Source organism: Quercus lobata, chromosome 9, assembly GCF_001633185.2.
Source record: "Quercus lobata isolate SW786 chromosome 9, ValleyOak3.0 Primary Assembly, whole genome shotgun sequence".
Taxonomy (NCBI): Eukaryota; Viridiplantae; Streptophyta; class Magnoliopsida; order Fagales; family Fagaceae; genus Quercus; species Quercus lobata.
The window spans coordinates 43765587-43837675 of NC_044912.1; the positions used below are offsets into that span (position 1 = coordinate 43765587).

The 72089-nt window shown below is 34.6% G+C and overlaps 4 protein-coding genes and 1 pseudogene across 9 annotated transcripts in view; all 5 read left to right on the forward strand.

Moving 5' to 3' along the window:
• Positions 1–4113: 4113 nt before the first annotated feature.
• Positions 4114–10970, forward strand: LOC115959658 (annotated as a pseudogene).
• Positions 10971–14452: 3482 nt separating this feature from the next.
• Positions 14453–17272, forward strand: LOC115961808. Its single transcript, XM_031080722.1, has 4 exons — positions 14453–15026; positions 15264–15491; positions 17069–17140; positions 17253–17272. Exons 1-4 carry the CDS (start codon positions 14453–14455, stop codon positions 17270–17272), a joined length of 894 nt encoding a protein of 297 aa, XP_030936582.1.
• Positions 17273–19012: 1740 nt separating this feature from the next.
• On the forward strand, positions 19013–31335 carry LOC115959656 (TMV resistance protein N-like). 3 transcript variants are annotated; one of them, XM_031078148.1, is made up of 8 exons: positions 19013–19272; positions 20020–20234; positions 20396–20926; positions 26287–27382; positions 27504–27779; positions 27876–28736; positions 28810–29445; positions 30687–31335. In XM_031078148.1, the coding sequence occupies exons 3-8, from the start codon at positions 20424–20426 to the stop codon at positions 30693–30695; spliced, it is 3381 nt and encodes a 1126-aa protein (XP_030934008.1). In that variant the 5' UTR covers positions 19013–19272; positions 20020–20234; positions 20396–20423; the 3' UTR covers positions 30696–31335. The 3 variants fall into 3 exon arrangements, with proteins under 3 accessions (XP_030934008.1, XP_030934007.1, XP_030934009.1); XM_031078147.1 differs by lacking the exon at positions 20020–20234; XM_031078149.1 differs by lacking the exons at positions 20020–20234; positions 27876–28736.
• LOC115959657 lies at positions 31213–38741 on the forward strand. 4 transcript variants are annotated; one of them, XM_031078153.1, is made up of 7 exons: positions 31213–31291; positions 34940–35050; positions 35295–35429; positions 35632–35754; positions 37058–37163; positions 37242–37299; positions 37382–38741. In XM_031078153.1, the coding sequence occupies exons 1-7, from the start codon at positions 31264–31266 to the stop codon at positions 38567–38569; spliced, it is 1749 nt and encodes a 582-aa protein (XP_030934013.1). In that variant the 5' UTR covers positions 31213–31263; the 3' UTR covers positions 38570–38741. The 4 variants fall into 4 exon arrangements, with proteins under 4 accessions (XP_030934013.1, XP_030934014.1, XP_030934010.1 ...); XM_031078154.1 differs by lacking the exon at positions 31213–31291 and adding an exon at positions 31778–32076 and having other exon boundaries at positions 37045–37163; XM_031078150.1 differs by lacking the exon at positions 31213–31291 and adding an exon at positions 33760–33999.
• A 33260-nt stretch (positions 38742–72001) lies between these two features.
• The window catches only part of LOC115959814, a 6255-nt gene continuing 6167 nt past the window's right edge, over positions 72002–72089 (forward strand). The window contains exon 1 of the mRNA XM_031078403.1: positions 72002–72089. This exon is cut by the window's right edge and continues 132 nt beyond it. The gene's annotated coding sequence lies outside the window, so the exon portion shown is untranslated.

The window sequence follows — 72089 nt, forward strand, 5'->3', positions numbered from 1 at the left end:
TGAGTTTTATTTTAGTCTATTTCCTTTTTTTTTGAATGAGATTCACCAAAAAAAAAAATTCAATATCCTTTGCTTTTCATCATTCATCATATTCTATTGCTGATCTCATTATTCTTGTTTTGGTTATCTATTGGGGCACCAATTACATGGTTGGTGGCATGTTGGTTGATATACTTGGGATATGATTTTGGTCATTTTAGAATGCGTTTGAGCCTTTCAAGCTAACTCTTTTACATATGTAATCATCAGAAACCATGTTGAGCCTAAAATTGAGCATTTTTCTTTGATTGAACCACATTCTCATACCTACTCCTTGTGTTGTTGAGCCACTTATATAATCTCCCTTCACATTATTTTCAAAATATGCTAGGGATAATTTATTATGGTTTGAAAAAATGGTTTGCAAAGAATCATTTTGTTATTATTCTTATGGTGGAATTTGATTGAAATTTTACATTAATGGGTTCTTGTACAAAGTTGTTTAATGAAGAAGAAGAAGAAGAGAAACGTGAAGAAGAAATTGAAAAAGAAAAAGAAGAATGAAAAGGGAATGCAATTTTTAGAAGGTAATTCCTGTGAACCATTGTTACAAAGGCCTCTAGCATGTTTTTGTGATTATTTGTGCATCCTTTCTTTTCTTTGTTTCACCTATTCAACTTTGGCCCCATTACAACCAAGATTGAATGACCAATTGATCCTAGGTGGGATTGTGGTAAGAATGGTGGAGTCCCCAATAGATGACATCTTTCATGAGATCTTTGTGTTATTTCATTGTTCATTTTTTCTATCATCCAAATCTCGAAGTGAATTCTTTGGAAAAATACTTATTCAAGTGAGGTTTGGAGCAAATAAAATGTTGGTGTGTTCTCTCATTCATATGTGTTATGGGTTAGTTGTTAAGATGATCATTGGCTTTGCACACACACCTATTTTGCAGGTTTTGTTGATTCTTGGACTTGAATAGTATCTTATGATCTTTAGTGAATGACTTGTTCAAGTGTTTGATAATTTAGCCTCATCACATGTATCTTTTGAGAAACTATGTTTGTGGGTAGTGTGCTGTAAACCCTCACGAGACACAACTCGTCCCTAGGGATTGCCTAGGGGTTTAAAGGCTTGTTGCATATGCTAAATGCAACCGAATTTGCCAGCAAAAGTGGTATCACATTTTTGCATTTATTTTATTTTATCTTTTAGTTTATGCTTGGAAGGGTTAGTGTGGACTTCATGAGTTTTGTTGGGGGTGATAATGGCTTAAAAGTACAATATTATCGTAGTTTTGGTAGACATTATCACATCTATTTTGTGTTTATTCCCACACTTATATGTAAATATGAAAGTTTGCAAGTTTTCTCTAAAATACACTAATTACGTGTATTTTTCTCTTGTTGGAGATTTAAACTAATAAGCTAAGCATGCAAACATGAAGTCAAGAGAATCCAAGGGTGAAAATCAATTGAGAAGTGGCTTTTGAAAAATTTAGTGAGTCAAAGATGGGTGGAAACATAAAAGGAAAGAAAAATATTTGTTTGAGTCAAAGATGGAAAAAATCCTGGCATGGAAATATTCTGACCAGTTTTGGTATTTTGGCCTTTTTTTTTTTTAACTCCGATATCAGATTGACTTGATTCTTATGGCCATGAAAAGAGGACTTAAAGATCTAAAACTTTGTAGTTTACCAAAACTTCAGAATCTGCCATATTAAAGTCCAAAACTGACCTGGAAGTTAACCCACTGTTGAAAAAGGGAATTGACATTTTATATTTTCCTTTTTGGGAAGCATGTGTTTTAGGGTTTTGAATGTTATAAATATGAAAGGGATACAAGGGTAGCCATGTTTTTGGTTGCTGGGAAACCTTATTTTTCATCAATTTTTGAGAGTTTTTATTTTCTATGGAAGTTTAAAAATCTAAGCTAGAGTTAGGGGTGAATCCCCAATGTTGTAAGTTGTCCACTATTCAACCCAAGCATGTTTTTTACGTTTTGATTATTGAAATAAATTGTTCTCTTTTTATAATTGTTTTATTAGATTGATATTTGATTTCTAATTCTTTCATAAGTCTATTCTTGAATCTTCTTATTGTTAGAATAGGGTTTTATAATCTCTCTAGTAAAACGTGATAATCATGTTAGAAATTACTTTTGTCATAGTATTGCCTTTAGGGTATGTGATGTTCTTCAGTTTTACTAGCAAAGTTATTATTTTCTAGACTAAATTGTTGAAACAATTGATAAATATAATCAACTGGAAAGAGTTTTATTAATTAAGCTTATTTCTGAATCTTCTAATTGGCTAGTTATGTGTTTACTTACCCGATTGTGTACTAAATTGAATTGGTAGTGGATGCTTAACAATATTGGTGGACAAAACCAAACGTCCATGATTTTAGTTATTGAATTTTACAAAACTTTATTTTTCATAAGTTTCAATCATATTTTTGTCCATATTATTGGTGCTTTTGATGTGTTCTTGTTTTCCTTTTTTCAGTGGAACAACAATCTTAGCTACACTACAATTTCTGTTACAAAATTGGACGACATTAGTGTGTATTGTCTCAAGACAATGACTTAGTCCACGCCTCTACCTTGCCATCTAAAAACATATATGAATTGACGGTAACTATTTTCTTATGTTATGAGATCAATTTGTAGCATCATCGAGGTAATATCTCTCAACTGTTCTCTAATTTTATGGTAAATCTATTTTATGTGAATTTTAATCATTTACATGATATGTTGAATGTAATGAAATTCAATTTATTTATCAATTATTGTTCTTAGGAACAACATCAAATGCTCATGTATGCAAGAGTGGAATGTCTCAAAACGACATTTGTCGTAGATTTAACCTCAAAAGTAATATTAGGAAATCCATTTATGGCTTTAATTTATCCTTTTCAAACATCAGAAGAAGGTATTCAAATATATTGTACCCCCAATAAAAGAAATGAATCAGTTAAAAGAAATGTCAAATTTTTAAAGAAATAAACACAATTACAAAAGAACGAATTAATAGAAAAAAAAAAAAAAAAAAAAAAAAAAGGATCTAAAGCAAGGAATAAAAAAAGTCACTAATGAGAGAGAGAGAGAGAGTTATTATTAGTAGTTCTTCTATGGACACCCAATTTGCAGATTTGTTAACGTGTGATTGTTTACTTATGCAAGGGTCAACTGTATCTAGCCAAAAGTAATCCACGTGTTGCTTTCCAAGTATCTAAATTAGTGTCAAAGTGTGTGGTCCTGAACACTTTCATTACTAATCAAAGATTCTGCCGGTGGGAAAAAAGGAGGAGGGCTACTTGCACTATTTACTAAATCTCAAGGAGAGAGCTAAAAAAAAAAAAATAGTTTGATAGTCTTGCCAATCCCTCGTCCATGACTATAGATATGTTCATAAAAAAAAGTCCATATATATATATATATATATATAGCTTATTTATATAGTATTTTTAAAAAAATATGGTTTTTGATAATTTTATTATTAAATATGTGACAATAAGCTAAATGCTATCTTAATTTCGAAAAACTAAAAGCTAAATTAATTTAAAAAAATGAAAAACTGAAACAAAAAGTCGAAAATAAGTAAATAAAGAGTTCCGTTAATGGCTTCCTTTAGGTATTTGTTAATGTATTCGATCTAAAAAAGTTTTAATACAATTTTTATAAATATATATATATATATATATATAAAAGAAACGGTTAAAAAAAAATGGGTTACCTTTTTTTTTTTCTTTCTCACATAAAAATTTTCTAAAATTATTTTCTAACAACTACGACATTGGTTGACTTTCACCCAAATAAAACCCAAAGGTACTCATAGTTATAGTTGACATTCACAATCAAGGAAACAGATACTAATATTATATAGTATATTTTTTTGTTGAGGAACCATAGAAGGAACAGAAATATAGACAAAAGGTTATTATTAGTCTAACATTAAAAATTGAAGGGTCAGAAATAGATCACGCATGTCCACCCATCCCTTTTTAATTCGTGCCTTTTTATCCTCTCGTAGTCCAAAAGTCCAAACACTAATTATGGTTGACCAGTTACGACTACCCGTAAAAAAAGGAATTGGGATGGAAAGGCAGATTGAAAAAGAACAAAGACACACCCGAAACCTCTCACAAATATTTTCTTACTAGGAAGAAAAATAGTAGTGATGGGGGCGGAGAGAGTGCAAGACATTGCTAAATCTTCAAAGGAAACTATACGGCACCTAAACGCCCAAATTCATATTGGGCCTTGGACCATGAATCAATGATATGGGCCAAGGATCTAATCTTCACATCGACAAAGGCCCCGGTCCAGACCCACGAATAGCCACCAACGTGGATTGAGTATTGTCAGGACACTTAGAAAGCGGATCGCATACGTCCTGCTCACAGGATGCTCAGGAAACCATTCCCGGTAACTATACACATGCTCAGTCACATCGCCCGGACACATCACCGTTTACGTGTATGGCAGAACCTTAGGAAACTCCGCTGCCAAACACATTAACTGAAGTGGGAACCATTTCCAAGGCCACTCGTACCTAAAAACCCACTTAAGCCCATTGACATTGGACCCTTCTTTGCACTACGGGAGAAGCTAATGATGATCACCCCATTAACGAAGGCTATAAATAAGAGAAATGAATGGATAGTTGGGGGATGCAATTCTTAGGGAAAGAAGAGAGTAAGAAAGAAAGAGAGAGAGAGAGAGAGAGAGAGAGGAGTTAACGTTGAGAAAAAGGGAGAAAAGTGTTTGCATTGGGTCCCTTAGCCTAGGACAACCCAAAGTAGGATACTCAAACCCACCAAATAAATAGATTGTGAGCCCAAATAGTGGTTTGACCCATCAAGCCCGTCCTTGGAGCTTATAGAAACAATCCCTGATTCGTTCATTAGGTTAGAGACTGAGCAACCTGGGATCACAACTGTCCATGGGGCTGTCCTTGAGGTCCCAACCATTGATTACAGTGACCCAAATGAGGAAAAGGTCCTCAGTGCAATTGATCGATGAGAAGATAACGACCATTTCATGGTTCCAAATTGTGAACCATGAAATTCCTAGCGAGGCCATAGCCAAGTTGCAGGCTGCTGGGAAGGGTTTCTTTGAGCTTTCTCAAGAGGAAAAAGAGGTTTATGCTAAGCCTTCAGGCTCTAAGTCCATGGAAGGCTATGGCACAGCGCTTCAGAAAGAAGTGGAAGGGAAGAAAGCATGGGTTGACCATTTGTTCCATAAGATATGGCCTCTTTCTGCCATTAACTACCAGTTCTGGCCTGAGAACCCAGCTTTTTACAGGTTTGAATAATCAATATATATATATGGTAGTACGTATCTCATTAATATTTTTCATCATCACTAACTATATATAGTTATATTCTTTAATTAATTTTCTTTTGGTGTTATTTTTTTTTTTTTTTTGCACACATTATGAATTAATCAATTGTTTTTCATGCATTTCGGTGCTGCATCTACGAGTTTGAAGTGAAAAGCATGAAATTATATTGTAAAGGATTACAAGGAAAATCTGGTCCTAAAGAAGGCCTAGCTGCTGCCAGCTGGATTTGTTCACTTTGGTAGGTTCAGGAATAGGTGCACATTAATGGAATAGGGACAAGAGGCCATGCACACACTATACATTGATCTCGTGAAGCCACTATGATTCGGTTATAGCTATAACTCTTGCCCAGATCTACATTACGTCACTCATAGGTCGTTTGGAAGTTAAAAAAAGGAGGAAAGTAGAGTAGAGGGAGGGAGAGTAATTCAATTACCTTATTTGAAAGTTTTTTGAGGAATGAGAGAGAGAAATTTGGAGGGGTTTGGAGGGGTTTCAATCACCTCTAACCCCTTATTTTTAATTCTTCCAAATTGGAGAGATTTGGAGGGAGAGTAGAATAGATAAATTATTGACTACATAAATTTCTCAATTTACCATTTCTAAATTAATAATAGATCAATGTTGCAAGTCCATTTTCTAATAGGTATAAATTTGTCTATTTTAATAATTTCCTCTCCTCTCCATCCTAATTTTTAAAACATCCAAACAATGGAAATGGCTAATTACTCCCTTCCTCCTTACTAATTTTAAAAACATTCAAACAAAGTGAAGGGGAACTATTCTCCTCTACTTTCTTTCCCACTACGCTCCTCCCCTCTACTCTCCTCCCTCTCTAAACTTCCAAATTGGCCATCAATGTCCATACTTTTCATGCCAAATATTAATATCCACACCTCATCCATGATGTGAAAAAAGTGTCAAAACTGATTGCCTAATTTAGAGAGGAAATAAAAAAATATAAAAAATATAAAATAAAAAAAAAAAACCACAAGAGGGAAAACTTTTTAACATCATAAATTATATTTCACAATTTTTTTGTTACAACTCTAACGTGGCAGACTGTGAATGGTTAATTATCACTTGTCATCACTTACGCATAAACCCACCATTTTTCTTCGCCTATCACGTCATAGTTGTGAAAAAATTTTGAAGTCCTAGATTTTTTTCTTTTTAACTTCAATTCGGTCATTATTCATTAGATACATACAATTGCACCTTGTGTAATATTGCATAGCGGAGCCAGAAATTTTTTTAGGCAATCAAGTTTTATATATATATTAATATATATATATATATATATATAATTAAATTCAAAGAATAACATAGACATATATTTATTTATTTATTGATTATACATGAAATGTTTGTAATTTTGATTTAACATATGATTTTTTTTTTTACGTAAACAAAAAATATTTACATTAAATATGTGCTTATATCTTTGCCAAAAAAAAAAGTTAAGTCTTGACATGTCTAAAAATATACAAATCAATTTAATAGAAATAAAAGATAATTAAATTACATATGGTATACATAAAATATATTTTAATTTAATGAGCTATATATGACGTAAGAGTAATTTTTTAGAATAAAAAAAATGCAGTAGTCAATAATATAAATGCATTATATGTTTTTAGTAAAAATTTAGGGAGCATTATTGAAATTTTTGTCCAAGATTTTTTTTTTTTTTTTTTAATACTTAAAATACTGGGAATGAGGATTTTTGAAATGTCAAGGGAGGCATGGGCCCTAGCCCCCACTCCCTCTGCCATAGATTGCCCCTGAATCCGTTTGTTAGTATTTTACTAATTATCAAACAAAAGGGGGAAAAAACCCAATTCATTAATTAATTGAAAGAAAGCAACCAAAAAGGCAAGAAAATAGCTTTCACTAATTGGCTTTTTTGCCGATTAGTTTAGCGTGGCTCCATGACCTCCATCCCTTTATTACCTATGTCTATGAGAAAGAGTAATACTATAGACACAAACTATTTTACAACATTTTTACAAAATACTAGTACCATAAAAAGTTTCACAACATTTACCAGGACTTGCCACGTAACGAGTTGTGAGTGGTGAAGAAAAATTAGTAGATTCATGGGTCAACATCTCCACCATTGACAACTTTTGCCACAGCTACTTTCTCGTGTTTATATATACACCAGCAATTGAACCCAAATATGTTATGGTTGCATTCAATCCCCCTCCAGCCAGGTCACTGTAGTTTTTACAACAATTAAAAATTAAGGAAAGTAGTCTTTAATTGGTAAAGAAACAAAGCTTTAACTTTTTTTTCATTCTTTCCATGGATGAATGCATATATACAAATCCAAAAAATTGACCTAAATTCTTAGATTCAATTATCACTACGTTTTTAAAGGGCTGTTTGTGGCTGTCATGGCGGGGAGGCCAATGAGGAATATGCCAAGCACCTGCATGGAGTGGTGGACAAGCTGTTCAAGAGCCTATCATTGGGTTTAGGGCTTGAAGGGCATGAGTTAAAGGAGGCTGCAGGTGGTGATAACTCGGAGTACCTTCTCAAGATCAACTACTACCCTCCGTGTCCACGTCCTGATCTGGCTCTAGGTGTGGTGGCTCATACTGATATGTGCACCATCACCATTCTTGTGCCAAACGATGTTGAAGGTCTCCAGGCTTCCAGAGATGTCCGTTGGTATGATGTCAAGTACATCCCCAATGCCCTGGTTATCCACATTGGGGACCAAATCGAGGTAGTTTGATGGATATTAATCATTCAAAAAAAAAAAGTGAAACATCTAGAAATGATGCAGAAATAAAATGCCACGGCGAAAAAATAATATGAACCTATCAATCGAGTCTAATCAGGGTAGCTAGATACATTTTAAGGTCAAAGGCGAGAAATTTTATTGAGGTTTTAATTTTTTTTCTTTTTAATTTTATGTCAATTAAATTAAATTTATTTAAATTTATATATTATAATTTTTTGGCGAAACTATATAGTTGGTCCCTAAAATTTATCTGTTGAACATTTTTGGTCCCTAAAGTTTCAAGTGAGCGCTATTAGTCCCCAAAGTTTTAAATATGAGTGTTATTGGTTCATTCGTTAACATCTATTGATTTGTTTGCCTATGTGTCTAACGAAGTAATGACACAGTATGTTTTAAGTGATGTGGTAACCTATTTATTATTTAAAAATTACACAATACATTATAGACATAAAATCAGGTAAACCCAAATAATGTAGGTCTTTGACACATCAAACCCATTAAAACCAGGTCTTTCTCCAAATTCAAAGTTGATTTATTTATCTTTTCCTCCATTTTCTTGGAATCCAAACAGGACCAAGAAATATGTCAGTTTCTATATTTTTCAGCTATGGTACCTAAATATTGGCTCACAAAAAGATGACCAAAGTGCTACTAGTGCATTATTGGATCTTGTAATCGAAAACCATGTTGCATCTACCCACCTTGCGAATCGTGCTACTTCTAGAAGTGAGATAGTTTACTCAATTTAGATTCTAGTTTCTACTTTGTGTGTCTTCTTCTATTGCTACTACTATAGCGGCGGAGATCCGAAGTAGCAAAATCCTGTACAAAATCCTTATTCTAGACCATGTTTAAGAGAAGCCCCTTAAATAGTAGTATAGATATAGTTATCTGATTTTGAATGAGACATATTTCTAGACCATGTTTGGATTCTAAGAAAACAAAGAAAAATGGAAAAAAAAAAATCCAGAAACTTTGAATTTGGAAAAAGACCCCATTTTGATGTGTTGAAGACCCATATTATTTGGGTTTACCCAATTTTGATGTATATAATGTGATGTGTAAATTTTTAATAATATATATAAGTTGACAATGCCACATCACTTAAAACATGCTAAACCATTACTCCATTTAACACATAAGCAAATAAACTAACGGAAGTTAATGAAGGAATCAATAACACTTATATTTAAAACTTCAAGGACCAATAGTATTTATTTAAAACTTTAGGGACCAAAAGAGCTCAACAAGTAAACTTAAGGGACCAACATTGTAGTTTTGCCTAATTTTTTTTATTTAAAATCAATTCTTCTTGTTTTTGAAATGCAAAATTAACAATTGAATTTTTGTATTTAAGTTTTACTAATATCTCATTTTCAATAGATAATATATAATATACATAATCTTCTTATGATATAATCAATTTTAAGTAGGATTTTATCAATTTTATTTTTATATTTACAATTATAACAAGAATTGTCAATAAAATTTAATAAGTGACATACATTTGGGGAAAAAAATCTAAGCTTTTATATAATCAAGAATTGTTATATTGTATCCTTTTTTTATGGATGCTATATTATGTCTTTGAACATCATTATGATACATTTTATTTTTATCATTAATCTCTCTCTCTCTGCTTTGATTAAAATATTTTAGTAAACATTTATCATTAAAAAGTATTTACAAATAATAAAACACTATCTAAAATATTATAATATGACAAAAAAAATCAAAGCATAGAATAATAAAATCTGATCTATTAAAGAAATTATTGCAACTTAACTTTAATATCAGATCTCCCAGTTGCCTTAATCTTTCCAAGAAAATTTAGATTAAACACATAACTTGATGAATTAATAATAACCAAATCAATAATAATTTCATATAAAGAATCAAACATCATGGTTCAAATATAAAATTTAACAAAAACATTGAAAATTTATTTATTTTTAAATGAGTGTTACTTTACCTTGGGTAAGCCAATCCATAGTTATGAAACTTAAAAAATCTAAATTTCAATTTTGATTTTGGTGTTGAGAGAGAGATCTAGAGTGTGTGAGATATTGTTTGGTATGTGGATTACTAAAAGATTAGATAGCTAATATTGAAATTTTGTTTACAAAAACTAAAATATCAAATTGTTTGGGGAAATTAATTGTCTATGGTTAAAATATATACATATATATATATATATATATAATTTAAGATTTCCATTTGGTTGGGCTTCCATTACTCCTATATGTTGGGGGTGATATGGGAAAAATGAGCCACATGTTTTTTTATGAAATCAGTTATCATCCTACTACAATTTAGGCTTGTCCTACCATTATTATCCTAGAGTTGGCCCCGAGTTTGACTATACGGTGAAAACAAATTAAAGAAGGCTTAAGTTGCTCACTATATGGGGCGTTGTCCTGATATCTGGACCTTTTAGCTAGGACACACTCTATTACTCATACTTACACTTTACCACAATTTGCTTAGGTGTTAACTAAGAATTGGATTACATCACTTACACATGGTTTGAATTTAACACTTGAAACACTCCAATCACCAATTGGCATATAAGCAAATTGTGACAAAGTGTGCGCCAAAGGTTATGTCCTTAGATTTGTTGCAACTATTGATGTTATTGTAAGTAGACCAATAACTCTATGAGAGAATTATTTTGTGGCAGATCCTAAGCAATGGAAAGTATAAGAGTGTGCTTCACAGGACCACAGTTAACAAGGAAAAGGCAAGAATGTCCTGGCCAGTATTCATGGAGCCACCATCAGACTTTGAAGTAGGGCCTCATCCCAAGCTTGTTAACAAAGAAAATCTGCCAAAATTCAAGACCAAGAAATACTCTATGTTTACTGTAAGCTTAACAAGATTCCCCAGTAAATGAGAGAATCAATGTAAAGCCCTTTGGATTTAGAGTTTGACAACTTAAGATTTCCCTTTCCCATTTTTATAATCCCTATTCCAACATTGTGTTAGACTTTCATGTGCTGCGGGTTGGTTAATTATGGAGTCTGATTTTTGTTTAATATTGTGTTTTAAGAAAATAAATGATGTTGAGCCACCTGTATTAAATATTGTGTTTTAAGTAAATAAAAATGGTGTATCATGTCTATTTAATCTTTTGTCTTTTTGAAAAAAATTATAAATGAGTTTGTTGAGCCCAACCTTACCAATTCTGTGTGAACAGTATGTTTGGAATAACTTTTTACTTCGAAAACTTATTTGTTTGAAAATTGGTTTGAAATTTTAAACAAGTCACACAACTCATTAACAAACTCATATAAGTAAACTACATACAATAAGTTGAAGCAAAACAATTCCAAACATGTTTAAAACTATTTTTTTTTTTCTATTTCAAAATTGTAGTTTTTTATTTATTTATTTATTTTTATAGAAAAAACGATAGTAAACTTTATTAATCGAGAAAAATATACATACAATGGGGAGAGAAATAGGGACATATGCCCTCCTTTTTCTCTTTTGCATCACTAGCATACGCTAGAAAAACATGGTTACAATGAAAAAACAAAGAAAGAAAAAATTCGAATACCTAGAAACCAGAAAAAAAATGCCAAACGACACCTTCCTGATTTACATGGACCTCAACATGATAAGTTTTGTTTTGTTTTTTATTTTTTTTTTCAGAAGTGTCTTCAAGCTGGGCATGGTTGCCTTGCAACCTCCACCAATCCCAAGGTTGACACAACACCTTGCTCATGCTCCACAGTTCTATGTTTCTTTTCTCCCTTAACACCCATAGCCTCCTTATTCATATTTTTTGCTTGCTTCCTTTTATGCCCAGTCTCCATGTCAGCAATTGAAGAATTGATAAAAATATGAGGTCTTGTGGTAAGCCTCTTCCAATTCATCATTGTTTTCAGGCTTTCAATTGTAGACTTCTCCACGGAGTCAACTTTTTTTGGGCTAAGCAAGGATTGACTCACCCCTTTATCTCTATCTCTATGGCCACTTCTTTTGGGCTGGCCCTTATTGTTATTTTTATTTCCTTTCACGTTACCGCAACCAACCGTGAAAACCAATGGAGATATACTTGATTCCTCAAAAATCGGTGGAGATATTTTCTCACTTTGTTTCCCCATTAAGTCACGATTAAGGATGACAGTATCCTCATCCATAACTGCCACCTCAATCAAGCCAGAGGAAATCACGCTATTTTTGGCGTACAGTCCATTGAAACCGTTTTGAAATTTGAAAATTCTGAATCGGTTTGGATGGCACGATCAGACTCCGTAACCAACTCCTCAAAACCCGATACGGGATTCTTCACAGCCATGTTTGCATCCTCTCAACTGTGACGCCACCATCTGCCGAAGCAACGTTGAGTTTACCACTTTCACATCTAATTGTTAGATAATTCTGCTCGTTTTCCTTCCTTTGTGAAAAACTCTGATACCCTTGATCAGCTTGGTCATCCTCATTCCACCGCCCCGGGCTACGACGCGCTTTGTTTGTATAACCATAATTTCTACGAGGCTCTGCCTTCAACCACTCCCCATAAGGAAGACTCCCCTGTTTTCAGTCCCTTTGAGCAGAGCAGTCCCTTACCTCATGACCAATCCGACCAGACTGATAACAAAGGCCCACTAAACGTTCGTACTTGAAGCCAATACAAACCTTATCTCCTTCAGGACTTGCGACAACTCCTCCTCGACGTAATGGTTTATCCAACGGCAGCTCCACCCTTACTCTGATAAAGCGAGCTTGGTTAGACAAAAACGCCTTCAAATCAACGTCCAGTACTTCACCCATGAGACTGCCAATATCCCTGACCACCTCTTCCAATAATAAATCAAAAGGTAAACCCCATACCTGAACCCACATCGCCATTGAAGTAAAACTAACCGACGTGTCTGTCATACCTCTCTCCCATATTCGTAACGCCAGAGGGTGATTCTCAAAACTCCACGGACCAATTGCTAGCACCCACTTCAACGGACTCTCCATAGAAAATTTGAATTGAAAAAGATCATCCCCTACGTCAACAATGTGTAAATCCGAGCCCATCTTCCACACAGACCTTAGCAAATCCTTGGCCACACGCTGGTTAAAAGCTCATGTAGTGAGAAACCTTCCCAACTGTTAGTGTATAGCTTGTACTAGCTTAGCCCATTGGGCTTAGCCCAGTTTATTGTACTTGTACTTTACTTCTTTTACTTGTACTGCACACATATCTAGCCTATATAAGACTCTCTATTGTACATTGTTACACACACATTAATATACAGACTTTCAGTCTTCCTCATATTTTATATTCTTAACATGGTATCAGAGCCAGTCCTCTGACTTTCTGGTTCCTGTGGACATCTCTGGCGTCCTTCCGCTGCCCTCGCCTTCATCCAGCAACCACTGCCAGAAGCGAGTCACCGCCATCACGCCCACAGTCCCAACAAGTCTCGGATCTCGTCGTTCTGTTCATCCAACTGCAAAAGCAAAGGCATTGAGTGACAGAACAGACAATCCCGAGAAAAACCCAACCAAGAACGGCCAGAAAACAGCTCACACGTGCCCCCACGCGCCGCCTGAATTTTCTGCCTTGCGAACACGCGCCACACGCGCCTCCACGCGCCGCCATGCGCCGCCATTATCACTCACGCGCCACACGCGCTAGGCAGCAGGCCTCCACGCGCCCTCACGCGCCTTCACACGCCCACGCGCCAGCCTTGCTTCACGGACTGCCACGTCAGCCCTAGTGTGACGTCATCCGTTGACCAGACCGTTGATTTTGACTTTGACCGTTGACTTTGACCGTTGATCAAGTCAAAATTTTTCAACAGGACCTGTCTTGCTCAGTTTTTCGTGTAGATTCTGATTTTGGGCTCCGTTTCTGCATTTGAGGTCTCTAAATTTCACTTTTTGTCATTTTCTTCATTATGGCTCAACAAAGTGAACGAAATATCATACGTCCTATCACCATCATGTTGGATGGTCCTACTAGCTATCATGCATGGTCTCAGAATATGACTGTCTTTCTCAAGGGTCGTAAACTGTGGCGATATGTGACTGGTTCAATTCCTAAGCCAGTACCAAACCCTAAGTCCAAAACTACAGATGCTGAAGAGTCTTCCAAGACTGCTGCTACAACAGATGATTATGAAGAACGTCTAGAGGAATGAGAGAGTATTCAGAGTAAGATCTTGTCTTGGTTTATCAATACCTCTATTCCATCCATTCATAATCTTCTTCCTCGTCTTGAAACTGCTGCGACTGCTTGGAAATTTTTGGTCGATCGCTATAATTGCACTAATGATTCAAGCTTGGAGTTTCACATTGAATCAAAACTTTATCAAATGCGCCAAGAGACAGGTCAGTCTATTTCTGATTTTTATTCTCAGACTTCTACTATGTGGGAACAACTCTCTGCTGCAGATCCTCCACTGGTGTGTTCTAAGGATATTGAGCTCTTTGTCAAATATCGAGATCGCCGTAGATTTATGCACTTCATGATGGGTTCACGTGAGGACTTTGAGCCTACTAGAGCTTCTCTGCTTAGCCGGTCTCCTACTCCTTCTCTTGATGCTGCAGTCAAGGAGCTCATTTCTGAGGAGAATCGTCGGCCTACTTATCACATGACATCATCTGATCATGTATTGGCTACACCCTCACCACAGCCTCCCATTGCTGCATTCACTGCTCCACCGCGAATAAACTCTGGGAGACCCACCTCTCAGTCTTCCAAAGGTGCTCACTGCAAGTTTTGCCGTGCCAAAGGCCATGACATTTCTGTTTGTCGTAAGTTACAGAAATTTATGCAAGATCAAAATAAAGCCTCTCTTCCTCAGGCAGCTGCTGTGTGTCCTTCAGATCCATCGGTTCCTACAGGTCCATCTTTGACTTCCTCACTTACTACGGCTGATATTGAGGCAGTTGTTCAACAGGTTTTATCCCGCACTTCCACTGCTCTTTCTGTCACCTCAGGTAAACAACCTTGGTTTTTTGATACTGCATGTTGTAACCATATGACTCCAAATGAATCCCAATTTTCTGATAAGGCACCCTTAGAACATCCAATCACCATTTACACTGCTGATGGAACTCCTATGCCTATTAGTCATAAAGGAACAATCTCTTCTTCTTGTTTATCCCTTAGTGACACTTTTCATATTCCAAAGTTATCCCTAAATCTGCTTTCTGTTGGTCAACTTTGCGAATTAGGCGTAGATCTTCTATTTACTAATCATGGTGTGGATGTGCAGGATCCCCAGACGGGTCAAGTACTTGGGACAGGCCGTAAGGTTGGTCGCATGTTTGAGGTTCATGACTTGAAGATTCCTTCACAAGTTGTTTCTGCAACTGCTACCACTGCCACCTCCTCACCTGATCTATGGCATGCTCGTCTTGGTCATCCATCCTTATCTCGTCTTCAGTTATTGGCTTCTCAAGGTCATTTAGGTTCAGTTCAGTTTCAAAAATTTGATTGTACTTCCTGTCATTTTGGCAAACAAACAAAATTGCCCTTTAATAAAAGTGACTCCTTTTCTTCTGCCCCTTTTTGATCTTATACATTCTGATATTTGGGGTCCTGCACCTGTTCCCACTGAGGGGGGATCTAAATATTTTGTCATATTTGTGGATGATTTTTCTCGATATACTTGGATTTATCTGCTTCATCATAGGTCTGAACTTGTGTCTATTTACCAAACATTTCATAAAATGATTGAAACACAGTTCAATCGCACCGTTAAAGTCTTTCGATCAGATAATGCTCAAGAATATAAACAGTTAAAGTAATCACCGTTAAAGTGACGAGACTATATTTAAAGTTGGCAACCAATTACGTGGGGATGGGTTTATCTTCTCAGTTATAAATAATTTCCTCTCTCTCTCTCTCTCTCTATATATATATATATATATATATATTAAAATAAAATCGTTACCATTTAAAAATAATTGTTGTCGTCGTTTGTTTTTGCTAGGACGATTCCTGGAAGAAAAGGGTGTATTGCACACCTACTCTTGTTTAAAGGAAAATAAAAAGGGTTTCTTTGTAAGAGACAAATAACAGATTGAAATGCCGCGTTATTTCAAGCTGCTTTTGAGTAATTAATTATGGACTGCTTGTATCCTTTCTTCAGCTAATTTACACACTGCTTAAACAAAATTAATTAGAGGATTACACATAAAGTTTGCAGATTCTCAAAGTAAGGGACTTATCCTAAAAGTAAGGGAGATATCCTCAAAGTAATAAAAAGTTTTTAAAAAATGAACGTAGTGTGCATTTGGGAAGTAATAAAAACTATAAACTATTTTAATTTATTTTGAATACTATTTATGGGTCTCACTATACTTTTTAATACTATTCATGTACCTTTCAACGAAATAAACGGTATGACTCTTACTCTTTCTTCTCTTTTCATTTCTTAACGAGGAGTAAATTACTTGCGTAAGTTCATCCCGTGTGCCACTTCGGTGGGCCTATTCGGTGTTGACCCAGTGACACATATCCAGCCCACCAGCTATGATCTGAGGAAAATGTTAGAAACTTTAGAATTGATTTACATGAGTTAGACGTTTTGTGGTTATGCGTGACAGATCACGATAACTTGTCTCTATTCTGAATAAACGTAAAGAGTGCAATATGAAATAATGAATACAACTTTTAAGTTTGTCAAAAAGCAATATAAACGGAATTTTATAGCTGGCCACCACCAAGAAGTAATCTTTCTTTCTCTTTTTCTGAACGCAGGATGTGTAAAGTGTTATTTGATTTCCATCTAATTTCCACCAAAGTACTTCTCTTCAAAAAAAAAAAAAAAAAAAGTTTGCAAAAAAAGCAAAATAAAATGTACACACACACAAAAAAAAAAAAAAAAAAAAAAAAAAAAAAAAAAAAAAAAAACTTTATACCGGTTACTAGGAACTTTCTCTTTTTTATTTTTCTTTTATATTTTAGTAAATTACTTGGCTATAAGACGTTACCATTTAAAAATAATTGTTTTGCGTTGTTTTGCTTTTGCTAGGACAATTCCTGGAAGAAAGGGGTGACTTGCACACCTACTTCTGTTTAAAGGAAAATAAAAAGGGGTTCTACTGTTAGTGGGAAAATAAATAGTCAGTCTAGTAAGAGAAAAATAACAGATTAGAATGCCGCGTTGTTTCAAGTTGCTTTTGAGTAATTATGTACTGCTTGTACCCTTTCTTCAGCTAATTCGCACACTGCTTAAACAAAATTAATTAAAGGATGAATTACTCATAAAGTTTGCATATTCCACTAATAAGCATTTATGCATGGCACATCATGGTGACATCTCTATTTTGAATGGACAAAAAAGAAAGTAATACAAATAGAACTTTATAGTCAGTCAAAAAGCAATATAAACATGTATTAAAAAAATAAAAAATAATATAAACAGGACTTATAACTGGCCACCAAGAAGTTAATCTTTATTCTTTTCCTCAACATTGAATGTGTAAAGTATAATTGTCATCAAACTTTCACTAAAGTACTTATTCTCAAACAAATAAAATGTTTTTTAAAAAGGAACTTTACTCTTTCTTCTCTTTTCTTTTCTTAATGAGGAGTAAATTACTTGCTATGTTCATCCCATGTGCCACGTTAAAGAACCTAAAACAGCAAAGTCAGGGGAAAGGCATTCAAAAAAAACCAGTCTAGGTCCTCTCAGCCAAGGGCTTATAGCTCAAGTAGTTGGTATTTTCTGGTGTTTTCAATGAAAATATCAATGATTTCAATATTGATCAATTACAGTACCCAACACACATTACCCTTTACATTTAATTATTTATTATTTATGATTGTTTTCTTGGTATCAATTTTGTTTAGGCCGGATTTTTGATTTGTTGTGTTGGCCTTTTGGTTTGTTTAAAGCCCCAAGAATTAGAGAATCCTTTAGACAAACCAAACAAATAAACAAACAAAAATCACAAATCCAGAAAGCAAATGGGATATCATAATTTGTTTTGGTGTTTCTCGGGTCAATTTATAAATTTTTGGAGAGGAGGGGTCCAGAATAAAATTTTCTGCTCAATTGCAAAACTTCTGTGTTTGTATTTATATAAAGTGGTGACTTTTTAAAAAAATAAAAAATAAAAATTGGGAGTGAGGAGGAACGGGGACAAGGTTCACCCTAGTCTACACACAGTTCCATCTCTAGTTAGGGTTGAATTATATATTCAAATACTCTTACCTCAACACAACACAACACAAACAACACCCACTAACATAAATTTCCACCCTACTTTGACTTGAAAGGACAAATAATGGGTATAAAAAAAAAGTTTTGTTGGTGTTTTAAAAAGCAGAAGAAAACATCTGCTTGAAAGCAAGTAAACTATTCAAAATTTCATATTTTTCCTTTAGATGTCCTTCCCATATAATTTGGTATGGTTTAATTTAAAGCATGCAAAGGGCTTTCATTTGTTTGGAACTATTAAATTACTTCCTTATTTTTTCATTGGCTACAAGTTATTTCTTTTACCTGGCGCATCTACCAAAGTTCTTCCATGATTAAAGATCCAAATCCAGTATATACAATCCTATCCGTTAAAAATCTAGAAGCTTCGCTCTAAGGATTGGGAAATCAACAAACGATAACAGGTGAAGAATCGGAACCCATAAACTTATTAATTCTTGAGAAGGCAAGACAACAAAGAGTCAATTTGCTGGGCACACTTAATTGACATATTCAAACGTTTAAAAAACAAAAGTAGGTTTGGAGGCTGATCCCCTCTCATGCTTCATCTGATACCTACCGTTAAAAGAGAGGAATGGCCGCTTGCATACCCTATTTTGCCAAAAGAAAAGAAGCCTTCGTGGGTCCTTTTTTTATTTATTTATTTTAATCAATTTGAGAACTTCCAGTCATCCTTTTGACTGGAAGATGCCTAGAGGAAAGAGAGAGCATCTTGACAAAGGAAAAAGAAAAAGAAAGATTAAAAATAATTGTTGTCGTTGTTGTTTTGCTAGGACAATTCCTGGAAAGAAAGGGCCACTTGGACAGCTACTCTGTTTAAAGCTGCTTTTGAGCATATGTAAAGATAAAAGAAAGGTTGGAATCATTTTTTTGAGAGCATTGCCTAAGAACAAAAACAAATTCTAGTATAAAGCAAAAAGTTGTTCTATAAATTAGAACTGTATCCAGAAGCGTTGTTTCAAGAGGTTATTATAGAACTTCACAACAACCAATTTCTGCAATTCTCCAAATTTGTAAGTTATTACTTTTCTTGCACACATCCATGTCTTCTACTTCCCTCCTAGAAAAAAAAATTATTCACAACAAAGGTTTTTTTTTTTTTTTTTTTTGCTTTTTTAATTTATTTTACTTCAATTTGAAATTGCAATGGAACTACTTAGTGGTTCAAGATTTATCAACATATGCTATGATTTATTCCTTTCAAACAGATGGTAGCCACTAGGGTCATTAGGATATTGAACTTGCCTGCATTCTTGTCCTAAGAGTAAGGGAGTAGCAACAATAATTTAGAGTTTATTTGCTGGACACACTTAAGTTGTTGACATATTAAAGTTCAAAAAACAAAAAGGGGTTTTGAGACTGATCCCCTCATGCTTGATCTGGTAACTCCTACAGTTAAAAGAGACATGGTAGATAGTTTGAATTGGTAAAAACATTGTATAATTGATGTCAAAGCTTCTTTCCATGAATGTTCTTTTCTCCTAGCTCTCATTTTTAGGGAAGCAAATGCTTTAGCTAAATTTGCTGCCTCTCTCAGATCCTTTAATTTGTTTGTTGTAATAAGAACTCCCTACCTGATTCTATTCAGGATGTGTGGAGGAAGGATTTAGTCTTTGTTTGATCAGCCCTTTAATGAACCAATTACATGGAGAACGATTTATCTTTTCAGTTAAAAATAATCGAGTTTATCCTGTGTGTATATATTTATATTAAAAATAATCATTACATTTAACAATATTTTTTGGTCATTGTTTTGCCAGGAAGATTCCTAGAAGAAAAGACCACATGCACACCTATTTGTTTAAAGGAAAATAAAAAGGGGTTCAAACTTGTTAGCGGGGAAAAAAATAAAAAAATACTTAGCTTCAAGAATTATCAGTTTAGTTAGTAAGAGAAAAAGAAAAGGTTGGAGAAGGCCGCATTATTTCAAGCTAGCTTTTGAGCTTTATAACCACCGCTGCAATTACTTAAATCTGTAATTTTTCACTTTTCAGACACATCTATCTCTTTTATTTTTCTTTTCTCAAAAAATCCACGTTAAATCATATTCTTCTTCCCTAGCTAGTTATTTTACTTTCCACACATCCTTCAAATTGTTTTTTTACTAATTTATTTTTATCCTTATTGTGGTTCAAGATTTACCAACATATTTCCTTTGGATTCAATGAGTACTCAAGGAGCCTCACTGTTGTCATCATCGTCTTCTTCTTCAAGACGATGGATAAATGACGTTTTCCTTAGTTTCAGAGGCGAGGACACACGCAATAATTTTACTGACCATCTATATACTGCTTTGCAACGTTCGGGTATTTCTACCTTTAGAGACAATGAAAAGCTTGAGAGAGGAAAATCTATTGCACCAGAACTCTTGAAAGCAATAGAAGAATCGAGATTTGCTATTGTTATTCTCTCAAGAAATTATGCATCTTCAACATGGTGTTTGGATGAACTTGCAAAGATCATTCAATGCATGAAAGAGAATGAAATGACCGTTCTACCTATATTTTATAAAGTGGACCCATCTGATGTACGAAATCAAAAGGGAACTTTTTCACAAGCCTTTGCTAAGCATGAAAAACGTTTGAAGGGGAACACAAAGAAGGTGCAAACTTGGCGAGCCGCTTTGAGTGAAGTGGCCAATCTCTCCGAGTGGCATTCACAAGATAGGTAAAGTAATTTGACTTTTTTGTAAATGTTTCAAATAGCTCTTCCTATATATATACCATGAATTACATCATACAATACGATGTTTTGACTATAATATATGTTATGTTAAATCCACTCACATTATACATGATAGGTAATTTATATTACTATAAACAAAGTAAGACTTGATGATTTTTTTTTTTTTTTTGAGGAAATAAGATTTGATGATTTGATCCTTTAATTTATCAAGAAATATCTCATTAACTAGTTTTAAATAAAATGAAAGAATTTAAAGTATAGAATATGATAAGGTTAAAATTTTTAAATAAGAAGATTCCGAATAAATCTCAATCTTTGGAAAGTGGGGAAAAAAAATGATAAAGAGTTTTTTTTTTTAATTTTTTTTTATAGAATAATACCAAACATAATTACTAAACAATATGATTTTAGAACCCAATAGCGTAAACATCGGATTAACAAGTTGACCGTTATCAAATTTCATATAAGTTCAGAGTTAAAAAATTTGATCTATTGTAAAGCCAGTGGCGGAGGGCAGGAGTGTAATATTTTTTGACATGTCAAAACTTACGTCTTCTTCTTCTTCTTTTTTCTTTTTTCTTTCTTTTTATTTTTTTTTTTTTTTTTTTTTGCAAAGATGTAAAAAGTACAAACACTTATTTGATGTAAATAACTTTATTAATGTAAGAAAATATCATATGTTAAATCAAAATTACAAAAATTTCATGTATAAGCAATAATAAATAAATGGCAAAAATACCATTTTGGTCTTCACATTTTGGAGATATAGTCAATTTGATCCCCACATTTTAGTAACCGTCAGTTTGGTCCCATTATTTTCACATTACAGTAAATTTGGTCCCTACCATTAACTTATTAACAAAATTACTTATGTAACAAACGATATACACTATTAGCATATTTAAAGATGACATAACTAATAAAATAATAATAAATTTTTTTATTGATCATTAAAAAATTCCAAGTCAATATTTGAATTGAAAAATAAAATAAAAAAATTTCAAGAATAAAAAATCAAGATCATCCTCAGATTTTCTTGTATTTTCCTGGTATCAAATCACAAAACTCAAACTCAAATTTGTTCCAAATTTGATTTTCCGCTTCTCTCTTTATTTGTTTCTTTCTTAAACGGTAAAACCTAGATTTGATCCCTCTCCAATATCTCTCTCTCTTTTATCTCACTATCTCTGAAATCTTGCAACAAACTCACAATCAAACTAACAACAACAAAGACACGTATTCAAATAAAGAATACCCAGAAGACCAATATTTCAATTGCTTTTTTATATTTTGTTTTGTTTCTGGGCAAGCAAAGAGAAAATGGTTCCAAGGAAAGAATTGAAGGAAGGAAGGTGTCTACGTTTGTGCAATCGTCTGCGTGTGTGTGTGTTATCTGTTATGGCCAACATCGTGTCTAATGGAGTTGCGGCGGTCAATGGCCGTGGAGGAGAGCGAAGACATTGAGTTTTCACTGGCAATCAAGCGGCAGTGCTGCTGGTAGTAAATGGTAGAAAAGCTTAAGGACTTTGGCTATGGAGGCCGATCTGTGCTTCGCCCATGGAGGATTGAAGCTAGGTTCAGATGTAGATTAGAGTCATTAGAAAGTGAGAACTTTGGGTTTGCAAGTGAGAAAGAAAGATAGTAAGATAAAGAGTTCGAGAGAGAAGAATGGTTAGAAATGGTACAAATTTGTTTTTGAGTTTCGTGTTTTGGTGTATGGCTGAAAAGAAGGTAAAAGGAAAATTGGGAATGGTCTAAAATTTTGTTTTTCTATCTTTTTAAATTGATAAATTTTTTTTTTTTTAAATTGTTAATTTAAATACTGACACATTGTAATTTTTAATTTTTATTAAAAAACTTTATTTTTTTTATTAGCCATGTCATTTTTAAGTATACCAACCGTGTACACCATTTGCCGCATAAGCTATTTCGTTAGTAAGTTAACTGTAGGGAACAAATTGACTGCAAGGTGAAAATAACATGGATCAAATTGACTATTACTAAAATATAGGGACCAAATTGATTGTAATCTAAAAATGTAAGGACGAAAATGATGTTTTCTCCTAACCATGTGAAATATGTGTGCGTATGTTATTCTTTGGATTTATATATATATATATATATATATATATGGGTTGGGTTTAAGTTATATCTGGTGTAACTCTAGGTAATATTACACAACCCAATAAATTGTTATAGAATTCATATTTTGAAAATCCCACCATTGAATTACATGTTCTATATGTTCTTAACATTCATGCCAATTTTTATGTTAATTGGATATTATTTACCATTCAATTCGTAAACTAATTTTTTATGCATTATTTTAAACTAAAAAAATTTGAATTTAAACAATTGATTGATGACATGACTATTAATCTTTAAACATCTTGAAATTTTGCAAGTATGGAGAATATACAAAGATAATGTAATCTAACAATGGATTTGTCAAAATATATTACTTAGAGTTACACCAAGTGTAACTTGAACCCAGCTCTATATATATATATGTAGTAAACTTAGTCTTGTATAATCATTTATAATGTAAATTAAATTACTTTTTATTTTATTTTTATTAACTATTTTATTATTCAATTTAATGATAAATGTGAAATATTTATGGGAGAGGAGATTTGAATTTTAATTTGAATCATAAACATCTCTATTGAAAATATCAAAAGGTGCTAATTGAACTACAAAACTCTTTAACATATTCCCCCTCAAAAAAAATAAAATAAAATAAAAGCTCTTTAACATATAAGGGAAATCTTTTCCTTGATAACATTTAAAATTTTTAATGAATTTCTGCTACTGCACACCAATAGCATATACTATCATCATCACATGCACTCTGCACGTGTGATGAGACTTTTTTTTTTTTTTTTTAATTTAATACTCCCTCCGTCTCAATTTGTTTGTCCTGTTTGAAAAGTCAAATTTTTTAAAGGAACATCATTTATTATCTTGTCTACCTTATGAAAATGTATAAGTTTACAAAATTACCCTTAAATAAATTTATCATTTTTTAAAAAATAGTTATTCTTAATGAGGCAACTAAAAATGTGCCCGATTAGATTGATTTTTTTAAATATTTGTTAGTTTCCTTTTCAAATAGTTTTGAAAATAAAGTACGGATATAATAGGAACATTGATAAATTAATTACTTTTATTTTTAGAAACAGGACAATATTTTAAAACATCCCAAAATTGAATAGAGGACAAACAAACTGAGACGGAGGGAGTATAATTTTTCAATTTGAATTTATCTATCGTTAGCAAGGTTATATAGGAAGAGATTTTTCTAAAACTAAAATTTAAAATTTGAAATAGATTAATAAAACTAAAATTGAGGATTACAAATGGAGTAAATTGCTGGGTTTAGAGTGTGCTAGTTTTTAGAGAAAAAATATATCAAACATACGTGAGATATGTTTAGATAGAGAGTGTCTAATTTTTAGGAAAAAAGTTTCTCTAGTAGTATTTTTTTTAATTTTATTAAATTATAATTTTAACCCTATTTTTTATTTTTTAAGAATAAGGATTATCTAATTAGATTATGGTTACTTTTGACATTTTTTGAAACCATAATTAACTTTCTAAACCCTCTTAATATATAGAGATAAAATAGAACATATTTTTTGCATCAATAGTTTGAGATGCACTTGGACTTTGTGGGCCCTGAAAAGGATAAACATGAAAAGATCAACCAAAATACTTGCTTCATGTACAATTTTGTATTGCATGATTAATTTGAAATGTACAGTAGCTGAAGCAATTACAAATTCCTGTGGCAGCTCTTCTTGATATCATATTCTTTTTTTTCTTCCGAAGAAAGGAATTTTATTAGTTGTTGACTAACTCATTTGGTAATGAAAAAAGGAGAGAGAGAGAGAGAGAGAGAGAGAGACTGAGAGAATTGTCAAATTTATACGTGGAAACAGAGCTGTCAAAAAAAAATTTGGGTAAACTCATTATAAGTTACTTGTTGTAATAGTAGAAGTTCTACTTCTAATACTAATTTGTTGTGAAAAAACATGTAAATAAAAAGGTAAGCAACACTAGACACAAATGTTAACGTAATTTGATAAACTCTATACCCACATTCAAGGGCAACACTAACCAAAAGAAAATGCAATGTTACATCTACAACAACAATTTCACAATAAATTCTAAACAGCAAGTTGTAACTAGTTGCCTTATTTTAGTGGTATGCTTAGATTGGAACGAGTAATAACTTCCCACCTAGAATTTTTTGTAAAAATATTATGAACATCGCATTACTCACAAAAAATCTCATTAACAATTATGAGAAAAAAAAAAAAAAAAAAAAAAAAAAAAACTGCATTCCCAAGTCCCAACTGTCATAAAGATAAAGAAATACAAGTTATCTTTTCAGCCAAAGGTGTTCTTCACCTTTTCATCATTTTATAAGACATTTATTATTATTTCCATATGGGCAATATTTCACTCAATTAAATGCAATGAAACACACAGTGACCTTTGTTTTTATTTATTTATTTATTTTTAGAATAATGTTAGAGGTATAAACTATTTTACAAATTTTTTTACAAACTGCTGATGTGATGAGTGATTATTGGTAAATAAAAAAGTGATATTAATAGTGGACCTAGATGAAAACCAATAAAAGGTTGGCCACATCAACATTTTATAAAAATGTTATAAAATAATTTGTAACTGTAATATTACTCTCATTTTTATATATTTTTAATATATGACGTTTGTTTCTAATGATTTTTTTTCTAATCATCATACTAAGACACCATTTGGTTTTTAGGGCAAATGAGGATCAAATCCAAGATCTTTATTCATCGATAATAGATTTTACCAGTTAAACTAAGTAAAACCCTAAGCAACTTTTGCTTTACGAGAACATTGTGTTATAAAAAAGAAAATCTTACATTCAAAATATCTTCTTCTTTTTTCCTCAATTTTTTTTTTCTTTTTTGGTTAATGAAGGGGAAAAAAAACCTGGAGTTGCTTATATTATCCTAGGTCGAAAACTTATCAGACCCAAAACCAACCCAAACATGGAAACATAGGTAGCATGAAATTAGATTTTATTTTTTTAATCCAGCTAATATTCAAATTTTTAATATAGAGTATATATTGCATATGTCTCAAATTAAACCTAGTTTCTTAAGGAATGAACTAAACTAAAACGATATATTCAGATTTTACATTATAGGTTGTATATACATTTATTTGTTGGGATTTTAGTTTTAATCAACTATACTAAATGCTATATATCTGCAAAATTTTCTAATTTGGGTCTTGTCGTGGGAGGTTTAAACTCACTGCTTATTATTCTCTCTTCATTGTAGGCTTGAGTCAGAAGTTATTGACAATATTGTGAAAGTGATAATAAATAAACAGAGTTATACATTCTCTGTAGCAACCGAGGGACTAGTGGGAACAAGTTCCAAAATTGAGAAATTGATGTCACATTTAGCTCTAGAGTCAAATGGTGTTCGCATTATAGGAATTAGAGGAACAGGAGGAATGGGTAAAACAACTCTAGCAAGAGTTGTTTACAGTATGATTTCTAATCAATTTGAAGCATGTAGTTTTGTTGCTAATGTCAGGGAAGTTTGCGAAAAATATGGCATACTTCAGTTACAACAAAAACTTTTGAATGATCTTTCGATTCTAAGAGACATGAATGTAAAAGATGTTGATAATGCAGTTTACATGATCAAGAATAGGTTACGTCACAAAAAGATTCTTCTCATTATTGATGATGTAAATGAATTAGACCAGATGAACAAATTAGGTGTGAAGCATGATTGGTTAGGTCCAGGTAGTAGAGTTATCATAACAACAAGAGATGCAAAGTTGCTAACGACCCAAAAAGTAGATGGAATATATGAGGCTAAAGTATTGAGTAAGGGTGAAGCTTTTCATCTTTTTAATTTGAAAGCTTTTGACAAAGAGCATCCTCCTAAAGATTATCTAAAGCTATCCCTAGCCTTTGTACGTTATGCTGGTGGTCTTCCTTTAGCCATTGAGGTTTTGGGTTCCATTCTGAACAGAAGAAGTACTTTTGAATGGAAAAGTGTATTAGATAGGCTTAGAGAATTTCCTGAAAGAAAAATTCTCAATGTACTTCAAATAAGTTTTGATGGACTACATGAAACAGAGCAGGAAATTTTCTTGAATATTGCATGCTTCTTTAATCATAAAAATGAAGAAACTGTTATTCCAATATTAGATTGTCTCGAGCTTTACCCTAAAATTGGATTAAGTACTCTTATTGAAAAATCTCTCATCAAGTTGGAAAACAATCAATTGTGGATGCATGATTTACTCCAAGAAATGGGCCGAGATAAAGTCCGTAGAGAGTGCCCGAAAGACCAACCTGGGAAGCGTAGTAAATTGTGGTCGTATAAAGATATTGACAATGTGTTGACAAATAATACGGTAAGAGCTTATTGAAAGAACCCAAGGATTTACCTTATTAATTCAACGTAATTTAGCATAAATTAGTTTTGATAATTATACATTTTACAATTCACTAATCCATTTTGTTCATGATTATTAGGGAACAGAAGCAATTCAAGGCATCGCCTTACCTTTTCTAGGAACAAAAGGGGCACATTGGAATCCTGAATCATTTTCAAAGATGAATCGTCTAAAACTCCTCATAATTGAAGATCCTTACCTCATGTATGAACCCAAAAATCTTCCTAATGGCTTAAGATATCTTAATTGGTGTGGGTACCCTTCAAAATCTTTGCCAACAAGTTTCCAACCAGATGAGTTAATTGAACTTCACATGTGTTTTAGCAACATTGAACAACTTTGGACAGGAGCAAAGGTAATAAATACCCTTCTACAACTTTTCTTTCAATAGTTTCATTAAACTATAAGGTTTTTGAAGCTAAAAATTATTTTGTCTTTTGGCTTTTTACAGTCTTGGGAGATGTTGAAAAAGCTTACTGTTCTTAATTTAAAAGGCTGTGAAAATCTTAAAAGTCTTCCAAGAAAATTTGAGATGAAGTCTCTAAAGATCCTTATTCTTTCCAACTGCTCAAAAATTAAAACAATTCCAGAATTTGGGGAGAATATGGGATGTGTAATAGAACTTTACTTAAATGGCACTGCTATTACAAAACTACCCTCATCAATTGGGAATTTGAGTGGCCTTGTTTCATTGGATGTAATGGATTGTAAAAATCTTATATCTCTTCCCAGCACCTTTTTTAGTTTGACGAGGCTTAAAGATCTCAGTCTTTCCGGCTGCTCAAAACTAATAGAGAACTTGGGGCGTGGTGAAAGTTTTGATGGGATCGGACAGATGCCTTCTTCTAATGCCATGTTCGAAACTTTAAAAAAAATAGCTTTTGGTGGATTTCAGCTTCCCACTCTTTATCCACTGTCGAGAAGTTCCGAATCCATGGGCTTGCTATCGTCTTCTCTATTTGGTTTGTCTTCTTTGACCTATTTGGATTTAAGTAATTGCAATATCAAGGAAATCCCCTATGATATTGCTTGCTTATTCTCTTTAGAAGATTTAATTCTACGTGGAAATAATTTTAGTTGCCTTCCGGAAAGCATCGCTCAACTATCTTATCTGAATTGCCTGAGGGTGCATAATTGCACGAGTCTTCAATCCTTTCCAAAGCTTCCTTTAAATATAGGTTATGTTGAAGGATTTGGTTGCTACTCATTGGAAATGGTACCAGATCTGTTGAGACCAAATTCTTCATTTGAGCCAAAACTCTTTCTTTCAAATTGCAGCAAACTAATTGGCAATCAAGGGTTCAGCCAAATAGTCTCTCTCTCTCTCTCTCTCTCTCTCTCTCTCTCTCTCTCATAGTTCTAAGCATCATCTTTGTATGTTTCAGGGACTCTCTCCTTACTATAACGGGGAAAGTTATGATGTTGTTTTTCCTGGAAGTGAAATCCCGGAGTGGTTTAGCCATCAATGTATGGGGAATGAAGTGAATATAATGGAACCTTTTTCTCATTTGTGTAATGACTGGATTGGGATTGCTATTTGCGTTGCATTTTGTTCTCTTCCATGTCACCAAAATCTTAACGGTCCGGTTCAGTTCCGGTTGAGAGTCAATGGAAAAGATATGTCTTTTGTAGATAGAAATGAAAGATCTAGGGCTTACTCCATTTCCGATGATATGGTTGCTTTATCAGATCATATTTGGCTGTTGTATTTCCTTCCTCAAGACATCTGGGAGGAGGACAGAAAATCACTGTGGGAATGTGATGCAAATGGATTCCGCGAGATTGGAATTCAAATTGATAACACAAATTCAGGCTTGGTGAAGAAATGCGGGTTGCGTGTGGTATACAAGAAAGACATTGAAGATCTCAACGGTAATGTGGTTCAGAGTAGCAACAACAACATCATTCCTTATGAGGGCTTGAAAGAGTCCTTGAATTTATGGCCCATGGTAAATATTATGAGGAGTCAAGTCGATACAAAGGAATGTGGTGAAGAGCTAAGCAGTTGGCAGGAATTGAATGTAAGTCACTGTCATTGTCTTTCTTCTTTATTCAAGCTCTGTTGGTTGCTGCATTATCTTTTTCTCTTCAGTATACATTTATAAATGGATTGCCCACCATATGTTTGATTACAGTTGTCAATGAGTCTTCTAGTAGTTTGACTAGAATGAACAAAAAATGGCAAGAAATAGCTTTCTGTTGGAAAGTTTTAAATGCAGAGGAATTCATCAAACTTGGAAAGTTTTGGCTGCCAAACGTACCAGTTTATTGTTCTATCTCATGTTGTTTTCTTCCAAACAACAAATACTGAATAATATAGAGTATTGGATAGTAATATTTCAAAATGGCCTTAAAAAAAACATCTTACCCCTAATCATCCCATGTGATGCTACTGCAAAGGTATGGGTAAGACCTTTATATTATTTGAATCTCAATTAAAAGTGACAAATCTTTTTCCTCTACATTTTGTTGGTTACATTGTTACATTTCATATTAAATTGATGACACGCCTTTATAACCATCCAAGTATATGCATATGGTTCTAGTTTTATCGAATTTCTCCAAAGGAATGTCCAATAAAATTGCTTAGGTTCTCTGAAAGTTGTGGCAGATGTCCTAGTTAAAGATACATTCAGAGGGAATTCTGAATAAGTTTGGAAACTCAATAGCCAAAATGATGCTAAGAGAATTTTCTTAATTCTTGTTTGTATTGCTCAAGCTCATAAAGCCTCATTCTAAATATGGGTCTTATTTTGGCTAAAAAGGAAAATGGCTGTTGCCTACCAAGAATTGTAGAAACCAAGCTGGTAGGCCTTTTATTGGTCTTAATGGCATTGCAACCAGTTATGTAGGATACAATTACCTTCTAAAATAATTATCGTTTTCTGAATTTTTTTTTTCTTTTTTTAATTTTCTTCTTGTGAGGGTAGATTTGAGAAGACATCTGATAACTAATGTCCTTTGTGTCCAAGATACTAAAAGCTTAGATCATATTTTCCCCCCTTGTCATGTAGAGAAATCTGGCTTGTTTGATCTGTTCATTAGAACGGATTTCATTCAGCCTTACTTGATTCAGGCATCGATGAAGATTTGGATGAAGGGTAACAGGGGCCATTGAGAAATCATAAAGAACTTTTTGCTGTCTTTTGTCTCTGATTTATGGTCTATTTGGACTTATGGGAACAAGGCAACAGTGAATAAAGAATCTTTATCTGCCACTAATGTAGTGAAAGTATTGTAAAAGTTTGATTTCAATGTGCAGGGTAACTAACAGTTCAAAAACAAAGAAAAGCCTCAACAGCAGCAGGATAAGCAAGTCCACACCTTTAGAGAGTGTTCCAACTGGCAACCAACCACGTTGGATGAGAGCTGCAAGGGTAAGAGAAGGAAAGGGGATCCAGTTTCTTTCTGTAAAAAATAGAGGTCCATGTCTGTGGCTGGTTTTTTCAGCTGGACTGTTAAAGATTCTATTGTGACAGCAACTTTATAGGCTTTTTTATGAAGCATATTGAAGATTCTAGCTTTGGGATTTCTCTCTGTTAGTATTCTTAGAAGCAACAAAGAGGTGGCAGAGTTACCTAATAGAGAGGCTGTGGTAAAGGACATTCAGCAGTTTACAAATGTTTGGGATTGACATGTGGATAGACGTTTTGGCAAAGCCTTGATCTCTAGCAACCATTGCCCCTAAGTCTTTATGAACAGTAGCTTGGATAATAGACAGAGAGCTCCTAATCTTCTAATCTTTTCTTCTTGTTCTGTTTTGGTTCCTTTGTTTCAATGTACCCAAAAAAGAATGGCAAGAAAAGGTTTTTGTTGGTGTTTTAAAGGCAGTAGAAATCATGGGCTGGAAAGCTTTTACTGCCAAAGGTATTATTAATTTATTGTTTTACCCATGTTTCCATTCAAAATTATGCTTGTGGGTTGTCCTCAGTTTAGAATTCTATTAGCACAAGCCGATTGGTAAGAAAAGGCATGACAAATTGACAGGTAATTCAAAGTGAATAAACTAGAATTCTAATTCTTATATTTTTCCTTCTTGTCCTTTGCGTATAATTTGGTTTGCTTTAATTTAAAGTATGAAAAAGGGTTTTTATTTGTTTGGAACTATCAAAATGCTTTCTTATTTCTTCTTGTCATCTAGAAATCTAGTTTGGTTAGATCTGTCCATTACTAATGTGGTCATGTATAGTAATAGTTTGATTTCTGTTAATGTCACACATAAATGCTTGTTGATGTTGATGGTCCTCTTCCTTCGTTGGTGGAGCTCCTCCGTCAACGAGTGGTCTCATATTCCATTGCGTTGTGGAGCAGCGTTGCTGCCTTTATTTATCCAAAAAAAAAAAAAGTAATACTTTGATTTCTATGTTACTATGTGTATGTTAGCTAACGGTTCAAATTAAAGGAAAGCCCTGACAGTGGAAAAATAAGTCCAGACATTTATAGAGTCTTCCAAATGGCAACCAATCCTGAAATGGGGAGGGGATTCAATATTTTTTGTAAAAATAGAGATAGATGTATGTTCATGGCTGTTGTTTCAGCTGGGCCGTTAAGGATTCTATATTTCTATGAAAGCAGCTGTTTTGTATTTGTGTGAAGGAGCGAGGATTGTTGAAGCTGCAAGCCAAGCCTGCAAGCCTTGGGATTTCTCTCTGGTAGTATTCTTAGAAGTAATGTCTTCTCATAAACTATATTACACTACAAAAATTAGTTGTCATGTTCAAATTGATATTAAAAAAAAAATCGAAGTTTTTTGGAGAGAATTAGTTCCACTTCCATGTATCTTTTAGAACTTTGCTCGCAGATGTCATATTAGTCAATCAAGATTATCTACCTTTCTAAAAAATTTAAATTCTTATCTAGTTGAATAATTTTCAGTCAAAATTTAAACACTTACTCCTACTTTATTTATATAATAATTGAGTTGTTAACTTTACTGAAAACACTATGTTATAATGAACAACTAAAAGCTTGGCTCTAACATGGTCATGATCATAGAAAACAATGGAAGAATCCATGAAATCATGTAGAAATACTGGATTATCTTGGCCTTTACCATTAGGGGTTCTTATTGATAAATCTCTTGAAAAAGTTAATGATGATGGTTAGTGGATGCATGATTTACAACATCAAATGGGCAAGAACATAGTTTATCAAGAGTTCCCTAGGAGTCTGGAAAGTGTAGTAGATTGTGGTTATATATTTGTAGACATTAATAATGTTCTTACAAAAAATATAGTTAGAGGTTATCTTCAAAACTTGAGCAACGTACCATTTTATATGGTTCAATAGACCTGGAACGATTTTGGTAATCTTAAATTTTACAATTCATTAATCCTTTTATTCACGACTATGAACAAAAGCAATTAAAGACATAACCTTAAAGTTGCTTGAACTAAAATAAGCATATTAGAATACTGGGACAAAATGGGCTTCTGCTCTTTTTGGGCAAATTAATTAGTCTTTTGTCTTTTTTCCCAAACTAATTAAAGAAATGCCCCTCTTTTGAAACTCAATTTTCTCAAAATCAAGTTAAAAAAAAAAAAAAAATTCTGGAGTCCTATAGTGACATTTTAAAGGACCTATAGTGGCGTTTTAAGAACATATAGTAATGTTTTGTATTGCCTATGACTCGATTTTATGGATATCAAATTACAAAACGTCACTATAGGTCCTTAAAAACGTCATTATAGGTCCTTGAAAACGTCACTATAGGGCTTAACCCGATTTTGAAAAAGTCGAGTTTCAAAAGAGGGGCATTTTCGTAATTAGTTTGGGAAAAATGACAAAAGACTAATTAATTTGCCCGAAAAGGGTAGAAGCCCATTTTGTCCTAGAATACTGAGAGTCTTTTTTAAAAAATATCATCTTAAATTGCTCATAATTGGTAATGTTAACTTGTTGTACAATCTTGAAACATCTTCCTAATGGCTTGAGCTTTCTCGATTAGTGTGGATACCCTTCAAAAAAAATTTAAAAAAGTTTCCATCCCATTAAGCAATTTTTAAAAACATATTGAAATTCCAAACTTCATTGGAATCCTAGTCCTAAGAAATTGGTCCTTCTTGAAGATTGTATAAATTTACCTAGGTGCATACATCAATTGGAGCTCATAAAAAAAAAAAATTAAAAAAACGTAAATTTCTTAGTTGTAAACTCTCGATATTATCACAATAAAATTTCTAAACTCTACACAAAAAAATTTCTAATAACAAAAATTATCGAGTAGTATCTCACGCCTCCCAGTCACGTGCCATTTTGGCGCCCAAATTTCCCCACAAATTCCAATCACTTTCCTCTTTGCTCTCATTCACCATTTCATAAACGCCCAGCCCAGTACAGCCAAAAATCATCAATTCCTCAAAGAAAATCCCCAAACCCATCTATATATGTAGTGTTAGGGTTTTTTTTTTTTCATTTTCGTATCTGAAACACAATGAAGCGACAAATTTCCAAAACTGCTCATAAAGATCCATCACCGATCATCGGAGCAACTTTACCACAACAATCACGTCGTCTCCGTGTAGTTCGGAGCTCCGATTTCCGCATTCCAAATCCAACTTCCCAATCAACCAAAGGTTCTTCTCCTAAATCATTCATTTTTCTTTTCTTTTTTTCTTCGTGTAATTGGTTCAAATTTGATTGATTAACAAGTTCTAAGTTTCAATTAGGAAAGTTTTTTAGCACGGAAAATGGATTTATATATAAATAGGGTTTAGAAATTTCATAGAGAAAAATTAGGAAAGTAGAGTAGAATGTAGGTGCACTGAGAAACAAAGACAAAAATGCGCATCACTAACTGGCCCATTTCATGTTCTTGCTTGCATTGATATTGATGCATGGCTTAAATGACTCACCAAAATGAAGATTGTTGTTGTTCAGGCCCTAGAATACTAATTTAAATAAATAAATTAATAAGGGTGTATCCTGAGGTAGATTCCTAAACTTGAATTTGTCGCCTGTCGATTTTGGTGGAAAGCATGTATGCACCAAGGCTTGACTTTTATGCCTGAAAAAATCTAGTACCACATCCTTTTGTGCTAGAACTTTTCCATAATTCTAATGTAACAGATTGTGAGTAGTGAAAAAGTGGTGGGTCAATATAAAAGTGATAAGCAATCAATCACAATTTACCACATAAGATAGTTGTGGAAAATTGTACGGTCCTAAAATTACTCTTTATGCCTTGAATACTTATGCATAGTATTATTTTCATATTAGTTATTGAAACGCATTCTCTTGCGCTAAACAACAGATTTGACATGGGCTCTTTGGCGTTTATATCGTGATTCTTTTTTTGGATTTTATTGCTTATATGAATTTTTATGGATGTGTTATAGTCATCCCTTGTATAATTTATTTGTTTGAATGTTGCCAGGCAAATGCTTGGACCTATATCTCTAATTTTTTTTCCACTGCACTTACCATTATGCACTATGGCATACTGCTTCATGACAAAATCATTTAAATTGAATTGTTTTTTCCTACTAATTTGTTTCATTTTTCATTTCCATGTAGATATCAGCTGCAGGAAAAGAGTAAAGCTTACAAATCTTGATGTTAATATTCCCTTAAGTTGCAGAAGAAATGCCTCTTCCACAGCTTTAGAAGGAAGACAGAGTCCGAGATGTAAGTTTCTACTGCTGACCATACATTGCTTTTCTTTTCTGGTGCTGCATATTCCTTGGGTTCTTGGTATTACTTGTTGTTTTCCTTTTCTTGAAGTAAAAATGTTTTTTCTTTTTGTGCTAAATGTTTAAATATATACAAGCTCTATTGTTATAATTATGTTGTATTTCTAGTGGTACCAATCAAAAGTAATTGGAACTCGTGTTTGAAAATATTAATCATTCCATTTGAATGTAACATGCAGCCAATGACCCCAAAACTTCCGAATTTGCATTTTTTAAGAAATTGAAGGAAAATGCAGGCCGCAAATACGAATCCCATACATTGCATAAAGAAGAAAACCCGTCAAAGAAGTTCAGAATTAGTGACTATTCTGGAGGTAAATGTTCAGAAATGCATCTCAACTGCAATTTGGGGTTTTTTTTTTTTTTTTCTCTCTCTCTCCCAGTCATAAAGGCTGGTATGAATTTATTTCTTCTTCTAGAAAATTTTATGTGTATGAATCAGCCATACTTAAAATATTTAGAGGCAATGCACTTGTCTGAACATGATTATTTACGTGCTTTCTCTGTACTATACAGGAAACCCAAACAGTGTCAAATTTAGCTGTAAGGACTTCAGTTCCTCATTACTTGCTGAAAATGTCACACCTAGTAACTTTTGCTCACACCTGTCACCTCTTGGTGGGGCATCAAAGAAATCAGGTGTGTGTTGTAAAGTGGCTTTTCTTTTCTTTTTCTTCTTTTAATGGTATGCTTCTGATTAGTATTTCTTTCTTGTTTATTCTATCAATAAAAAGGGAAGAAAATGATGACAACAAATTATTGCTCCTAATTTTGGAATAATTTTACAGTAATCTTCCTTGTAAATAAATGGAGATTGTTCTCTGTCATTTGAATGTGGAATCTAATTTTTACTCCCTTTTTGTGATTTTATTATAACCTTTTAATATTGTGTGAAATAGCTCCTCTTCTTATGTCAAGAATGCACTGGCTTATCATTTCTAACATCTTTAAAAATGGCAGATATAAATGCAGTTATACTGACTTATAAACTGAAAAGAAAAAGGAAAAAAAAAAAAAAAGAGGTTATATTGTACTGTCCTGAGACGACTTTTTGGGATATCACTTGGTATTCTGAATCCCTAGAAAAAATAATGCTAATTCTTTGTAGGAGGTGAATGCTGCTTCCTTCATTGTTGACCACTTGCTTCTTGGTAGTTGATTCCTGGTGATTCATATCTGTTGCTGCCCTTGCACTATGATACTTATGGGGGACTATTTGACATGGATAGAATTAGAAAGCCATCTAGGAATGCTATTTTAGTAGGCTTGGGTTAGACGAATTTGTGATTTTAGTATTCCAAAAGGTGAGAGAGCGCTATTAGGCTTCAACATTCTTAAGTAAAATATTCACCACCGCTTTATTTAACCTCATCCCCAGTATGGTGTTCTGCTTCATAATCTAATGTTAAATGATTCGTAGTATCTTTAATCATGATTTTGTGTACATTGTCATAATATTCTCGTTAATGTTCTCATTTTGAAAATGACGATGCCAAATTGGAACCACTAATGAACTTGCTCAGTTTGCAATATATCCTGTGGATTTGGAATCCAGAACTTTGAAATGATATTTTGACTATTTTAATGGTTGGCAGAGGGAAATTCACCAGAATTTTATTCAACCTCAGCAGTTATATGCTGCCTGCATACATGAAAATATTGAGAAATTTAGCAATGTGTTGAATCCTAGGGTTATGTATGCTTTGTTTGTTAGCGAATATCATGGAAGGAAAGGATGAGAAAAATATAGATTTTTTCAACTTATTAAGCATTTTGTTTCTAAATTCCAAAATTTATTTTATTCTTGGCAATCCCATGGAGTTCTATTGCTTGTTTAAAGTAGATTATAACAATCTTTCTCCACTTCCAAATCTCACAACTAGAGATGCTGGTGGAATGCTTTGCTGAATAGTCTTAAATGCTTGCAAGTCTTTATTTTTAGGGGGCCAGCACGGGCATGGAGAAATCTTTTCTAAAAAGAGACATAAATTACGCAAATGGGTTGTAGAGACATCATATCCTCATATTGAAGAACTCTGTTCAAAGGGGTTAGACACATGACCATTTAATAAGTTTTCTATTTTATTTTAGCCTCATTTCATGGACTTGTAGAAATTTCTTCTCAGGTATGATTTTGTTTCTTTGCTTCTCAGTCGCCTGTTCCCCGAGAGCAACAAAAACAGCGTATGTTCCTTTTGCTTTCCGAATGGATGTCACTTATTCTGTTGTTGTTGGTAATTAAGCTGAATAATTATTTCTCTGGCAGGGTTTTAAGAAATCAAAATCAAGGGAAGTTGATATTGATACCAAATCTCAATTTCTCACTTCTTTGGAATTGCATAGTCAGCTCAAAAAATTAAGTCATATGCCTGCAAGGAACTATATGGAACTTGACCATGTTTCACACTTGGATGATGGTTCTTCATCTTGTTGGTTGAATAGATCACCAGAGGGGGTTCTCTCAAATTTTTACACTCCCCCAATCAATGCCAGTATAGCATGTCTCGAGTATGAAATGAGAGAAACCGATTATGAAGTTGGAGGAAGAAGTCCAGTTCTATGCGCTGAGTGTGATTCCACTTATGGCTTTCAATCTAAAAGTTATGGATCTCTTGCATATAATCATCTCAAAGAACTGGGTGACTTGCATTATCCAAAAAAATGTTTGATTAAAAGTGGGTCAAATCCTCTTCTTCTGGGTTGGGACTTTGGCAGGAATACAGAGGAAAGAAACTCGTCTAATACTTGTCAAAATACAGAGCTGAATCTGTATTCACCTTCATCAAGTTCCTTGGGTGATTATCATCAGCACATTCTGGATGAAAGGATAGGTGCAAAAGAGTTAAGTGAATCATCCTTCCTGTCAACAAATTCTCCAAATGTTATTTCATTCCCACGGTCCCATTCAGCCAACTATAATGAACTTGATTTTGGAAAACAAGTTGAAGACAAGGAAGATATAAATGCTGACTTTAACCATTTTCCTCTAGCTCTAACACTTGCACCAGACTACCTTACTCTGGCTGAAGATCACAAGAATGACACTAAATGCAAAGATAGCAGCATCTTCTTTTCTCCTCATAATCTTGATATAATGAGCAAGGTTTTTGGTGAGAGATATCATCATCCTGGTTTTGAAGGTGTCCTCCTCTCCTCTGGACTTGATTTTGATTTAGAATGGGATTGCCCATCATTAAGTGGTTCCTCAAGGAAGCATCATCCACCTGTCAATTGTGCTTTTAAGTCTCCCAGAAATGAAGGAACATATTCATGCTTTTTACTCAAAGACAAGAGTGAAAGTTTCCTAGATGGTTCAAGTCATAGAGGAACCCTGAGTCATGTCAGTGATATTGTTAACATCCAAGACTTGTCATCATTTTATTTCCAAATGCCGCTAGAAAAAGACAGGCCATGCCCTTTGCTGCTCAATAAATCAAGCTGGGATGGAACTTGAGGACAAATTTATTATGATGATAGTAAAGATGCTTCCAAGCATTTTGGACATGCTCTTCATACTTTCATTATGCTTAGTTGTAGCTGCACATTATTGTTAACGTAGCTACTTTGTTTACTGGAATTTTCCAATGTTTTAAAGATTTTAAGTATACGGGTCTATCAAGAGATTACTTGTGAATTTGACACTGCCTTGTCTATTGTCATATGTTGGGGGCAAGTTCAATCTCTCTTGTCATCTCTCAAAAGTTGTTTCTTGAGCCACACCCTGGCACAAGAAGCTACACTTGCCGCACAATCTCAAAGAAGCCCACCCCTTGAATTGCAGTGACGTGGCAGTTTGTACGCTGTTATGTAAAATCTGAACTGTGAGATGGACAAGACTAGGTATGAAGAGGGTATCAAAGCTTTGGAAGTAACCTTTAGAATCTTAGCTTAGGGAGCAGGTGGACTCTAGCTCACTTTTTTTTTTTCTTTCAACTACCAAGAAAAGATAAAAAGTTATAAAACATGCTCACATTGGTTTACAAAAGTTCCTGATGCATGTTTAGTCATATGCTTGCAAAAAATGAACCCCTCTACTCTCCTGTAGTCCAGGTCTGCTATTATTAGTACTAAGCAAGTCCACGGGGTTGTTTAGTAGTCTAGTCTATCATTGCTTCGGCATGCTTCTTGTTTGCTAGGATTACTACTCTATCAAATCCCCGGCTTCTCTGACAGCAGCCAGTTTGGCATTTATTTGTTGGAGATCTGAGAGTATACCGATAGTACACATGGTTTTTGTTATGTGAAGTTTAAGCTACCAACTCATGTCAGAATAAAATTGTTTAAAACTTCAATTTTATACTCCTACCAAATGTTTGCAGTTTAGAAGGGTTAACTAATCTTCACAATAGCAACACAGGGTTTGAGTTGATTTAGTGCACAAGGATGATATTGCATAAGAAGCTGCTCTCTCTAGACCTCTACCTTGAAAAATTATATTGTGTTAAGATGTATGCAACAAGCTTCTCATAGTCTATGGTTTGTTCATGTTTGGGATCTTGTGTTGATTCACCATGTGTCCAAATTCGATTAGAAATGGGCTCACCCGGCCTCACCGGCAGCTCTATAACAAAAATGAAATGACATCTTGGTTTTTCTGGTTTGCCCTTTGCAGTACCACTAAAACCGAGCCCGCTAAAAACGAAGTCAATACCATAAAATAAATAAATTCAGAAGACAATTGCATGGTTTATATAGACTGTGACCCTAATAATAATAATATACCAGAATTTTAAAAGTAACATTATAATGAATCCCTAACTATCAAAGGTCACTATCAACAAACCCTAGTACTTGGAGTGTGGAAGCTGGGAAATCTAATGGTGAATCCGGTAGCCTCTACAACCAAGAAAGCTAGCATTAAGGATTGTGAGAATTGTATGGAGGGAGTTTGCAAAGCAAGAAAGCAAGGTAAGTGGAGCATTTGCGTCCGGTTTCTTCAAAAAATTATATTTTACCATCTCAAAACCTATTTTATCAATTATATCATACCATTTTACAACATACTTAATATCCCGACTTTTATTTTCTTATACAATACATTAAAATAATATATCTACACAATAAAATATATAACCCAAAAAGTAGGAGAGAGAAATTTTGTTAGAATCATTAATAAAAAGTAGGAGAGAGACATTTAAAAAATGCTTTTTAGGGATACCATTGTGCTACAGTAGCATCATATAAATAAGATGCTGAATAATGCACACTTTTATTGTTTTGATGCTAAAATCTTTTAACATATACCATTTACAAGCTCCTATACTAATGCTAGTCACTACGAGGTTAGTAGCTCATAAACCCATTTACAACACGTTTAAAAACTCGTGAGTACCTACTCAAGTTTTGGCTAGATAATGGTCAAGATGAGGAAATCCCTACTCCAAGTAGACCGAGCCCAAAGAAAGAGGGTGGCAAGAACAAAGAGTCCACTGACCGGAAAATTAAAGAATATTTCAGGAGTACAATAAATGTGTACTCCCCCCACTCACATGAATTATGGGTCCCACCATGAATTTAATTAGTGAGACCCACAATTATGTGAGAGGAAAGAGTATACATTTAGAGCAACCACATCAGCTCATTTATAGTCTTCTAAAATAGAAAAAAGTACAAATTTTACACATTTTGAGTAAAAAAACACCCACATTAGTGGGTGTAAAAATGTGCAAAGATATGTAAATATCTCCATGAGCTACAGTAACTGTGTATATTTACACGGTTGCTGTAGCTTGTTTATCCATTAAAATAATATTATCTTTGTATAGTATAAAAGCTTCTTTTTCACTCTTTTTTTTTCTCTCTCTCTCTTCTCTCACTGAGCACACCAACGCCTCTCAGGTCCCAACTTCTCTCTCCCTGTTTCATTCTTGAGCTCTTCCTCTCATCTTCTCTCTTCGTCTGCTTCTTATCAGCTTTTGCTCATTGTCATCACCATGGGAAATAATAATGTGATCGGTTTGGGGGTTTTGTAGCCCCATAAGGAGGGTGGATCAATTGACAGACTCATCTTCTCTATTGACAAACTTTGGGGCTAATTTCTCTAAAAAGGCATGGGTTTTTCTCATTGAGATTTTAGGGTTTTTTTTCTTTTTGGTTTCAAGCAAGATTCTTGGGAGTTTCTCTAAACTAATTTTTTTTAGGGTTTCTTGTTTCAAATTTTTTTTGGTTTGGGTTTTTTTTTTAGGGATTCTTTGGAGCACACCCGAAGTTATATTTGGAATTTATTAGTGTTTCAGATTTTATGTGTATTTATATTTGATTATTTTAGAGTTTAGGTAAGGATTAAATTTTATGTCTTTTGATAGGGATTAGTTTCCCCGTGTGTAGGGAGTGTTTGAAGAATTTGGAGTTTTTTAAACTCGTATTAAATTTCTATTTCTCCCCTGCTTTTGGACTGATTGAACAGGATATATACTTAGTTATAAACTATTTAGTTATATACTTAGTTTTCGGACTGTTCTCCCCTATTTTGGTTTATTTTTGAATTCTGTTGAATACTTATTATTTCTGAGGTTGAATTCTATGTGGGTTTTATCTTAAAGTTGAAAGATGGTGCTTGTAGTTGTCTTTTTGGTTTTCTTTTTTGTGTTTTATTGGTGGGGTTGAAAGTGAGGGTTTTGATTGTTATTTTTATTTTTATTTCTGTTGCTTTGAGGTTTGATTTTCTTTCGTTTGTTCATGAATTGGTCAATGAATTAACCCATAAGGGTGGTTGGTTGTGATTGTGGAATTTGATTAACTTTATGCAGTTAAATGAATTTTGGTTATTGTATTGCCTATGACATTGATTTGGCGATGCTCGTCAAAGCCACTATTACAACAATCGGCCCACCAGTGATGGCGGTACAGTGGTCAGAGATACCAATCCGGTGGGCGGTCACCAAAGCCACTATTTTGGTAGTTTGGGCATCGGCAGTGTTCGTCGAAGCCACTATTTTAATAATCCACTCACCAATGGGCCACTATTCGGCAGTATGGTGGGCGGCAAGACCAATCCAGCAACGTTCGCCGAAGCCACTATTTTGGCGGTTCGGCCATCGGACCTCCGCCATAAGCAGCTCCATTGGCCGAGCCACCGGTGTAGGTAGTTTACTTAAAATATAAGTTTAAATTAAAAAAAGGTATAATCATTAGGAAAAATAATAAAAAATTGATGAAGAATGAATATTTTATTAAAAAGTCTTGTAAAATAGATAAACTGATGTGAGTGTTTTGTAAAAGTAATAGTGTAAAATAGAAAAAGTAGGTTTTTTATGTAAAATAGACAAAATCTTTTCCATGAGCTAATGTGGTTGCTCTTATGGTACTCCAAGAGTATCTAATAATTACTCCCACTGACATGATAGAAGGTGGCGGATACGATGGGTTTGTGAATGGAAATGAAAATGCGGTGTTTTTTCTTGGGGCACTTTTGCAAAAATAAAAAATAAAAAATAAAAAAAGTGGGAGAGGCCTCTGAAATTTGGTAAGGGGACTGGTCCGAAAAGCACTTCAAATGGTTTGCCTAAAAAATTCAATTGCCCAATTCCATATGCTTAAATAGCTAGTAATTGCGTCAATTACATTTGCAGTTCGAACAACATAATAGATCAAATAAAATAGTATCCCAATTAGAAATCCTACAACACACTTGCAGTTCGAACAATATAATGGGCGATGCACTGGTGCCCATGCTGAGGCTTGTTATAAGAATTTTCAGTGTACTTATACTAAACTCATTGCCAGCCTCTATTATTTATTTTTGAAATTCACAATTTTTCATTCATCCCAATTTAATGTTTATACATTTGTCTGATGAATTTTCTGCTTTTGTCAATTACGAAAATAGTCAAAAGTGAGATGAGTCCTAACACAAGAAAATAAACACCGAAATAATATTGAAGTCATTATCAAGTATGGGTATTTTTTTTTTCTCTTTCTTCTTTTTTTGGGCACGGAGTCTCACCACATTCCCAGTTCTTTTGATGATTGGTGAACGTATAACCTCATAGTTGTGATAAATGAAAATTCATGAAATTTAAATAAAATAAAATAAAAAAACCCTTAAGAATGCATGTAACGTGTGTGATAAGGTTAGTATTAAGTATATTTTATATTATTCCAATTGAAATAGATTTGAAAATTATTTCTTAAAGAATGAAATCATAATGAAAAACTATACTAATAGTAAACCCTCGTGTCAATATCCGAATGGTGAGTTAATTATTTTGAAATAGTGTAAAATGACTTGAAGGCTATAGGTTCAATTCATTATACTATTTTTACATAGGGTTTTAGGGATATATCATGAGAATGAAGTGAAATAGTCTGATAAAAAAAAAAATAGGACACCAATTCCTTGGTAAAAAATTTAAAATAAAAATAAAAACAATAATTATAATATAAAGGATAGCTAGCTAGTAGGAGGAACAAGCTCTGCTCGTGAGCCACTCCTCCTTCCGAGAAAGTATTTGGTATCAAATAATATCATTTTAGCGATACAAAAATTCAATAAATAAGAGGCATGTCTGCAAAAAATAATTACCCCACTAACAAATAAAAGACATGTGTTAATAAATAATTATTTTTGCACACATATCTTTTATTTATTAAATTTTTTTATAAATGATGTATAATCATTTAATACAAAAGATTCCTCCGACTTTATGGTCGAACTTCACCACGTCATTTGTTCCCACTTTGTTTATCTACATCATTTGTGCGTGGGTGTATTCCTCAAAAAAAAAAAGGTGCTGAATAAAAATTATAAAATAAATAAAATAAAAAACTTTATGGTCTGTTTGTTTCTTTCTTTTTTTAACCTTTTCATTTATTTCCTTTTAAAGTCGCACTTTTTAAAGTACAAAATAAAACTGGATTCTTATATTTCATTCTAAAAGATATAATTTCTTATAATATTTAAGTTAAATGTGTGATAAAACACTACAAGTTAATTTATTTTTAAATAGTAAGAAAACTGAGACAAAAGCAAAAAAAATTTAGCAATAAGCCAAAAAAAAAAAGCTTTTAGAGTTACTAACAATAGATTTCTAGTAGTAATACACAGATGGATGGCATTAACAAAGATAGCAAACTACTAAATTAGCAAAACCACAATTTAAATAATTGAAATGACAATTAATCCAAGGTTTAAGAATGTAAAATGAGTTTTAGTCCTATTTTTATTATTTTATAAAATACAATTTATTCCTTGCATTTTGGTTAATCCATTTTACCTTTAGTGCTTTTTTCAATATTATAGTTTATCCCTTGTGCTTTAGGGTAAAGTAAATAAATTTTAATATTTTTGTTGTTATTCATGTAATTACTCACATGAGACATAAGAATGTTCTTTCTCTTTCTTTATGAGAGATGTCTGCATCTTATGAAGTGGATTTATAGAACACCTCCTCATAATATGTGGATGGACTCACCCAATGTGAGAGAAGGGTTGCATAAATCCGTGTTATAAGATATGGACTCTTGTTTGGACTGTATCCCAAGCAAGAACACATTCAACCCATATGATGAAACAATGAATGTTGTTACTTCAATACTTCCTAACTTTAATTTAGAAACTATAGCCCAACAAAGGGGAATATGGAAACAAAGAGTTGCACATGAACTAAAGAGCCTTAAAAGGATCAGATTCTTGAGTCTGGAAGTAGTGATTAGTGAATTAGTGATGGAAGTATAGCATATGAAAACACGTTAGGGATGAGGCATATATATGGAGTACATGTGTGCTATAAGTGAGATTGAAGGAACTTGGCCTATGAGTATTAGTAGCTTATTTATGAACATTCATAGGATAGATATTGGGATACAAACTAGAATAAGAGAAAATGACAGTGTAAGTATAAATTCCTAGCTTTTGATATTGCTCTGCCCCATAGGCTTGTCTGCATAACGTCTCTAAAGCTCCAGTCATCCCACCTTGATTAGCAATATCAAAAATTCACTTGTCAATTAGAGCTTATCTGTTAGCTTAAGCTTTTATGTTAAGTAGTTTCTCCATATGCTATATTAACTACTTAATTCGAGACTACCTAAAGTGTTATCTCACCAACAACATAAAAGGAAAACAAACTAGGGAAGAAGAAAATGAGTTGATGGTGATTTTTTTTTTTTTTTTTTTTTTTAAGAAGTGAGTCAAAAGTAAAAGAAATAAAAGATATTCATGTGAGCATGAAAAGGAGAAGAAATAAATTTTATAGATAGATTTGACAATATACAAAGTGTCATCTTATATAAAATTTTAAATGATATAACACTAGATATATTTTTTAATATGCAACTCTTTATATGAATCATAAAATGGATTCATTTCAAATTAAGTGGACTATAATGCAAACAAGTTAAGCAACTAAGATTCTAAGAATGATTAATCTTCAACAACAACAAAAAAAAGTCCTAAGAATGATGAATTTTAAGGCTTTAAGATTATTGTGAAGACAAATATTTAATCCATTTTCAATCGAACAATAATACTAACATAACAATTTTTTTTCATAAGATTCACAAATGAACACTTTTAGCCTCAATTTCATTATACATGAATTATAACTTGTTAACTCAATAGTTGTGAATAAAATTGTAAAATTTGACTTGTATTTAGACTTAATGTTTAATTTGAGTCAACTCAAAGCCCAAGCAGTCAACAAATAAGCAAGTAAGCAAATCAACAGCGTGATTATTTTTCTCTCAAAGAAAAAACAGCATGCTTATATAAACGCACACTTTTTTTTTTTAATATTCCATAAAAATGCACACTTTTAGAATATAATTTTTTTTTTTTATGAGAAAAAGAATACAATGTTTAGAACTTCGAGGGTGTTTGGTAAAGGAGTTTGAGTAATAATGTTGTTTGGGTGTTTTTGATATACATGTAGGTGAAAAAATGTGTAAATATGTTTAAAATGCTCAAAAGTGTGTTTGAAATGCCTTATCAAATAGGCTGTGACAATATCCTAATTCTCAAAAAATAAAAAGAATTGATATGTCCCTAACGAATGTAACGTACTTATTACTACTTATATTTAGAGGTGGCAAAATCTGACACAACTTGTGAACCTGACATGACTAACCTGTTTATAAATAAGTCATGGGTTGAAACTAAACGGGTTTGGGTCATATTCAGGTCGACTTAGCTGACTTGTTAATAAACAAGTCGTGTTCATATTCAATATGTGAACTTGTATGATCTATTTAACCCGTTTAAGTTATAAAGGTATTAAATTTTGTTATTATTATCTTGTTATTATTGCTTAATTTTTTGTTGTAATAATATGTTTATTACTATATTTATGACTGTAATTGTATTTTAATTTTAGATATATAGAAATTTTTTTTTTTTTTTTGAACGAATGGTAGAAATTTTTTATTAACAAACTGAAACTTATACAGGTAGTGCCAAAACTGAAATGTTTGGGCTTGGGGGATTCTGTCAACATCTCAGACATATCCCCATTGACTATCAATATTTTCAATACAGAAAAACAATCTCAAAATCCTTGAGTAGTGTTTTATATAGATTATCCCTACCCTGCTTCCAAAAGAGCTTGGTACTCCGTTATCAGACTCGTGGCCCTCTCCAAGATAGACTTTGGCTCAAGTTGAATGTGCTCAAAGTAAAACTTGTTTCTTGAGGTCCATATGGCCCATGCCGTGGCTGCCCATCTGTCCAAGTCTTCATCATCCAGCACGTACGTACTGTAGGTGTTTAAAGAGGAGGAAGAAATCCTCAGTGTCATTGCTACATTTCTGGATCCGACCCTTGACCAATGCCCAAACATTTCTTGCAAATGGGCACGTCCAGAGAATATGCGCCACTGTTTCAGTTTCACTTCTACAGAACTCACACGTTGCTTCGACTTGTATCTTCTTCTTACATAGATTGTCTCTTGTTGGCAGACAATTACTACATGCTCTCCATAGAAATGTCCGAATCTTTGGGGGGATTTTGAGCTTCCAGATTTTTCCCCAGGTTGCATTATGGGCACGTGCCAATGAGTGCTCAGGCCTTCCTGATCATGTCTTCAGTTGTTGGGCTATTTGATAGGCTGATCTCACCGTGAAACTATGGTTCTTATTTGCTGTCCAAATCAGGGAGTCTTGTGAGTCTAACTGATTGAGGGGGATGGCTAGAATGTCAAAGAAATTGATTATAGGTTATTCAGGTCAAGTATGACCTATTAATCAATTGGGTTATTAAACGGATAATTTGTATTGACATTTACATGACTTGTTAATTAAATGGGTTAAATGTATCATGTTGAGTTGACCTTTTTAATAAATGAATCGCGTTAGGATTAAGGATTTTTGACACATTTACTAAAGAGATTGGGTTCAGGTCAACCCATATAACCAAGTACTTATTACTTAACACGACACGAACCTAACCTGCAAACACATATTGCCACACCTACTTATATCTTTCTTTATGCACCATTGGCCTTTTTTCATTTATTTTTTTCCCCCCAAATTAAAGGGTTAGACCTTTTTTTTTTTTGGAAAATAAAGGGTTAGACCTTTTAAACTTTAAATAGAAATCAATAGTTATGTTAATCATTATTGTGGTTGTGGCCACTTTAGACCACATTGCATGTAGGTAATGGTGAGTGGTGACAAAGAACAAATGGAAAGTGACTTTTTCTTCGTTTGCCACTCAAATTTGGGATTAATTGTGACCTGCTCTTTATGTCTAACTTTCAAATTTTCAACAAAATTACATCATTTTTCTGAGTATTTTATGTTGATAAGAGAGTTAAAAGGTCAAAATGGCCACTGTCTATTTTTTTTTGATAATCAATGGCCACTGTCTATTGAAAACAAAATTGGGAGTCATTTTCACTTGCATGTGCAATCGTACACTCGACATGACCCAATTGGTACGGATAAAGGATTTGTGGCCCCTCGCAGATTTTTTGCCGTGATTTAGTTAGAAAGCTCAACTGTTCATTTGCCATGAGATTCACGGTTTTAACAGGGGATTTGGTCCATCATCATGGTAAATGGATTAATAAGTCAATAAAAACTCAGGAAAAAGATAATAATAATAATTAAGTAAAAGGACTTGATTTTCTCTCCACATGACATCCTTCATTGAGTATAGTTTTGATTTTCCTGAGCCCAAGAAAAGAAAAAGTAAAAGAAAAAAAAGGGAAGAAAGAGAGAAGGTTCAAGTGTTCAACCGTTCAAGGTTGTGCTAAAGCTCATAGCAAATTTAATTAGGTTCTAAATTATATTTTAATTGTGAGCTAATTTTGTATAATGTGTCTATTTAAATTTTTAAATTTTTGTGCCAAATAAGGTAATAAATACAAAAAACTAAGAGTCAATTTCAAAAAAAAAAAGTAAAAAATACTAAGAATCCAATGTTAATGAACTATAAAAATAAAAATAAAAAACAATTATATATCTATTCAACAAAAATCATCACATGTTCTATCTTATTAAAAATTATAATTTAAAAAAAAAATAAGTACTATTAAATTTAGATATAAATTTTAATATGCATCTGCTTATATTTATTGTAAGGACACGATTCGCGGCGGACCGTAACAGTATCGAGTTCGCACGTAAAAAGGCCCAAACAATATCATTTGTAGAGCGTGGGTTTGAAAGGCTAGGCCTTGGTCGCCAGGCGGTGGGTTTTTCATGGTATTCATTCGTGGCTAGGTTGTCTTCACCCCTAGAATCTTTCTCCTGGAGGTGGGCTGGGAGGCTCTGGTTTTTGGCCATTTTTCCCAGCCCCCTCTCTAGGTTACTTACTTTTCCTTTTATATCTGTCTGCGTTCATTGTCCTTCGTCCACGTATAGGATCAATCTTTCCAAGACTGATACTTGTCCCATCAGCCCATACCCAAAGTCGTTGGGGGTGGTTGATAAAGTCAAAGAATACGGCTCTGTCAGGTTCAGAGTATTGAATGGCAGTAAGGGTAGCTTTCCCTAGATATTTTAGATTTTTCTTCCTAGTTTTAATCCTATACCGTTTTTACCCCTCTTTCTGGTGGGACTTTGGGTCTACCGAGGGCTGAACTGTCCTCGGCTGAATCCCAAGGCTATCATGCCGAGCTTGGGCCATAACCTTCCTCGACTTGGGCCTCTGGCCTCCTCACGGGTAAATGGGCCAGGTCCATAAATTATTTGGGCCCCACAATAACCCCTCAAAACCCTGTTATCCAACTTTTTAGTTGGAAAGGGGGGTTTTGGTAATACCGAGCTATTGTTATGGCTCATTTAATTCGGCCTTTCACTAATGCTGGCGGTTCTCCATCTACCCAGGAAACGCACCGGTCTGCGAGACAGTCTTTTGATTTTACTCCTGATGCGTTCTTGTCGTTTGGTTATCCAAAACGCGTTTTTAATGACCTCTATTTACGAGACTACTTTAATTCGACCGTTTTTGATGAGGTGGAGAAGTGGAACCGACATACTTGTGTTTGCAGATTCCTTTGGAGATCTGAACCTATTAAATGCCTCCCGCTCCACCCTCCGTATAAGAGGGAAGGTAGGAGGTTATTGTTTTTGTAAAGAGTCCCTTTTCATCCTTCTAAGATTTGAAATACTTGGCCTCCCCTAGAGTTTATTTTACCCACTAGTTTATACACTAAATCGTGATACGCTTTACCATAACAACGAGTAATGAAGGAACCATACCCCTCCCGTAAACGTCACGTTCCAATAAAGCTCGTAATGGCTCGGTCAGGGCAGGGATGGCGAAGACTCAAAATCAAACTCACCTTTCTTTCAGCCAAAATCCGAAGCAGGGACTCGTCACGTCAAACTTCCGGCGTGACTGAGTCGAGGACACCCATTATCAGTACCAACCGCTCTCTCATGAGCATACCTAACATGGCACCAGTGTGCTAGGAGTCAGGACTGAGGCAGGGACCAAGTGCCCCTGCTTCTTCCTCTCTTCGTTCACCGGTGTCTCATTTTGCCTCTCTTTCTTCTTCTTTCCTCCACCAGATCCATCCTGGTGCTTTTCTTTCTCCCTCTTTTGCTTCTTTTTCTTTCCTTTCATTTCTTCTCTCTTCTTCTCCTCCTTCTTTTCATTCATCTCCTCCATCTTCTTCATTCATCTCCTCCATCTTCTTCTGAAGAAGGTCCTTCTCTCGATATGGGCGCTACTGAGGCAGAGTTTGGAAGGACTTCGGAGACGAGTTTAAAAAGAGACCTGACCGTTTACTTAATGTATTGTTTTTTTTTTTTTTTTTTTTTTTTATTGTTTCGGCAATCTACCTTTTGTATAGGCTTGTTTAAGCCCTTCTTTGTACGTTGTAATACATCTTTGTATTAATGAAAATTGTTATCACTTTATTTCACATACTCTATCTTTATATTTCCGGAATGATAAAGCAATGAATAGACATACAATCTTGTGAATGAAAATTTTTTTTTTAAACTGTGGCCGATGTCTAGGAACAAAGTCCCAGTTAATAGAAAGATCTTGCTCTGCGCTTATAAAAACAATCCGGCTTAATAATATTGAATCAAACAAAAGATACTTAGGGCTGAAACTCCCATTAGACAGGAAAAGAAAGGACATTATGATGGGTCTACTGAGTCGGTCTGGTGCCATACCGCCGACCTTAGAGTACAATACTTGGGGCCATAATCCCTTATCCAAGAGAAAGGCGCTGTTCTGTATTGATAAGTGCTGTTCGGCATAGTAATCTAGCATTTGAATTAATGACACTTAGGGCCAATATGCTTACTAAGAAAAAGATATCACCATAACCTTAATAGAGTTGTTTGGCACAACAATGCCGACCTGTAAAAAACGATACTTACCCTAAAACTGGTCGAGATGATAGCTCAATGCACGATGCAGTGTAGGAAGTAACCATCCGAGGACATATCACCCGCAAAATGAACAGCCCCCCTAGGCTACTAAATAGTGACGCGTTTCAACATTTTCTTAACACTCCTATTGGCATTAACCTTTTACAGTTTCTGAGCCGAGGACTGAACAACTTAGAATTGTTATTAAGTAGCCAACCTTACAAAAACTCAATCTTCTTCTCATCCAAGAAATTGGTTGCCTAAGTAGTTGGTTTCCCCATAGGCTTGAGTCCGAGGACCATGCAATGCCCTGGTTCTGTCCAAAAACTCAGTTTTCTCATCCAGGTAGTTGGTTTCCCCATAGGCTTGAGTCCGAGGACCATGCAATGCCTTGATTCTGTCCAAAACCTAGTTTTCTCATCCAGGTAGTTGGTTTCCCCATAGGCTTGAGTCCGAGGACTATGCAATGCCTTGGTTCTGTCCAAAACCTAGTTTTCTCATCCAGGTAGTTGGTTTCCCCATAGGCTTGAGTCCGAGGACCATGCAATGCCTTGGTTCTGTCCAAAACCTAGTTTTCCTCATCCAAGTAGTTGGTTTCCCCATAGGCTTGAGTCCGAGGACCATGCAATGCTTTGGTTCTGTCCAAAACCTAATTTTCCTCATCCAAGTAGCTTGGTTTCCCCATAGGCTTGAGTCCGAGGACCATGCAATGCCTTGGTTCTGTCCAAAACCTAGTTTTCTCATCCAGGTAGTTGGTTTCCCCATAGGCTTGAGTCCGAGGACCATGCAATGCCTTGGTTCTGTCCAAAACCTAGTTTTCCTCATCCAAGTAGTTGGTTTCCCCATAGGCTTGAGTCCGAGGACCATGCAATGCCTTGGTTCTGTCCAAAACCTAGTTTTCTCATCCAGGTAGTTGGTTTCCCCATAGGCTTGAGTCCGAGGACCATGCAATGCCTTGGTTCTGTCCAAAACCTAGTTTTCCTCATCCAAGTAGTTGGTTTCCCCATAGGCTTGAGTCCGAGGACCATGCAATGCCTTGGTTCTGTCCAAAACCTAGTTTTTCTCATCCAGGTAGTTGGTTTCCCCATAGGCTTGAGTCCGAGGACCATGCAATGCCTTGGTTCTGTCCAAAACCTAGTTTTCTCATCCAGGTAGTTGGTTTCCCCATAGGCTTGAGTCCGAGGACCATGCAATGCCTTGGTTCTGTCCAAAACCTAGTTTTCCTCATCCAGGTAGTTGGGCTTGAGTCCCCATGCATAGGCTAGGCTTGAGTCCGAGGACCATGCAATGCCTTGGTTCTGTCCAAAACCTAGTTTTCTCATCCAGGTAGTTGGTTTCCCATAGGCTTGAGTCCGAGGACCATGCAATGCCTTGGTTCTGTCCAAAACCTAGTTTTCTCATCCAGGTAGTTGGTTTCCCCATAGGCTTGAGTCCGAGGACCTTGGTTCTGTCCAAAACCTAGTTTTCCAGGTAGTTGGTTTCATCCCGAGGACTGCAATGCCTTGGTTCTGTCCAAAACCTAGTTTTCTCATCCAGGTAGTTGGTTTCCCCATAGGCTTGAGTCCGTGGACCATGCAATGCCTTGGTTCTGTCCAAAACCTAGTTTTCCTCATCCAAGTAGTTGGTTTCCCCATAGGTTTGAGTCCGAGGACCATGCAATGCCTTGGTTCTGTCCGAAACCTATTTTTCTCATCCACGTAGTTGGTTTCCCCATAGGCTTGAGTCCGTGGACCATGCAATGCCTTGGTTCTGTCCAAAACCTAGTTTTCTCATCCAGGTAGTTGGTTTCCCCATAGGCTTGAGTCTGTGGACCATGCAATGCATTGGTTCTGTCCAAAACCTAGTTTTCCTCATCCAAGTAGTTGGTTTCTCCATAGGCTTGAGTCCGAGGACCATGCAATGCCTTGGTTCTGTCCAAAACCTAGTTTCCTTTGGCGCTGGACCTTGGCTTTAGGGGAGTTAGCTCCTCGGCCAAGCCCCTAGAATTATCCGGGCGATTAACGCTACCAAGCGTAGCCCCTAGTCAAGAAGCATAGCCCCTAGCGGAACTTTACTCTAAAACTCTATAACTAGTTGTCATAAATGATAAGGGAACTCTCTCGACCCACCGCCTATGCCAACACACAAGCCTTCCCCACAGACGGCGCCAATTGTAAGGACACGATTCGCGGCGGACCGTAACAGTATCGAGTTCGCACGTAAAAAGGCCCAAACAATATCATTTGTAGAGCGTGGGTTTGAAAGGCTAGGCCTTGGTCGCCAGGCGGTGGGTTTTTCATGGTATTCATTCGTGGCTAGGTTGTCTTCACCCCTGGAATCTTTCTCCTGGAGGTGGGCTGGGAGGCTCTGGTTTTTTGGCCATTTTTCCCAGCCCCCTCTCTAGGTTACTTACTTTTCCTTTTATATCTGCCTGCGTTCATTGTCCTTCGTCCACGTATAGGATCAACCTTTCCAAGACTGATACTTGTCCCATCAGCCCATACCCAAAGTAGTTGGGGGTGGTTGATAAAGCCAAAGAATACGGCTCTGTCAGGTTCAGAGTATTGAATGGCAATAAGGGCAGCTTTCCCTAGATATTTTAGATTTTTCTTCCTAGTTTTAATCCTATACCGTTTTTACCCCTCTTTCTGGTGGGACTTTGGGTCTGCCGAGGACTGAACTGTCCTCGGCTGAATCCCAAGGCTATCATGCCGAGCTTGGGCCATAGCTTTCCTCGGCTTGGGCCTCTGGCCTCTTCACGGGTAAATGGGCCCGGCCCATAAATTATTTGGGCCCCACATTTATTTTCTCTAATAATTTGATTAATTATGTATATTTTTATGATAAAAAAATGCATTTATTTTTAAATGTATCCATACATATGCATGGGTTATGTGGGGTCAGAGAACTTATGACCTGGCCCACGCTCTATTAAGGCCCAGGGCCCGTGCCGGAGAGGGAAGTTGCCGAGGATGAATAGGGAAAGACCGAATAGCCTAAGGGCACAGCGAAGGATGACCCTGTCCTCGGCATCCCAAGTCTTCAGAGGGGAGAGCGGCATCACGTCAAAGGCGGCCCCCCAAAACGCACCCAAAAGAAGAGGCGAGAAGAATGGGACCCACATAGGGATACAGAGTGGGGGTGGTTCAAGGTAAATACGTCACCTCCACATTAAATGCACCCACAAACGTCCCAGCCATATTAATGAGAGAAGACGCCTGAACAGGGTGGCTTCGGTTAGGGCAACTAATAAAAAGTAAGGGGAGGTGGCTGATAGGACAGACATACGAATAGGATCCTACCTGATAAACAGGTGGAAGGTCAGGATCAACCGAAAAGGGATACAAAAAGAAGGACTTGTGCGCCAAAGAAGGGGGGGGACAACCAGTCCTCCCTACCAGGGTGTCCTAGAAATAAGGAGAATAACAAGAGCACCAAGCTCCCCAGACTCCATGGATGAGATTCACTGACCGGAGCCAAACCAAACCACCGTCCGGTGACCAAGGCCTAGCCTTTCAAACTCATGTTCTACAAATGATATTGTTTGGGCCCTCTTTACACACGAGCCCAATATTATCTTGGGGTCGTCACGAATTGAGTCCCTACAGGTTACAAACTAGTTACTTTAATGATCAGGAAAAGAGAGAATTTCTTTTCCTGAATATTATTTTGCAACAAAAGTGTACTCCCATGAGTCCTGACAGGAAAAAAAAAAATGGTGGATAGTGACAATTAGGCGTCCAAGAATTTGTCACTAGTGTCAGATCAATTAACCAAGACTTTTAAGTAGAGTTTGTGGTATATTTTTGCATTAGAACATCTTTTTCTCTCTCTCGTATGTGTGTTTGTTTCTCAAAAAAAAAAAAAAAATCAAAATTGTCTTTCGGCAAACAACTTGTCCTCTCTTGCTTCATTTCTCAATTTATTTATATTATTATTACTATCTTATTAAATAATAACCAAGAAGAACTCAGCTCTCTATAGACTATTACAAGTAGAATTGATGTCCAAGATTATTATTGGAGAAAGATAACAAAATTGATATGCAAGACGTCGTAAAAAATACTAGTCTTTTTATACCCAACATGAACTTGTTTAGAGACTTTATTTTTAAATAAAAATATAATATTTTTATATTCTTATATTATATTTCCAGTATTTATATTTTAATTATAAAATATATGTCATAATTTCGGGAATTTCAAAATTAAAAATTTTGAATTTACCTTTATACCCTTAATTTGTCTCATTTTTAAATCATTTTTACTTAGATAATAAAATTATTTTTGGACTTATAGAAAAAGGACACTAAAAATTGTATTCCAAAAAATATATATAAATGTATCATGAAATATGTAGATCAAAAGATCATTTTATAAGTTAAAACTATCTCCACTCTATCTCTCCTAACTCCTAAGTCTAGTTTTCTTTTTTTCCTCAAAAAAAAAAAAAAAAAGTATAGTTTTCATTAATCTTATAAATACTATTAAAGCTTTTAATCTTATATATAAAACTTGAATTAATATTTTGTTTGATTTAAATTTGCTTCTGATTAAAAAAAAAAAATTTAGTTATTTGCTATTTTTCCTTTTATGAAATGAGTTATTCTTTCTCGGTTGTTTGACTAAGGAATCAAAGTACCAAATATATGGAATAAACAAGGAGCTAGAGACCCGGTTTGGTTTTGAATATCTAGACCCAACGTACCATATAATAAACTGACCATAAGTGAAAATTAAAGTCCCACCCATCTCCCAACTTAATTTTGGGAATAATAAGATCTAGACACGCAAAGTCATACTGGTTGGTGATTAGTCTCATTCACCCATCTCCCAAGTCCCAACTTATTAAACAATGTCATGAGTTTAATGTGATTTCATTGATCAAGCCACAACCTTCATATGCATTTCTATAATTTAGGACTACTCAGGGAAAAAATAAATACAAATTTAACTATGATACCTATAATATTGAAGTCAGTTCTTTTTTTCTTTTTCTTTTTGGTAGTTCTAAACTTCTCAAAAAATATAAAAAAAATAAAAAAAAAAACTTGATAAATTTTATTTTTTTAATTAGCAACTCATTGTGGATTCTAGTAACTCAACTAGTAAAACTTCAATTTCTATCTACACCAGTTAGTTTTTGGTGTCTATCTCATGATAAAGAACAATTATCAGGAAATAAATATAATAAAGTTTGAAATATCATCCTATCTAAAAATTAAAAAGTTTCTCTAATTTGTTTTGTCCTACTTTATCCCATATGAGTTTTTCTTGTCCTGAAAAATTGATAAAATAACTAAGTAAGGATAAGTTTTACTTACTTTATCTTGTCATGTCCTGCTTGCCTTAAATTTGTATATTTATTTTATATATTTATACGATATATAAAACTTAATCTCTTTTTAGACATATTCTATTATTTTAATTTTTTTATGCATGATGGGTAACGGTCATTTACCTTTGCTCATTTAAAGTTCTCCAAATGTCTAGTATTTAGTCATCCATCATAAAGTGGGTGAAGTAAAAAAGGACGAGGTCTCACTATTCAAAAAGGTACAATCTCACCACCGCACACCCTTGGTGCGATGGTCACTCCACAGGTATAAGTGCTTGTGGGGTATGGGGGGCAAGGGCCAGGGTTCAAATCTCCAGGAGGGAGTTTCACACACATATACACTTAGATTAGGCTAGAGTAGAATTCTATCTTGTATCAAAAAAAAAAAAAAATGTACAATCTCTGAACGAGAGCACAAGATCCTCACCCCATAAACTCATGATCAAAGAATGTTAGCATAAATCCTAAGATTCCCACCCATGATTGAAGCCATTGCTTGTTTCACTCCCCATTATGGAAAATGAAGACAATTGTGAAGATGATGGTCAAATCGGATCTTTATATAACAAATTACACCATTTCAAATTCAAGGCATGAGAGAAAAACCCTAATTGTTATATACTTTATATTTTGAGTTTGTGAGTTTGAACTTAAGCAATAAAGAAACTTTGACAAACACCACACACAAGTGCTACTCCGATTGAGTCTTCTTGTATATTACATCTCTTCCAAAACTCTTCTTGGATGAGTGGCCCATTGAAATCCTTTGCATCATCAATACATATTTTATTATCTTCCTCCACAATGCCTCTCTGTCCTTATGCTTTTTTTCCGTTAATTTTTATCTCATCAAAGGACAAAATATTTCTAACTTGTCATACTCCTAACCTGCCCCACTACTACTCTACATAAGTTTCCTTTGTTCCATTCCATTGCCATCCCTAGAATATTAATTGTCATTTACAAATTCTCATCTGGTATCCTTAAGAGACAAAGAGAGCGAGAAAAATGAATGTTAAAATTTGTCAATTTTATTATGAGTAAAGTTATAGATATAACAATTTTCACACTAGTTGAGTTGTAACTTTTTTTTTTTTCTCATTTTGGTGTTCTTGTGGCTCCTATCTTGCAATAGTTTATTTATTCCCTAAGAATTGTAAAATATTTTGTGAAAAATAATATAATTATAGGATTATTGTTTTGTGAAATTAAAAGCTTGTAAGAGTGTTTTTTGAGTTTGTTTGGGATCCGTTTATTCTGCTGAAATTAAAATTTTTTTTTCTAAACGTCCTATAGATAAAAGTAAAAGATAACTGAAATAGTACAATGAAACTCATAAATAATATAAAAAAATATAATAAAGTCCCCAAATAATAATAATAAAAATAAACTAATTTTTTAAACCAAGCCAGACACAAACTATGTGCCCTAAAAAACTCAGTAAACATTTGCACCGTCCAAGCCGCGTGGTTGAGTTTTCACAGACAATGACGAAACTTCGGGTGCAGTAAGTACACCTAAAAAGCTGATTTTAAGCCGAAAGCTAATGCCTAAATAAGCTAATCATATAATGCAAGTCATACTCATATGACCTCACCAGGTATCTGTTCTTTTTTTTTTTTTTTTTTGGTGTACGTACCTTAATATATTACAAAGTTTTATTATCAAATATATACATATATATATATATATATATATTAGTTTTGCATTGATTATTCGGTGTTGCTCTACGTATCTTAATATATTACAAGTTTTATTATATATAAAAAATATATACTACAAGTTTGTTTATTATCAAAAAATATGACAAGTTCCTTTTAACTTGCAATATTAATAATATAAATGGGGTGCTTCCGTTTTGTCTTAGCCAATCGCCATCGCTTAAAATAAGAACATGGAGAATCTTCCCGACCTGACGTACAGATTTATTAGCTAAAAAATGTCCTGAGTTTCTAACTTATTATTAAGAAAAAGAAATCCTCCATTATGGGTAGGTGTGACTGTCTGATTGGCTTACACAAATATTTATTTTAAGAATCTCCTGCGAATCCTTATGGGTTGGGTCAGGACTCAGGATGGTGTACTAATTTAAAGAAAGAAAGAAAACATAAAAATTTATGAAATAAGTATCGTGCATAAATGTGATATTACAAAAATATTGAAGTGATAGATATAGAGAGGGGACATTTTTCCACTCCTCCGGTGAGTGTTGACGTACGTTGCTACCTTATCGGTTTTACTGTTTGGCATTCTATTTTCTATAATTTTATTATGTCATGAAGAATAAGGGAATTGCAATCAATAACTATAATAATAGTTGTTTTCATAGAAAAAAAAAAGGCATGAATAGTTTAAACAGTAATTATAATTTAATTGCAAGTTGACTTGTTGCCTTTACTTTCGTCACAATTGTAATACATATTGTGACTAGTTGTCCATCACTTTTATATAAATCCATCATTTTTTAATTTATACATTACTCAGTGCTCACAATTAGTTATATAGAATAATATTTCTATTTAAAAAAAAAGCTATATAGGATAATAATGAAAATTGGTGTGGCAAAAGTTGGGGGTTGTAAGATTATTGTGACAATAATAATTTAAGGTTATGAATTTAATGAGCATGGTGCAACCAAGATATCACACTGTTACTTAGTTAAGCAAAACTATACACTTCTAAATAAAATAAAATAAAGCATAACTATTAACCAGTAGTAAGAGAAAAATTAACTCCCATAAAAATAAAATTTAAAACATAAAGTAAAGTTAACTAAGAAATTTTTTTAAAATTTTTTTATGAAAAAAAAAATTAATCAATTTTATATTTATATACATTTTATGTTTTCCATGAAAATAAATTCAAAATTTTCCTAAAATATTTCAAAAACAAATGCCGTATGTGATTTAAATAAATAAATAAACTTAGGAGGCGTAGTGGACATATATGATAAATCTCTCCCTCTTTTCTCTTCCTCTTCTCTTACCGGTATCATTGCAACATAATTCTAAACATCATTACGATGTTTTCGTACTCGAAACTCCAAAGAATATTAATTGCTTAATTGGCATATATGATATATGGTCCCAATTCCCAAACGACATTATACTATAGTTGGACAAATCATAATGTTAAACCCACCTTTAAGGAATATATATATATATATATATATATATTTTTTTTTTAAATCTTTAACTTGGTTTAAAATTCTCCATAAAAGAATAGATCATTTTTTACGTTATTTAAAAAAGTGTGTTGTGTACAGTATAACTTACTCTAAATTCTCTTAAAAAATTACTTAAGAGGGTATGATGTGTAATATAACTTGTTCCATATTCCCTTAAAGAGTATCATAACTTATGAGTGGAGTTTGTGATGTGCATTTATATTAAAGCCCATTTCACTTTCCTCTGTATGTCTATTTGCTTCTCAAAAAAAAAAAAAAACACTTAGTGTAAATTAAAATCCAAAAATATTCCAATTTTTTTAAGAGATTCTATTTGCCAAAATTTAATTATGGTTAGTGATGATACAAAAAATCAGCAGTTGAGCTCCTCGTCGTAGTGGATGGACGAAGTTATGATCAAGATTGTCGCTATTGGAGGAAAACCTGCAAAATGAACTGGGTGGAAGAATAACACACTGGTGTGGCGTTAGCCAAACCACCTCTGATGCTTAAGTCAATAAGGGAGAAAGATTTTAGAGAGAATTGACTAGAGAGTGATTTTCGTAGAGTATTTTTATGTGTACCTTTAACTTTTGTTGCCTTCTCTTTTTATAGTTGCGTGCTTTATTAATGGGCAATGAATTGTTGTATTTATGCTCAACGGCTAGTGCGTTACAAAATATTTGTCTGAAGTTCACTGCTCACTCTGTGACCGTTGCTCCTTCTATTACACTTTGTCATTAATGAGCGTAATAAATGTGTAACGTCTTCTCTTGGTTAATGACAATCTCAGCATAATGACGATCATAAATTTCTGACTTATTAATTGCCCCCTTATTTGAATTTTTGTCTATTAGATGAGATTAAAACATAATCGTCTGACGCTTCATATTCTGTGTATAGCATATTTATGACGAGTTGATGTTTGATTTGCTGAGTGCCACATGTACGGTCAAGATGTGTCTGACGTGCAGACTTTCCTTGGTTTTCCCGTGCACGTTTTGGCCATTTATTTTGCCATTTTCCCTCCTTTTTCCTTTTCTTCATTTTCTTTCCTTGTTCAGTTAGCGTTCTAGGGTTTTTCTCTTCTTCAAGCTTTCTTTTTCAGTTCTGCGTTCCCTTGTAAGTTCTTCATGATCCTCTCTTTTTTTCTGCTCTTCCATGGTAGATTACTCTTTTGTTAGGGTTGATTGTCCTTCAATATCTTTTCTTTTTGCTTGTTTAGGTTGTTTGCTTGAGATTGTAGAGGAAGAGTGTCTCAAGGGGGTTAGTCTTTTCATGGGGGAGGACTATCTGTATAGGTTTGTCCTTTCCTCTTTATTTCCTTTGGCTTCTTGTTCTGCTAAAGTTGCTAGGTCTTTAAAAATGTCTGGGGAAATTAGGTCTAGTAAGCTGGAAAGGGGTTATCTTCGTCTAATAATCGTGAGATTCCTGAGGTTACTTCCCCTTCTACTCCCTATAAAGCTTGGGACATCCAATGTGCCCTCTTAGAGAAAGATGAGAAGCGAATCAGGGATAGGTTTCAATTTCTTGATTCGGTTAGAATTAGGATTTCGAGTGACAAGGATAGGGCCTATCACTCATATGATGATGAAGTATGTTTCTACGAAGCAGATTTCGCTAGTGGTCTTCGTCTTCCCATTCATCCCTTTGTTAGGGAACTTTTCACGTATTTGCACCTTGCCCCGACACAATTAGTGCCTAATTCTTGGCGAATCATCATTTGTTGTATAGTGGTGTGGATGTCTGCCAATGAAGGAGATGTCATCAAGAGAGACGAATTTCTCCATTTTTATCGTTTGAGAAAGTCCAAAGACCTTGGTTACTAGGAATTTAAGCCATGGGACAGGGCTTCTAGGTTAACACTTGACTCTCCATCATCCCTCTGCAATTGGAAACCAAAACTTCTTCTTTATTTCGGGCAATGGTTAGGAGTTCGTCTCTAGTGAGGGCCTAGACGAAGCCTCTAAGTTTTTTCGTAGTTGAGGAACTCCTGCGTCTGGTGCGTCCTTCTTGTCTAATCTTTCTGTTCTTTATTTATTCTTTGTGAGTGACAATGATATATGATATACTTGCTTTTTGTAGTTCCATAACGCCCTCATCTAAAGAAGAGATATCACGGTCATGTTAAGAAGGTCAGAGAATATCTTGGGACTGTTAGAGATTTCGACGACCTTATCTCTCCTCAATTGTTGTTCCTCCATTTTTTGGGCCCAGAGCCCTCAAGCAAGGTTTTGAAGAATTTAGAGGTTGTGAAGAAAAGTAAGTGTGTTCTTCGTCTGTTCTTCGTCTCTCTATGTTTTTTTTTTTTTTTTTTTAATTTTAAATATATATCTCTCCTTCTCTTCTCCAGGAATGATGACCAGGTTTAGCAAATAGAAACTGATCGAAGCCCAAGAGAAGAAGGTCAAGAGTGGCATTGTTGGTGGCCTTCTGTCTAGGAAGCGTCAGAAAGTGGGTGATGCTTCTTCCGGAGTGCCTGTGGTGACTTCTCCCTCTGCTCACTCTGCTGCCAAGCGTCCTCCTTTCCTACATCGTCTTTGGAGGTGATTGTCTCTTCAGAGGGGGGCGCCAGAAGAAAATTCATTAGCAAATCTTTTTGGGATGATGCTGACTCCGTTGCATTGAAGGCGCATGAGGCGCTTTCAATGGACGACCTGAATCGTCTAATGGTGAAGTCTTCTAGTGATGTGATGTCGTCTCATATTTAGAAATTGGTGCAGGTTTGTTCTAACGACGCAGGTTGCTTTTTCTCTTTTGTTTTGCTTTTGCTAAGAGAGATTTTTTTCAAATGTAGGCTTTGGGGGAGTCCTTGTTCATCTCTGGGAAGCTTCTGATTTGGAGAAGAAGGTGGCTACAGCTGAGCCTATGATCAAATCCCTCTCTGCTGAGAATGAGACGCTCAAGAACAAGGTTGCCATCCTTACTGTTGAAGCTAAGAATGATAAAGAATGTGTGCCAGCTTTGGAGAAGAGTCTTCAAGTGGAGGAGGACTCTTCTAAGCTGAAGGACAAGCAGATAGGCGATCTTCAGTTTAAACTGGAAAAAGCTAGTCTTGATGCTTACAGGAGTTCAAAGAATCTGACTTGTACTCAGACAACCTATGTGAGTACTATGTGGAGGGCTTTGAACTCTTCAGAAGATGGATGGCTAAGCACCACCTAGAACTAAATCTCTCTGGTCTGGTAATGGGTGAAGTGGAGAAGGAGTTTGTAGCAAATCGTCTTTCCAAGTCATGGAGGAGAATGTAGTAGAAGAAACTACAACTGCTGCTCTTGTAGATCCATCCCCCTTTGATCCAGCTAGACAGTAATTTACTTCATATCTTCTTTTATTTTCTCTCTTTTATGTAAGAGGAAAACAATGTCTTGTTATGGGGCTTATTGTTTTGAGCATATCTTTTTTGAACAATTTATTTGGGCTTGTGTGTTTTAGGTATACAATTCTCTTTTAACAACTGATTTGCTAACGAAGTGTGTTTGTAACCATTTATTTCATTGGGTCTTTGTCGTGTTAAGCAACTTTATATGTTGGCTGTATTTGTTTAATCGTAATTCTTCATCATAACAGTTAAGCAGATCTCATTAAGTTATGATGGCGATGGGAGTTGTGGTTGAACAACTTCTTATGTAGTTGTATTTGAACAACTTTCATTAAGTCATGTTTGAATGACGATAATAGGAGTTGTGTTTGAACAACTTTCATTAAGTCATGTTTGAATGACGATGATAGGAGCTGTGTTTGAACAACTTCTCTTTTATTTGTGTTTGAACAACTTTTTGTTTGAATAATGATGATAGGAATTGTGTTGGAACAACTTTTGTTTTAGTTGTGTTTGAACAACTTTTATTGAGTCATGTTTGAATGACGATATTAGAAGTTGTGTTTGAACAACTCTTTTTTTAGTTGTGTTTGAACAATTTTATTAAGTCATGTTTGAATGGCGATATTAGAAGTTGTGTTTGAACAACTTCCTTTTTTTTTCATATGCCATGACATTATTAGTAATGACAATGTTGCGTTGTACGCATGGCTTGGAGCATCTTTAGGTTAACCATTTTTTTTTTTTTTTGGTTATGTCTGAATGACGATGATAATAGTTGTGTTTGAACAACTCTTGATTTAGTCGACTTTGATGGTTGTGTATTAACAACCTTGATGGTTATGACGATGTTGATTGTGTATGAACAGCTTTTGATTTTAAATTTTAATGACGGAGATTCTTGGGACGTCTTTGAAGAATAACTCCTGAGTGTTACACATGTTTTTGTTGATAAATAGCTCATGGATAATTATTGATAAATACGCATGGATAATGCTCTCGTGTATTATTGATCTATGAATGACGAAAGTAATAACTAACGTACATACTGAGATGAAGATTGGGCAACCTGAAATGTAAAAAATTCCTTACTGATAGTACTTCTTCAAATGTTCAATGTTCCATGGTCGAGGCAGTTCCTGGTTGTCTAAAGACTTTAGGTAGTAAAAGCCTTCTCTGAAGTGACAGATTACTTCATAGGGGCCTTCCCAAGCTAGTCCCAATTTTCCATGGGATGGGTCCTTCATTGCCTGTGATATCTTCCTGATGACAAGGTCTCCTGTGTTGAACCTTCTTACCTTGACTTTTATGTTGTAGTATCTGGCCATTGCTTCCTTATGTTTGGTCATTTGCTTCACGGCCTCCTCTTTGACTTCATCAATTAGATCTAAGTTGATGTTAAGCTCCTGTTGGTTCTTCTGACCTTCATAAGTTTTAACTCAGAGGCTCGTTAGTCCCACTTCCACTGGTATAACGACTTTAGTGCCAAATGTCAGTCTGAATGGCATTTCTCCTGTTGGAACTCTCGTGGTCATCCTATATGCCCAAAGGACATTTGGTAGTTCTTCAGAACATGCCCCCTTTGCCCCCTCAAGCCGAGTTTTGATAATTTTGAGTAGGCTTCTGTTTGTCACTTTTGTTTGACCATTAACTTGAGGGTGTCTTGGAGAAGAGTAGTAGTTCTTGATTCCTAAGTCTTGGCAAATTTTTTGAAACTTGGGATTGTCAAACTGCTTTCCATTGTCCACTATTATGACACGTGGGACTCCAAACCTACAGATGATACAAAACTGATGATTTTAGCCTCAGTTATCATTGCTACTAGTTCTGCTTCTACCCATTTTGTGAAGTAATTAATTGCAACGATCAGAAATCTGAGTTGCTTCTTCCTTAAAGGGAATGGGCCCATAATGTCAATCCCCAATCGGGCGAAGGGCCATGGTGAGGATATGGGTGTCATCGTCTCTCCTGGTCATGTCTGGACATTTGCAAAGCATTGACACTTATCGCATGCTCTGACGAGGTCGTGTGCATCCTTCTGTAAAGTCGGCCAATAGTATCCTGCTCTAAGTGCTTTTCCTGCTAAAGACCTTGCTCCAGCATGATTTCCATAAATTCCTTTGTGTATCTCGCGGAGCACATAATCCACTTCTTTTGAGTTAGCACATCTTAAGTATAGGAGTGAATAACCTCGTCTATACAGCACATCGTCAATAATGACGAAGCGGGCTGTTATGATCTGTATCTTCCTTACTTCCGTTTTATCTTCTAGGAGCCATCCTTCTTTCAAATAACGGACGATGGGAGTCATCCACTTGTCTTATTCTTTTATCTTCAGAACCTACTCACCTTCTGTACTTGGTTGCCCCCTCATCTCTATACATAGTTTGAAGGGCGCATTGTAGTCATTTGATGAGGCCAATCTTGCTAGGAAGTTAGCTTTTGCATTTTTGGCCCGAGGGATTTGCACAAAGTCTAGGTTGTCAAAGTGCTGTGAAAGTTGTTAGACGATCTTCAGGTACTTCTGCATCCTCTCTTCTTTGGCTTCATAATCTCCCTTCGCTTGTCCAATTATGAGCTGAGAATTAGCTTAGACGATAAGATTCTTTGCTCCGAGAGCTTTTGCTAGACTTAATCCTGTTAGTAATGCTTCATACACAGCCTTATTATTTGTTACTAAGAATTGCAGTCTACCTGCATACTTCAATATTTCTCTTTCTGGAGATATGAGCACTACTCTTACCCCTCCTACTTTTTTTGTGGTAGACCCATCTGTTTGGATTGTCCATGTTTCCATGGGGAGTTCTTCTTCCTTGTAAGGGTAGGTGAATTCTGCGATGAAGTCTGCAAGTACATAGGCTTTGATTGCTACTCGAGGCCGATATTTGATGTTGAATTGGCCCAGTTCAACTGCCCATTGGATGAGTCGTCCAACTGCATCTATCTTGTTCATTGTCTTTCTTATTGGTTGGTCTTTCATAACGATGATGGAGTGTGCTTGGAAGTAAGGACGGAGTTTCCTGGAAGCAACCACCAATGAGAAAGCTATCTTTTTCATCCTTGGGTAATTTGCCTGTGCTCCCTGGAATGCCTAGCTGGTATAGTAGACTGGCTTCTGGATATTTTCTTCTTCTCTGATCAGTGCTAAACTTACTACGATATTAAACACTGCTAAGTAGAGGTATAGCTTTTCTTACATCACCTAGGGACTTAGCAATGGTGGCTTCGTCAAGTACTCTTTAACTTTGCAAGGGCTTCTTCACATTCATCAGTCCACTGAAAGGTCTTTTTCAAGACCTTGAAGAATGGCATGCACTTATCCGTTGCCCTAGAGACAAATCTATTTAGAGTTGCGAACCTTTCCTGTCAAGCTCTGAACCTCCTTCACTATTTTGGTGATTTGACCTCGATTATTGCCTTTACTCTGTTTAGATTTGACTCTATGCCTCGTTGGGACATCATGAATCCCAAGAATTTCCCTGAAGCAATAGCAAAAACACATTTTGTAGGGTTTAATTTCATATTGTACTTACATAGTGTGCTGAAGGTTTCTTTCAGATCGTTCAAGTGGTTGGCTTCATCCTTGCTTTTCACCAGTATATCATCTAAGTATACTTCAAAATTCCTTCCAATTTGGTGAGAGGACATGCGATTCACCAATTTTTGGTATGTGGCTCTTGTGTTCTTCAATCCAAAGGGCATAACTTTGTAGCAATACAACCCTTCGCTTGTGATGAACGAGGTCTTCTCTTGATCTTCTTCGTCCATGAGGATCTAGTTGTATCTAGAAAATGCATCCATGAAACTTAAGAGCTTATGTCCAGCAATTGAGTCTACTAGTTAATCAATCCTTGGTAAAGGAAGCTATCCTTTGGGCAGGTTTTGTTTAAGTCTGTGAAATCAATGCACATCCTCCATTTGTCATTGCTCTTTTTACCATTACCACGTTTGCTAGCCAATCTAGATAGAAGAGTTCCCTGATGAAACCAGCTTCTAGTAGCTTCTCTACTTTTTTAGTTACCGCTTTATTGAGCTCTGGTGCAAATATTGTTCGCTTTTGCTGTAGGTTTGCACTCTGGGTTGACATTGAGACGATGCTTTATGATCTTCCTATCAATTTCAGGCATATCCTTGTGTTTCCAGGCGAAAACATCTTGGTTTGCCTTCAAGAGGGAAGTCATCTTTTCTTTCTCCAGAGTCGGGAATGTTAATCCTATCTTCACTACCTTTGACGAATCTCCTAGGACGACTTCAACTTCTTGTGGTATTTCTGACGGTTCAGAGATGGGCTCTAGTTCTTTGATCACCCATGTGTGGTTCTCCCCAGATGCTAAGGCAACTTGGTAGCACTCTCTTGCCAGAACTTGATCTCCTTTGATTTCTCCTACCCCATGGGCTGTTGGAAATTTCACCTTCAAGTAATATGTTGATGTTACTGCTCTTAGCCTGTTGAGTGCAGGTCTTCCCAAGATGATTTTGTATGTTGAAGGGCAGTCAACTATAAGGAAATCAATTTTCTTGGTGATTTGTGCTGGGTAAATGCCTGCAATTACGGTTAGAGTGACGATGCCCCTAGGGACGATTTTATGCCCAGTAAAGCTCACTAGAGGAGAGGTTAAAGGCCTGATCCTTCTCTTGTCCAATTTCATCTGCTGAAATGCAAGTAAGTAGATGATATTTGCTGAGCTTCGGTTGTTAATAAGTACCTGGTGGATGTTGAATTCAACTCTGAGCATGATTACCAATGGATCGTCATGGAGTTGTCTAATGCCGCGATAGTCTCTCTCTGAGAAGATGATATTAGGTTCGTCATTCCTTGGCATTTTCATTGGAGGGAGCTGTGAATGGACACTATTTATTTCTTTGTCATGGGCTTTTTTCAGGGACTTCAGCGTTCCGCGTGTCGTCAATCCTCCTGAGATCATCTTTATCTCTCCTGTAGGAGGTTTACTATCTCTTACTTCTCGATCTTTGTCTTTATCGTCTTTCCATTGATATTTGTAAGGCTCTATTTTCCTAACATACTTTTGTAACTTCCCTTGCCAGATTAAAGTCTCCACCTGGTCTTTCAAATGTCTACACTCGTTGATGCGATGCCCATGGTCCTAGTGGAATTTATAGTACTTGTTCTTGTCCTTTCTTTCTGTTGGAGCATTGATTGGCTTCGGCCATTGCAGGGAGGGATTGCCCTTTATTTGCATCAAGACTTGCTCGATTGGCATTATTAGAGTAGTAAAGTTAGTGAACTTTGGCCTCCTATATGGAAGTTCCTTTTTTTTCCTACCGTTTGCCCAACACTTTGTGTCTCCTTCTACTTATTGTGATTGCTGCTTGTTCCTTCATCTCTCTTCCTTTTTCCTTTCATTTCTTTTGCAAGCACTACGTCTTCTGCATTCATGTACATCTGAGCTTTTCAAAGCAATTCCACAACCATTTTTGGTGGGCTTTTGGTGATTGAGAAAAAAAAATCCCCTAGTAGCAACCCTGCTTGGGAAGTTGTAAGAATGACTTAATCTTCAACTTCGTCTACCTGTAGTAGCTCCTTATTGAATCGGGTCACGTACTGTCTTAGTGATTCTCCTTCTGCCTATTGAATGTTGAGAAGATGACCGATTGGCTTCTTATGTCTTTGCCCTTCAATGAAATGACGAATAAAACCCTTGCTAAGTTATTCCAAAATTTGCAATACTTTCTAGGGGTATCTTGCTGAACCATACTCTAGCTGCTCCTTTCAATGTCGTTGGGAATGCCCTGCAAATCACCTCGTTTGGGGTCATCTGCAACAACATCAGTGTCTTGAATGACTATGGGAGAGGGAATTTCGATGGGAGGGGACGATTCAGTACTCCAATGGTGAATGGTGAGTTTGCCCTTTGAATCATCCCATCCAAATTCTTCTCGCCTTTGTCCTTCATGGCACTTCTTAATTCGTCCATCTCCTTCCTCATGTTGCAAAGCTCATTCTCCATCCTAGAGGAATCTTCTCCTGACGTCCTATCTCGCTTGTTGGCTTGGGAGTTTGATTCTTCTTCATTGTTGTGCCCTTTAAGTCTTCTAAGTTGTTCTTTCTCATTTTGGTTTTCAACTGTTCGCTGACGTTTTGGGTTTTGGGATTCTATTGTCTTTTGCAGCTTTTCATTATGGTGAGTCAGTTCTTCCACATTAGCTAGGAGGGCCTAGATTTGTTGTTGTTGCACAGCTTTTGGATGTTGTACAGCTTCTGGCTCCATCTCATACTTCGAGGAACTCTTCTTTCTCTAGGAAAGATGGCTTGAATGATTAGTGATTCCCACAGACGGCGCCAAACTGATGATGCAAAAAATTAGCAGTTGAGCTCCTCGTCGTAGTGGATGGACGAAGCTGTGATTGGGGTTGTCTCTGTTGGAGGAAAACCTGCAAAACAAACTGGGTGGAAGAGTAACACGCTAGTGTGGCGTTAGCCAAACCGCCTCCGATTCTCCTCCGATGCTTAAGTCAGTAAGGGAGAAAGATTTTAGAGAGAATTGACTAGAGAGTGATTTTCGTAGAGAATTTTTGTGTGTACCTTTAACTTCTTTTGCCTTCTCTTTTTATAATTGTGTGCCTCATTAATGGGCAATGAATTGTTGTATTTATACTCAACATTTATGCGTTACAAAATCTTCGTCTGAAGTTCACAGCTCACTCTGTGACCGTTGCTCCATCTGTTACACTTTGTCATCAATGAGTGTAACAAATGCATAACGTCTTCTCTTGGTTAATGACGATCTCAACTTAATGACAATCATAAATTTCTAACTCATCAGTTAGTAAAAACATAATGGATAATTTTAGAACATAAATAAATGCAAAGTTTATCAAGCACCAAATGACTTGCAATGACAAATCTCTCCATTGCTTGTTGGAAAAAGAAAAACAATAAAATAAAAATTCATCCAATTTTTTTAAAACTCTTTAATTAAAACAATTGATTTTAGAATTAGGGAATAAGAAATAAAGAAAGGTAATTCTTCTTCCTTCATAGGAGTTCTTCTAGGACAATGAATCTAATTTTTTAATGCCTCACTTTAACAAAATTTGGTCAAAATGGTGTCAAGGGGGAAATATTTTGTCTCTTCCGAGTTGAGGTGGAGTATCATTTTCTCAAACCTCAAGAGAGAAGAATGTAATTACCCATTTTATTATTAATGAAATTCTTATAAGCTATAATATTCATTTTTAATAAACTACCAGAGATCAATTATACATACATAGATAAAACTAAATGCAAGTTTGACTTTTTTTTGAGTTTGAAAAAACCCAAATCCAACTAATGTAACTACTTTTTTTGTTATGAGTTTTGAATAACACTAGGTAATAATGATAAAGGTATTTTGTATTGATTCAAATAAATTAGTTTGGGCAAAGATGACTTAGGTTAGTTTGAATTATGATAAGTCATGATTTTGTGTGTGTTAAATTCTAAGGAAATACGATATTTATCTTTATCTCAAAAAAAATTCATGTATAAATTTTGATTTAGTGAATGAATGAATGAAGAGAATGTAAGAACTCATCTAGTTAGAAGAGTGCTCAACATTTCTCCTTCCTATTGGACAAAAAGGCATACTATGGAATAAAGTTAGCTAACATCCATCTCTCTCTCTCTCTCTCTCTCTCTCTATATATATATATATATAATTTGAATTGGTGACTTAATTGATGACAAGGGACTTTATAGTTTTTTTTTTTTTAATTTATTTATAATTTTTGCTTCCTAATACAAATAACCATCAAGTGCTCATACTTTCTAGGGACTTTTATAGATAAGTTAACCAAAACCCATAAGTTACAAATTGTTTGTTAGTATAATTTGAAGATTTGAACTCCTTAATCCATTTTAGTAAACTTAGAGACCCTGGTTGCCGGTTCCTCAAAAAAAAAAATGTACATAATATTTTTTGAATTAATTTAATTATTTTTGGATATAAAAAAGAAATCCAACTAATATATATATATATATATATATTTCCTTCTAAAAAAATCTAAAAAAGATTTAATCTAAAATAGTTTAAGGCAAAATCGACATAAATTTTGGATCCCAACCTTGAATCACCAAAACAAAAGAAGGCCAAACCAAAAATGCCCTAGACTAGGAGTACAATATTGCAAATGCCTTAAGATTTTTTATTTTTTAAAATAACAATAGAAAAATTTCCACCATTTTTTCCCATAAACATGATCATATGATAGTATTTAAATCTATAGTTTTCAACTCTATGATAATTGGTATAGATCATACAAAAAAGCTAATATATATATATATATATATATATTTAATATAGACAGGATTAAGATACTAGGTTTCTTGGTCAATAAAAGATTTTAATGGTTGAATTAATTAAAAATCATAAAAATTCCCAAAACATCAATATATATTTCTTGTTTTTAATCACAAAAGTAAAATTATTATGAAAAAATATTAACAAATATTATTAATTATACTAAAAGAAATTTATAAATTAACCATAATAATAATAATAATGTGATAATTGCGACATCAACAATATGATTAATCAAATTTTAATTAATTTTTTGTCTAATGTTTAAAATTTGACAATGCTAATTAAATTTAAGTCTATGTAGTATGTAGTAATCTCTCCCTTCTCTTATTTATTTATTTAAGTATATGCAACAATCTCTTTAAAAAAAACAACTCATAAAAATAAGCACAACCTGAGAAAAGGGAAGACATAGCTCTAAGTGCTTAATGCAATGAAGCGGACACGTATTTGAAATGTTGGCTCTAAGACGAGTCTCTTTAAAAAATAAGAAAAAATGAGTCCCTTAAAAAAAGAAAAAAAAAAGGATTGAGTTGGCTCCAGAATGCTAGGAGTCTGATTGAGAACAACTTATTTAATTAAAACTAAATTTTTTGCTAAAAGTACTGTAAATATTAAGGGTTCGATTGGAAACAACTTATTTAATTAAAACTAAATTTTTTGCTGAAAGTATTATAGATAAAAGTAAAAATTAACTGAAATAGTACAATGAGACTTGTAAATAATATTAAAAAGTTCAGTGAAATTATAAATAGTAATAAAAATAAGTTAAATAGTAACAAAAATAAACTAAATAGTAAAATAAGGTGATTTTAAACTCCCTTTGCTAAGTGGAATGCAACCTAATTGTAAGTCGAGTCCCTTAAAAAAAAAAAAAAAAAAAAGCAATTTAGAGTAAGACACATAGTCGGTGGGAGAGTAAAACATGGTATGATATGATATGAGAGAGAGAGAGAGAGAGAGAGAGAGAGAGAGAGAGAGAGAGAGTATAATAATAATACAATCAAAGCCTCTCCATAACTTTACAATTTTTCAATTACAACTACCCACAATATACCACCAAAACAAAACCACCTCACTTCCACTTCTTTCTTTCTTTCTC

Coding starts and splice junctions, on each gene's coding strand:
- LOC115961808 (XM_031080722.1), top strand. CDS start 14,453: ATGTGGGAACAACTCTCTGCTGCAGATCCTCCACTGGTGTGTTCTAAG. Junction 15,027..15,263: donor TGCTCTTTCTGTCACCTCAG/GTAAACAACCTT, acceptor TTTGCGAATTAG/GCGTAGATCTTCTATTTACT. Junction 17,141..17,252: donor AAATAAAAAGGGGTTCTACT/GTTAGTGGGAAA, acceptor CCCTTTCTTCAG/CTAATTCGCACACTGCTTAA.
- LOC115959656 (XM_031078148.1), top strand. CDS start 20,424: ATGAGTACTCAAGGAGCCTCACTGTTGTCATCATCGTCTTCTTCTTCA. Junction 27,383..27,503: donor ATGTGTTGACAAATAATACG/GTAAGAGCTTAT, acceptor CATGATTATTAG/GGAACAGAAGCAATTCAAGG. Junction 28,737..28,809: donor ATCAAGGGTTCAGCCAAATA/GTCTCTCTCTCT, acceptor TGTATGTTTCAG/GGACTCTCTCCTTACTATAA.
- LOC115959657 (XM_031078150.1), top strand. CDS start 33,858: ATGAAGCGACAAATTTCCAAAACTGCTCATAAAGATCCATCACCGATC. Junction 34,000..34,939: donor AACTTCCCAATCAACCAAAG/GTTCTTCTCCTA, acceptor ATTTCCATGTAG/ATATCAGCTGCAGGAAAAGA. Junction 35,755..37,057: donor TGGGGCATCAAAGAAATCAG/GTGTGTGTTGTA, acceptor CTTTATTTTTAG/GGGGCCAGCACGGGCATGGA.